Here is a 72,089-nt window from a genome sequence, read left to right as displayed (position 1 = left end):
AAGATTTTTTCCAAGTGTTTGCAATGATCTTCAGCCTTGTTAGAATACGCTGTAAGATCATCTTGGTACACAACCATAAATTTGTCAATATACTCATGAAATGCTACATCCATGGCTCTTTGGAAAGTAGCTCCTGCATTAATCAAGCCAAAAGGCATCCTCACATACACGTATGTTCCCCAAGGGGTTGTGAAGGCTATTTTGAACTGTTCACTTTCTTTTACTAGAACTTGATTATATCCAGAAAAGCCATCCATCATTGACATCAATTCAAAGCCGATCACTTGTTGTAACAAGGCTTCCATATTAGGCAAGCCATAATTATCTTTCAGAGATGCAATGTTTAGATTCCTAAAATCAACACAGAGCCTAATATCTCCATTCTTCTTCCTAATAGGAACTAGGTTTGAAACCCAGGTGGAATGCCTAATTGATTTGATTATTCCACCATCTCTCAATTTTGTCAGTTCTTCCTGCATTTTTTGGGCAAGGGTAGGATTGATTGGTCTCTATTTTTGCCTAAAAGGTCTTACGTTTTCCTTCAACGATATGACATGCTGGAAAAGATCCTCCCTGTAAGCCTTAAGGTCATCATATGACCAAGCAAAAACATGCCTGTACTTTCTAAGTAGGTCAATCAATGCTTTCCTAATTTCAACAGGCATATCTTGGCCAATGTAAACCCTTTTAGAAACTTCATCCGTACCCAAATTTATTTCTTCTAACTCCTGGGGTTTGGGGTCATTTGCTCCTGATTTTACTCTGTCTTGGCTATCAAAAATATTTTCCAAGACTACCAAACCCTTCAGCATCTTATTTGTTTTTAATTGCATTATTTCTTGACCAAAAATGGTTTCTTTCCCATTTATGGTTTCAATTAGTCCATTGCAATCCATCTCCTGACCATGGTACTTGTCTTCATTTAGCAAAAAAATTGTAATATCTTTGTCATCTTCAAACACCTACCAATTCTCAATGTTGTTAGGTATGGAAGGTCTGTTTTGCACCTCAATCTAGGAGATTCCTGCAAATGATATTTCTTTTGGCTTGATGGCTACATTTTCCAGAAGATCAGCCATCTTATTTTGAGTCCTATCTCTCCATGAGATCCCAAATGCATCAAAGAATTCTATTTGATCGCAGACTGCATTTCTATATTGTATCAATCTCCTATTTTTGGAGGAGTAGGTTCCTTTGATTTGAGAGATAATCAGTTCAGAATCCCCTATGACACACAATTTCTTAATTTTGTGATGTATGGCCACTTTGAGTCCTAACAGCAATGCTTCATATTCTGCGATGTTATTAGTGCAGGCAAACTTCAAGGTGAATGAATACCTAAAAGTGTTATTTTCAGGGGACACAAAGACTACACCTGCCCCTGCACCCTCTTTAGAACTAGCCCCATCAAAGAACATTGTTCATAATTTTGGTGAATTCATGCAACATTCAACCTCATTTTCAATGATAGCAGGCAAGTTTTCCACTTCCTGAATAATTAATTCAGTCCTGAAAGCATTAATCCCAGTGTCTAGGAAACAAGTGGTATCTTTGTCAATTTCTTCACCTAAGATGTGGTTAACCCTTGGTTCCCTATTTACCCTGATAGCTTTGTCCCCTATATGAAAAGTGGCATAAGTAAGGTCACATTGTAGGCTCCCCCCCATGCCAGCACTCCATTTCCTGGAGAGTAGAATTCCGTAGTGTAGAGGTATATCTACCACAAGGACAGACATGGTTAATTCTACCTCAAGAAATGCAGCCAGTTTGAATGGTAAGGCATTTATAGTACCTATTACTGGAACCTCTCTAGCATCCATCCCTCGGCATCTGCCTTGCTTAGTATCCACCTTCAATTGTAGGGCTTCCATTACTTTGAAAGGCATTATAGTGTTGGAAGCTCCTGAGTCTATCATACAATTTTTTAAAGTCTTCCCTGTTATGATTAGACTAAGGAAAAAAGGATCAATATCTTCTATGAATGCAACTGATGAATCATCTAAAAACATCTGAGGAATCTAGGATATAATACCACTATACTCTATTATTAATGGGGTCTGTTGGGATACAGCTTGATCATCAATAATATTGTTGTTTGCTATTCCACATAACCATGACAAAGCCTTATTCTTATGCTCTTCAATTCTAAAAAGCTTAGACAAAGGCACTTTTACAGTAATTTGAGATAACATGGAAATCATATCAATAGGTTCAACCATAGTAGGTTTTACAATAGTACCTGGAATTGAAGTCTTTTGAGTAGTAAGCACCACATTTTGCTTGATAACATCCGGTTCTGATTTCTCTAGTTGCACTACTAGTTTTGTTGCTTCACCTATCTAAAATTGAACCTTCTTCTTTGGTTCCCATTTCTTACCCTTGTTCTCCTTGATCTTAGGCACATCTATATTGACTTTCTTGTGTTGATCATTCATCTTATGAGTGGTGTCTTTAATGAACACACTAGATGGCCTTCCTGCATCATTATTTATTGCTCTATTTCTCAAATTATAATTACTATGGACTTGTGAAATCATTTTGGCTGTAATTCTATCAATTTCCTCCTTGGAGGGGATTCTTAAAGTTGTGAGACCTATGTCAGAAAATGTACTGCATACCTTATCTGTATCATACCCTTCATCATCTGAAAAAATTTGGTGATGATGTAACTGGTAAGCAATTCTCTGGCTAGTAATATCATTCTCAGACTCTTCTGAATCATAATCTATCAAATCATCACATGTGTTCACCATATTGCAGCTTATATCATCATGGTTTTTCTCTTCAATTTCTTCTTCAACTTGTACTCCTTGAGCTTGGGCGAACGACTGAGCAACAACATAATAATCAGCAAAATGAGGTGATTGGCATATAATGCACCATGGTACATCATCATTCATATTCACAGTGTTCCTTAGTAGGGGGTCTGGAGTACCCTTATCTTTCATATTTTGGGTCTGGTTGGGAACTGGTTTACCATCTTTCCATTGAGTGGTGTAAGGGTAATTCTGCATCCTAGGCTATCTATTGAAATTGTTGTTATTCATAGGGGTTCTCTCAGCAACATTTGGCTTATTGAAAATAGTGGGATTCATCTTCTTGAGCATTTCTAAAACATGGCCTATAGTAGGTTCTTCAGGCTTTTTTCCTATGGGAGTTTTGTCACCCTCCCTTTTATTATTATTCTTAGGATTAAAAAGCTTAGGATCATCCCTCCTTCCTAGTTTGCCAGATGCCTTTCTATTATTTTCTATATTCACTGCAACTCTATAGGCATCTCTTAAAGTTTTAGGATCCTTATCTCTCAATTGATAAGCCATTTTGCTATCAAAAGCATTGAAATAGGTTGTGAGACAGACGTCTTCATTTAACCTCATAAATTGAAAAAGTTTGCACATCCCCTTTTGAAATCTCACATTGAAATCAAATGTAGATTCATTTGGATTCTTCTTGATATTGTTGAACTCGTTCAACATGAATCCCGCATTAGTATTGTCCCCATATTACTCTTTGAACAATTTCTCCAAATCACTCCATGAAGTAATATTGTCATCAGGCAACCTCCTGAGCCAATCCCTCGCATCCTTTGTTAGTGAATGCACAAATAATTTCATCACCATGTCCTCATGTTCAACTTCATAATCATTCAGCATGTCAATGAAAATTCTCAAATGTTCTTCACTAGTAACAGCATTATTTCCAGAAAACTTAACCACTTTATCCCTTAAATCAAAAGATATGGGATGGGGGGCACCAGGAATACCGGAAAATGATATTTGTCTATACTTTTCTAGGTATATAGTTTTCTTCTAGAAACCAGGAACATTTGAGGTACTAGCTATATTAGCTTGACTCAGGGGAGCAACTTGGGATGGTGGTGGTGGGACAAATGGGACTTGAGTGCCAATAGTGGAAAATGGAGTAGGAGCATATTGAGGTACTTTCTGAGTCAGGATTATGGGACCACTAACTGGTGCAGGATTTGTAGCCAAGATAGACAAACTAGGCCATGAAGCCGATGCAGAATTAGACTTTATGAATTGGATTTTTGTTCTAGTTTCTGCATGCTGAGCTTCATTCTCAACTTCCTCAAGTTCTTTTGCAAGATCTTCCCTCTCTTTTTGAGCCTTCTCAAGATCTAGATCCAATTTAGATATGGAGGGTTGTATAGGTTTGCTCGGTATAGCTTGAGGCTCATTTATTTGGATTCCTATAGCCTTGCCTTTCCCTTTATCTGGAGCTATTCTAGTGGGCTCTACCGAATCAACTTGAATAGGTTTATAAGCTTAAACTTGAGCAATAATTGGTTCTTGCCTTTGATTTAGGCTTTTCTCCTATTGTTGAACTTTAGCTCTTAGATTATCAACGTCTCCAAAGACATCCTTATGGAGATTTGTAGTATTCTCTTCTAATTTTTTGTTTTGCTCTTTCAAAGCAGCCATCCTTCTTAGCAGAGTATCTCTTTCTATTATTGCATCCAAAGTGGCTCGCTCTCTCTCCTTTTCAAGATGAATGTGTTTAGCTTCTTCCTCAGCAATCCATTTCTTCAAAAATCCTATTTCAGATTGCACTTCTTTAGAGTTTGCAGAGGTTACCTCAGAATCAGCCGGGTCATCCAGATCTATAAGGTTTGGTTCTATATAAGGGGCTACCCTGGGATTAAAAAGATTATCAGATGAACTCCTAAATCCTAGCCTACAATTTATATCTGCTACAGGCTCTGGTCTTAATGAAGCAATTCCCATAGTAGATACGTCCTTGTCTTGAAAAAATCTCTCATCTGGTAATGGGGTACTGAAAATACCTCGTAAGAGTCTTGTAGTTTTGGATTCAGAGCTAAGCGAAGATGACTCTCTTCCTATTATTGGTGGATAATGGGAATTTACAGATGCATTACCTCTAGGTTTCCAAGTAGGATTTGGATTTGTTCTTTTCTTATTTTGGTTCTTCCTACCACCTTGGGGTAGATCAGTGTACATTGATACATCGGTATTGGCTCTCATGTAAGCCCTTGTGGTTTTTCTCTTGTCAGCCATATTCTTCTTTTGTTACAATAAGCACTAGCTTCAAAAACTTGACTGAGTCACTACCCTCTTTCGGGAAAAATATAATAGCACTTTTACTAACTGAAGGAAAACAATACACAAGTAGGGACAAAGAATACGGCACAGATAGACCAATCACTGATGTTGTAAGACTGCAACTCTTGCTTGTTAGATAAGACACTTGGATAAGCTGGATGCGTCAGTGTGTAGCAATGGTACTTGGGTTCTATCTTCTTTAAATCCTCAAGGTTTGACACTAAAAGATTCCCTTATAGCCATGGGCAAAACAAAGATCATACAACACACACGTACACAGTAGGACCAAAGACAACTGCAGTACTTTTTATAGATGTGTTAGACAAGTCCCCAGCAGAGTCGCCATTTTGTTGGTGTTTTTGAATTATAAAAACAGTGCTAAAACTACTAAGTGACAAAAGGCTTAATACCTTGATATCAGTACATATACAACCTAAAGAATAGCCAATCCTCATTAACACTTGCATATGCAAAGTACTAGGACCCAACTTCAAACAAAACCACAGACGGTTTTCTACTCTTTTGGCTCTGCAATACCAGGGCGGGTGTACCCTGGGATGGTTCAAAAATGGAATAACTGTATGAGAATTATTCTTAGTTTCATTATAATTTTCATCCCTAAATCCTCAAACATATACATAACTCTTACCAAATTGGTAAACACATCCCTTGAACAGATATGGCCAAGAAATCTTCTATAGATCTACAGATGTTTTCAACAGCAATGGCTAAATGAAGCTAAAACATTCCATGTAGGCAACTGCTGGCCAACTTTGAATATCTTACAAGAAATAAAAGTAAAATTTGATTTTATGATACCAATTATAATATACTTCTCTTTTGGCTGAAATAATTTCGATCAGTGCCTAATCCATTGGGGTTCAGAGTCTATAGCAAATTCTTAGATCTAATTTGTTACTTTGCAACAAATTCTATCAGCAATTCTTATCAAAATTTTAACATTCAAAAATCCTTTTCAATACCTAAGAAATCTCATCACATTCATCAGAGCCCTTATTTAATCCATTGAATTAACAGCAATAATAAATGGATATACAACCCTACTAGATTGCAATCAATTGCATAAGCTTTTACTCACACAACATCAAGGTAACTAAGTATTTAAAAGGAGACAAAATTCAAAAAGAACTGATATGGGGACAGTTCATAATTTGTATTCATTTCCTTTGAAAATGTTATATCCTTTACAATAGACCCAGAAAAACCTTCAGAAAAGAAGCACAGCTCTTTCTACATTCATGTATTCTCAAAAATTTTGACAGAAAAGTATACTACAAACTTGCTTTTCAAATGTTTGGACCAAAAATAGGACTAAGCACAACACTTAGTAAAAACAAAATTTGGATCATTCTTTAGCCTTGGGATCTCACTTAAATAGTGTGAGATGCAACAAGCTTCAGGCTAAAGAAGGTGATAGGTGTCCTTCTAAAGAAAGACAAAAATAAAATAACAGAAAGGTTAATTACAACAACATTTCTTGGCGGGTCCCTTTCTGTTATGCTTCTTAGTTGTTGTGATCTGATCTTACAATCATTCTTCATCTTCGGAGTACATACCCATGAGGTCTGTAAGTGATGTATCATCTTCTGTTACCTGCAAACTCACTTTAACCTGGGGATTTTCCATGTCATCATTGCTGATTACAAAGGTAACTATTACTTTTGTATCTTCTTCTTCATTGTCTTCTGACATCTGTTCCCTAAACTGATTTTTCCATTTATTAAAAGTATCATCATTTGGCCAATCAAAACTTAGGGTTTCTCTTTGTATCTTTATTAAAGAATTTGCATTTTCTTCTAAATCATCCAATTCTTTTCTCATATCAGTATAATACAATTGTATTTTTACTAGCTCCTCATTTTTCTTTGCCCAAAACCAATGGCCAGTCTCATTGATGATGTTTATTATTCTGTTATCGAATAACTCATCCATTTCCTTTTTCCATTTTTCTTTTTCCTTTACTGTATCAACAGATTCTAAAGCGCAAGGAAATAAGGTGAATTTTTCAGCAAGATATTTTGAAAAGCAGAGTATCAATCTTCTCTGTAAAGAATCTCTTTCATTCTCAAAATTTTCTAACTTATTCACTAAATCAAAAATCTTCTCAACTTGATGATAAGGCATTTGGACTGCAGATATACATATGATTGTAACATCATTATTTCTCTCTCTCCATTTCTGCGCAAGAGAAGTTAGTCCATCCTTTTCTTTATTCAACTCATCTATGAGGGTTACAATCCTTGTCAACTAATCATAAAAATTTGACCATTGTATTTTATCCCTTAGATATGTCACACCCTGCTTCCATTTTTCTTCCTGCTGATTTCTAAATTCTATCTACCACTCATGTAATTTGGTTTTTTCTGCTTCAAATTCCTCTGCAGTATAGAATTGGGGCCTTTTAGGGGTGTCAGGTATTTCAATGATAGGGGTTAATCCAACAGATGACTGTGAAGGGTATGCAATTCTCAGTGTACTGGATTTTCCCATTTTCCTCTTTCCAAGTATCTTCTCCAATTGAGATACCCTATTTTCTAGTTCAATTTTCTTTTTTACCTCTTGATTGTAAGCATCCACCATTATTTCATATTTACTGTGCAAATCAATCATTTCCTTTTCTTCTCGTTCTGCAGTGGCCAAGGCAAATTTAGAATAATCCACATTCATGTGGGCTGCCTGTACATTTAAAGTATCAACAACTCTCCTTACAATGATACTCCCTGTTAGTCCTGAATCGTCAGGTTGTGATGAAGTAGTCCTGGATCCTCTTCTTAGTGACCACATAACAAGGGCAGCTTGATCATTACTAAATGTTTTTCCCAAGAATTCCTCTTTATTTGGATCCTTTAGTCCTAAATTATTTGATACAGAATTAAAAATTAATGCATCAGCAATATCCCAATTGGGCAATAATAAAATATTTTCACTTTTTACCATCTGTCTACCCTCATCAGGGGTTATATTCTGGAACTCTTGCATCATTTGTTCCTTTATTTGATTTTGAATTGAGGCCTCATCCATTTTTGGATGCTCTATTGTCATATTTTTACACCTTTGCTCAAAAATGTGCATGTTTACCCTCCATGCAAACTGATGGAAAGCCCTAGATCTTACAAAACTGTTATCAGATAAAAATTGCTGACTGGCTTGCTCCAAAACAGGGTCCAATTCCCTTCCTCTAAAATCTACTATAGTTAATTCAAAACTTGGCACAGGAGGTTCTAGGCGGTTCCCTTCATCAATTTCTGCTTGAGTAACAAAAATTTCTCCTTGTGACCCCATTTGTTCAATTTGCTCATTGGTGAGCTGCTCTTCCTCAATTCTCATTGGAGTTTGAGAAGGTGAGTAACCTTCATCAGGGGATCCTTCTTCCCTAATTATTTTTGTTCTTTTGGGAGAAGGTTCAGGGGGTCTTTCTTCCAGGATAGTACTAGTAGATTCAACTCCCTGCTTTTCTTTGTTTACAATGGGCATCTGCTACTGAACAATAGTATATCCTTTCTTCTTTCGCACAACTAGTGGACCCATTCCAATGTTGGGAGTGAAACCCAATTTTCTCATAACTTCTTTGGCTTTATCTGTAAAAGAATCAATAAAATGTTATTTCTTCTAATTCATTATTTCCATTATCTCAGAGAAAGTATTCATGAGCTTATTTATCTTATCTGCATTGGTTGCAACATTACTAAGAGGACTGTAATCTTTGTCAAAACAATTAATGAATTCCAAAACTTTTGAATAGACTCTCCATTTTTCTTTCTTTATTTCTTGCTCATGGAGAGAATATTCATTCCTTATTATATCTTCAGGAAAATAGAAATCATGCTGACTTGGACAAAGCTTGATCCTAAGTCTAAGAGCAGAGTTAAAGAAACCTTTTGTGTCACAAAAATGAGCATGAGACACTGCCATCTTATACTGATCCAAAATTTTGTGGAGAAAGATACACCCTTCTTTAGTTATCACAAATTGGTGAGCTATAGTGCAAGTAGGAAAAATTGATCCTGTTCCCCTTTTGTGCAAAAAGGTCTCCTCCACTCCTCCCAACTGCCACAAAAATTTAGTTATCCCTACCTTTAAAGGTACCTGATAGGGTAGTACATGGGGTGTCCCTTTGAATCCATAGACCCTAATGATAGTTGAGACTGGATATGGGATAATATCTCCCCAATTATGTGAATCTTTTAGACTATGGGGTTTGTCCATAGGCCTGACAAGATGCATTAATGCCTTAGGAATTCTGGGATTGTCACTCAATATGAGGCATCTTAGTTTAGAGGCAAAGTGGCTATCAAATCTAACAAAGCTAGCATTTTTTGCTTCCCAAGTCATGTCTGCACTCCATAATTGGACTGGCAGTGCCTCCCCCTCTTGTTCCCTATTTAAAACCATTTCTTTACCGAAATAAGTAGCCCCTTTAAAAAGAAACATATGCATCAATAGGGAGTACTGACCCCAAACCTTTTCCACCTTGCCCTTTGCAATCCCCACCAATCCCTGGTGAATCTCATTAGCCAGGTAAGATGCAAAATCAAAAATTATTTCCACACCAAAAGAGGAGATTTGGGTCATCATATACATGAAGCTCATTGGAATAAAATCTTCTTCACCCTCTCCGAAGACTCTGCACAGGGTCCTATATATCTCTACTGCCCTGGCATTAAAGCATGATTTCTTGAATCTTTCTTTAGAAGATGATGTTATTGTTGGTAGGCCTCCAATTCGGCCTATGTGGGCTTTCAGTGCACCTTGTCTAACTACATCCCTTTTGGACATATATTCCTTTTCTAACTCTATCAATTTAATGGGCACATGATACATAGTGAGAGGTCCCAGACTGAAAACTTTCCTAATCTCCTCTGGACTGATGGTAACTAAAGCCTCACCATCCATTCTTCTCACTACCTTAGTGGCTTGATCATAATTTTTTGCTATAGCTTCAAGCAGGTCAAAATCCATAAACACACTGGGAATAACAAGCTTTCCAAGATCAAAATTCCATATATTGGCATGAGGGGCATATAACTTCCTTTCTGCAAACCATTTTTTGAATAAACTCAAACCAGTTTGAGAAGTTTGAGCATCCTGAACCCAATTACCCTTATCATACAATCCATCAGCTATCCTTAGCCTAGGGTTTAGTGAGGTTAACTTGTTAACTTGCACCGTTTCTACAGTAGACTCAGGAAGCAACTCAAGCAAATCATCATGCACATTTCTATCCAAGTAGTTTATTGCACCTGAAAATCCCTTCTTCAGAGGCATCTTGGACTATCTTTTTAGAACTAAAAAGCTTACAAAGATTATGGTAATATTACTTACTTGAATTCTATCTCTATTTTCCTCTGTATTCCTCAAAATTTTTCGCAAACAGAGAACTTCACAATTTCTACCAGACCTTGGCGCGCTTTTCTTTCAGTAATTGCTTCTGCACAAGAATGGCTCCAAATCTTTGCTCACGTAAGATGAAACTAATGAAATCTCTCTGTATTATAGTCTATTTTTCCTCACGGACAAAGCTTTCTTATCTAATTAATACAGAGAGTCGCACTACATTTTTCATTTAAAATTGCGCCGTCAATCTTCAAAAATCCTACAATCATGTGGTGCAGAGAGAACAACTAGGAGTTGCATTTGTCATGTCAGTCAATTTACCCAATGAGAAATTGCCACATACAGAATTCGTTCTTTGATGGAGCTTATACCTAGACCCACTGACGACTGAGAACACGTGTCAACATGTCGCTACTTCGTTATGCATGAAGAACGAGCACCTTGCCATAGCGAAGCGATGAAAATCATGGATCTGATCCAGAATTGATCGAAAGATACGTTATAGGGCTTGTTAAGAAAGAAGGCGGCGGGCCCAACTCGCTATGTCACTATAATTATCTCCTTTGCAACTCTTCATAGCGAGGTAGCAAGCTCCGTTGATCCATTCCAAGCTGACGTTCGGGATCTTTTGTGCATTCAGTCAGAAAGGCATTAATGAGAATCAGATCTTTGCATAGTTGGCACATGTCAAAATTTACTGTAGTCACTTATCATTCCATGTCACCAACGATCTTGCTGACCTTTTACCATTTTACGGGGCTTCACTACTTCACTAATGGCAAAGTGTCTGATTTTTCCGATAGCGAGGTGGCAGAACGTCCAAAAAACCATCATTTCGGCTCTGATATCAGATATTTCTAGTGGGTCCCTATCCTTTTTGGATGGTAACTTGGAAAGTGTACCTAAACAATAAATCATTTAATAAGAAAATCTCTGATCGCCGTATCTTTACTTTACGGTCCTGCCTCGTAAAATACTCAGCATTCGTTACCTTGCCATACTTAATAAGCATGCAACTTGTCATAGCGAGGTAACGACAATGGTAGATCTACTTGGATCTGACGGCTGGGACAAATAAGAAGAAAGGTAACCTGGGAGAAAAGGAAAAAAGTATATGACAGCATATTCGTCTCTTTTTGAAAATTCAAAATTTTGCGCTTGACAATTCATGAATAAAGAGGATATAGGGTTTACATGACGGTTACTTTTTATGGATGGATTATCCAAAACCCTATGCTTCACTTAGGAATAGAACATCTGACTTTTCTATGATTTAACAGAAAACTTCTACTACACAAAAAGTCAGACCAACACTCCATACAGGTGCCATGACAAGTCTTCTTCTTGATTCTTGAATCCATAACCTTTTCAGCTTTTGGCTGAGATTATAATGGGATAGTGACTTCTTCAACCTTTGATTTTGTTTTTCCTTCTATGAAGCTAGGCCCTTTATATTGAACTTAGTCCTTGACATTAAAGATAAGGTAAATTTACAAGTTTGGTGGGAGTTCTATTTTGTTGGCATTAGAACCATAATTTGCAAGTACCTTACAAGGTCCTATCCTATGCATTTGTAGCTTGGTTGGAACACCCTATTCAAGTACCAAAACTCGTCCTTGGCATCATATCATGGCCTCAACACCTTGGATCATCTCAAAAAATCTCATCTAACATGTTCCAACTCCTTGCACACTATCAGCAACTCATCTCTTACACTTTCTCAAATTTGCCTCTTCTAGGCTTGTTCCAACTAGCCCTTGCCAGTCACTAATTTGTTGTTTTCTCCAAAATTTTCCATAGAACTTCCTAAACTATTAGGTGATTAAAATACCCTTTTCCTCACTCTAAAATATACTCCTAAACCAACTACACTTGTTTTGTAAAATATCACTCAAAACTGGCTATTTCAGTCTGCCAACTAGGCCTAGTTTGAGGCCATTTAAAAAGCAACTCACAATCCCTTGACTTTTGGAACTCCCATAACCCAAAAAAGTCTTAAGAAATGACTCAAATGCAAGGATTCTTCTATTTTTTTGGTCTCATGATCAACTTTACAATGGTTTTTACAAAACCCTCCTTTCTAGCCCCTTTACCCTAGGGCTTTCTAGAACTCTTACTTTGCAACGTCTCTAGAACCCAAAAATGGTTCAAACACCTTCACTTTGGTTATATTAGATGACTTCAAACATAAAATGAAAATCTTTTTTTGAGAAAACACTAAATCCACCTTGTTAGCAATCACATACCCCTTTTTATGCACTCAAATTTTAGGGAAAACTATGCAAATACTTCTTAAATGGTTTCAACACTATACTTTTTAGATGGAAATGGTTATTATAGACTCAAACCAACAAGAAAAATCCCAAACTTGAGGTTTCTCAACACTCAACAATCAAATTTCAAAACTGTTACTAGCACTTACTACTAGGACAATTTCTAGTTTTAACGGTCAAACTCCCAAACCATACAAAGGACCCCTCGCTGTTTTTGCATTTTAAAACACTCTTTTTGGAGACCTACAATAACCTCTCTCACTTTTTGGATATCACACTCCGTTTTCATTTTACGACACCATCTCGGGTGATGCTGAAACTTGCAATGTCGGCTAGTACAAAGTTGCCAACTGCCAAATCTTTCTCACCTTTCCTCGTGGGATCGAATTGTCTACTCTGTTAGCTCTATGTGGCTAGGTAAGCCCTATCTCCAACCTCATCCTATCCCCCTCAATGCTCAAACGTTCTCAAGCACGCCAATCCAGAATGTCCCCAAGGGTCACTAAATGCCATAGGGCTGCGATCTTTGATGGGGCATATCTCGGAGCTCGTGTGAGGTATGGATACGATTCTAGTTCCTATAGGACCGTGTTGCAGAGATCTACAATAAACTCTCTCACTTTTTGGAGATCACACTCCATTTTTTTTTCACAATGCCATCTCGGGTGATGCTGAAACTTGCAGTGTGGGCCAGTACAAAGTTGGCAACTACCAAATCTCTCTCACCTTTTGTCATGGAATTGAACTGTCTACTTCATTAGCTCTGAGTGGCCAAGTAAACCCTATCCCCAACCTCATCCTATCCCCTTCAGTGCTCGAACATTCTCAGGCATGCCAATCCGGAATGTCCCCAAGGGTCACTAAATGCCATAGGGCTGCAATCTTTGACGGGGCATATCTCAGAGCTCATGTGAGGTATGGATGCAATTATAGTTCCTACAGGACCATGTTGCAAAGACCTACAATAACCTCTCTCACTTTTTGGAGATCACATTCTATTTTCATTTTACAATGCCATCTTGGGTGATGCTGAAACTTTTAGTGTTGGCCAGTACAAAGTTGCCAACTGCCAAATCTCTCTCATCTTTCATCGTGGGATCAAACTATCTACTCCATTAGCTCCGAGTGGCCAAGTAAACCCTATCCCCAACCTTGTCATGTCCCCTTCAATTCTTGAACGTTCTTAGGCATGTCGAACTCGAATGTCCCTAAGGGTCACTAAATGCCACAGGGCTGCGATCTTTGACGGGGCATATCTCAGAGCTTGTGTGAGATATGGATGAGATTCCAATTCCTATAGGACCATGTTGTAGAGACCTACAATAATCTCTCTCACTTTTTGGAGATCACATTCCATTTCATTCTACAATGCCATCTTGGGTGATGCTTAAACTTGTAGTGTTGGCTAGTACAAAGTTGCCAACTGCCAAATCTCTCTCATCTTTTGTCATGGGATCAAACTATCTACTCCATTAGCTCTAGGTGGCCGGGTAAACCCTATCCCCAACCTCTTCCTATCCCCTTTAGTGCTCAAACGTTCTCAGGCATGCTGAACCAGAATGCCCCTAAGGGTCACTAAATGCCATAGGGCTGCAATTTTTGATGGGGCATATCTTGGAGCTCGTGCAAGGTATGGATGTAATTCTAGTTCCTACAAGACCATGTTGTAGACACCTACAATAACCTCTCTCACTTTTTGGAGATCACATTCCATTTTCATTTTACAACGCCATCTCGGGTGATGCTGAAACTTGTAGTGTTGGCCAGTACAAAGTTGCCAACTGCCAAATCTCTCTCATCTTTCGTCGTGGGATCAAATTTTCTACTCCATTTGCTTTGGGTGGCTAGGTAAACCCTATCCCCAACCTTGTCTTGTCCCCTTCAGTGCTCAAACATTCTCGGGCATGCCGAACCAGAATGTCCCTAAGGGTCACTAAATGCCACAAGGCTGCAATCTTTGACAGGACATATCTCGGAGCTCGTGCGAGATATGGATGAGATTCTAATTCCTACAAGACTGTGTTGTAGAGACCTACAATAACCTCTCTCACTTTTTGGAGATCACATTCCATTTTCATTCTACAATGCCATCTTGGGTGATGCTGAAACTTGTAGTGTTGGCCAGTACAAAGTTGCCAACTGCCAAATCTCTCTCATCTTTCATCATGGGATCAAACTCTCTGCTCCATTAGCTCTGGGTGGCCAGGTAAACCTTATCCCCAACCTCTTCCTATCCCCTTTAGTGCTCGAACGTTCTTAGGCATGCTGAACCAGAATGTCCCTAAGGGTCACTAAATGCCACAGGGCTGTGATCTTTGATGGGGCATATCTATGGGCTGTCAATACTTTGACTATACTTTAAGTCAACGATTATCAATATGTGAAAAAATTGAACTCTTTGTATTTTGAAGTATTGAGAAGATGGCCTTGCCCTTCCCCAGGAGTTTCAAAAATGGGAGACATTAGGTAAGAGAGTGAACATCGCTTCAACGCACATGACACAATTAGAAATGCAAATTTTGATGGTAATAATTTTGTGATAAGGGAGAGACTAGGGATGATCATTGTTACTATCTCTTTAGTAGTGAAATTTTGTTTTCTCTTGAATTTGGTGGTGGGGGATCAGTGGTAAGTCTCCTTGGATATTCCTTCTTATGATGTTAGTGACAAGTGTTGCTCTTTGAAAACACTTGTACAATCTTTTTTAAATTATTAGATAAAAATAGAGAATTGTAAGTATTAAACATGATTAGCCTTTAGTTCCTAGAAGATCTTTATTTCCCCATCAATGCATTTAGAAAGTTAAGTTTTAAGAAGATCATAAATAGAAAAATTAGAGAAGCGATTTAAACATTTATATTGATTGGAAACACATGAGTCTTGAGTTTCCTCTACCTTTTAAAGAACGTTCCTTAGCTAGCAGACCTAATTCCACATTCCATAAGACTGTCATTGCACTAAATATTTAGGAAACCAACTATTCTAAGATAAAGCTTCCCGGTCAATAATAATCTAGCCTATTGAGGAACATAATACTTCTTAATTAAACTTGTGTTAATTCAGTATTAATTTTGTAATTAACTACAATTTCAGTATCTGTGACTGAGAAAACTATTTGATGTCCAATTTGAAAATATATTTTTAAGGATCTCGACCATGGTTCACAACTTCAATGATTAATACATTCATTCAGGCCAAAACCTCACTACAAAAAAAATAATATATAAAAAAGGTAGTGAATAACGTCATGTCTAGACCCAAATCAACCAATGAAAGTCAAATTAGCATAATGTGGAACAACAATATATGCACTGAGTGGGTTGTCATAAAAAAGCTTCATAATAAAATTCATGTCTAGAATTAAAAGACCTTAAAGAACATTTATGCTTGTAATACAAATGGCCATTCAAAACTGAATATGATTACAATATGTGAAATAGCATTACAAGAACTTGTAATGCTCTTGTGAACATCGTGTTAATTCTTGTAATAATCCCTAAGATGCTTGTTATACTCAAAATTTTGTTGAAATTGAATTAATTTTTATCCTGTCAGTTAATTGGCTTAGGGTGATATATGCTTCTTGGATGGAATAATGAGTTCGTGATTAACTCTGTATTAAGATTCATAGCATCTTCTAGTTATTTGCAAAGGAAATTTATAAATTACTTGCTAATGTCATATGGCTTGCTTGAGAAAGATGTCCGTGTTCTTATTGATGGGTACTAATGACTATCCACATTTAGTTCTTCAATATCCTATTTGACAAGCTTTCCATAGACATTTCTTTGCCATACTAAGTATTTTTGAAAACATATTTGAGTAGAAGGACTACAATAGATACTACATGATGTTTTAACAAATAAAGTAATGGGTTAAAGACTATTATTTCCAAGATATTATGTCATAGTATTTTAATTATAATGATCTTAGACTAATGATATTCTTGAAGGTAACTTCGACATGCAGCAAGAAAGACAACCTATAGCCAAGGCTATATTGTGCCTACAACCAAAACCATAAATGCTCACAGCCAAAGCCACTAGTGCACATAGCCAAAGCCATGGATGCTTATAGCCAAAGTTACAAGTGTTCACAGCCAAAGCCATGAGTACATGAAGTCGATGATCACAATTGTTTACAACTATTCACCAGAAACAACTTCTTTGAAATTTTTGAGAAATACTAATAAAGCAAAAAAGAACATCTACTAGTTGCTAGACATAATGGTAACTCTCTAGCAATTGAATTTAATTTGATACATGCACATATATCATTTAATGTGATACACGAACATATCTAATTTAATGTCATACATGAACAAACATATAATATAAAATGATAACCAATAATGTCATATACATTAAAAAATGCATAATATATTATGATAACCAATAATGTCGTATATGAACAAACATATCATATATTAACCAATAATGTCATACATCAAATATGTCATACATCAAATATAGAATGTCATATGTACATCAAATGTGTATCGAATATGTCTCTCAGATGCCTATATATATACATGGGGAAGGAAACAAGTCTCTATATATATATGTATCAAATATCTCAACTACATCTTTTCCTTCCCACGAGGGGAAGGAAACAAGTCTCTTAACATCCTCTGCCGTCGTGTGGAGGGAGACAGTGGAGATGATGGGGCCCTCCTAACACGCTCACTTGACCTCTTGTTGAGGCTCTTCTCCAGGTCCAACTGATACAAAGAAATTAGATATGAATCAATATTTATTATATGTTGAAATCAAATATATGTACTCACAAAATCAATTATTTTCTTACTGCCAACAAATAGTCACTCTGTAAGTCCACCTCAAATGCTCATGGATGATCAGGCATGAAAAGACCCTACAAAAATTCAATAAATATAATCATTTATAAATAACATTAGAAAATTTGAGATTAACTATTATAAACAACAACTAAAATGAAGAAAATTCTTTCATACCTCCGTCAGTGGCTGTGAGCTAGCCACAGCTGCAGCCACTCCACTATCAACAGACTGTCGCAGATGAGGAGGTGTGTCCAACATCATGAGCTGCATGTCATATACACGTTATATCTAACATGAAACATGGAATAAATATAATCAAATGAATTAAATTAACATGAAACAACTGTACCTGTGTGAAGCTCGTATGATGTCTTTGCTCTGCGTCTGTGGTAAAGGTTGAGGGTCCTGTGGAGAACTGATGCACATGCATATTTTTTTTGGTCAATCCTTAATATGATTACGTGATAAATATATGTATTAATTAAAATGATTAAATTGATACATACCTCAGGACTCGTCGAAGGGACAAAAAATGGGCCTAGAGGATTGCTGCTAGGCCCAGGAACACTTTGACCCTAAATTTTGAACAATGTTAATAAATCCTAATTAATTAATCATTACCTATATGTATGAAATGTGATCAAATTAGTAATTTACCTATGTGTTAATGCCAAATGTCTCGTTCAGGAACTGATCGGTGACAAACCAATCATTTGCACCATCTCTGACATGAGTGCCAAATGTGCATAGGGATCCGCATGAAGTGCACATGTCACCACGATGTATAGAAGGCTCTCCCTCAACTAATGGGCTCATGGAATGGATGAGGGTCTGCGTCAAAGCATTAATGGTCCCTAGAGTGTTGGCCTCTACATCTTCCTTCACAACTGAAGGAATAATCACATACTCGCGTTGTGGATGGACCACGACTGCCCTAACTACATTAGGGTCAAGACGTGCTCCTGGCCTCTCAAATGATGACCCCCCACCTCTACCTTGGGAGTCTAACATATCAAAATAATTGGGGATCTCCCCAAGGACAAACTCACAATATAATTTCTTCAAAAAATACATGGGGACCTCGTGATTGTTGCAAGGAGGGGCATCAAAAACCATCCACCATCTATCCCAAAAATTATTTCTAATAGCATCATGTATGCACCAATGGATGGGGAATCATTTTTTAGAGTAAATAATTAGTAATTAATTATTTATTCTATTACTTAAGCTTACTTAGGTTAATGCATATTTAGTATTTAATGCATGTAGTGGTTAGTTGTTGACAACTCGGGAGTTTTCTCCTTTTTTAGCATATTCCACTTTTTGAGGATATGTGCTGAGTTGTCATTTTTGTCCTCTACCTCCTTCCAACTTGTTCTACAAGCTTCCATGAGGCCTTTTTAAACGATCTCTCTCTCATTGTAAATCAATCCATTCACATAGCAATTTCATTTTCCTATTGTGAAATATTTTCTCTTGCATTGTTTGCTTCAAGCTCTTGCTCTTTCGATTTCTCTTCAGCAAGCTATTTGCATGTAGGTGATCTTGGTGACTGCAGAGTTGGATTTCATTAAATCCTACATGGTATCAGAGCCTCCCTGCTGCTTCTTGTTTGAAGGATTTTTGAAGCCGTGATTTGAAGTCACAAACCCTAGGTTGTTTGTGCAATTTTTCTTCAAATCAGGGGTAGAGTGAATTTTCAGAGCGCTTTCAACCCAAACGGACATCACCATTGGATCCGGAAGGCCATTTATAGTCAAAATTCATATAAAACTTTCCATTTTTGGAGACAGAGCTCCGGGAGGCAATTTTTTTTGTTTCAGGGTCTGGCCGTACCGTCGTATGGACGCGCGACAGTGCAAAAAAATAAAAAAAAAATTTAGGTACTGCTGCAGCAGTGCCAACGCGCCACCGCGGGGCCACCTGATCTCCACTCGAGCGCCTCCGACAGGTCGCTCTGCCAGCGGTTCCCGCCGCGACGCCACCCTAAACACCCGCCGCACGGGTGCAGCTACCTCCGCCATCACAGACAGCGGCGCCGCCGAGTTTTCCTCCCAGGCGCCGCCGCCACCGGTAGTTTTTGTCACTTCGCCGCCCTACGGCCTATCCAACCACCGAGCGACACGTGGCACTATCTGCTTCCACTCATTGACTGCCACGTGGCGCCTGCTAGACATTGCTGACGTCATATTCTGGTTGGCTGACATCACTTTCTCGGCATCTGACATCACCTTGCCGTTGACCAATTTTTTTTGCTGGCGACAGGTTTGTGATGGGCATACGGTCGTCAAATTTATGCCCTTGTCTGTAATTTTCCAGCAAGTTCTTTTTTGGAGCAGCAGTCGGTTTTTTGGCTATAACTTGAGCATACAGAGGTCTTTTTTTGATCCGAAAGAAGCGTCATAAAGATGACTCAGAGATAGACACATTGGTGCTAGTTTTGCATGATTTTGAGTTCGTTTGAGCTTCCATTTTTGGTGTCAAAGTAGAGGCTTTTGTTTCCTCTTATTCTGCATCAACAAATCCAGGTTCCTTTCCAATTTTTTTCTTTCCATAGTTGTTTTTTTGTGGTAGTTGGGAGATATTTTTGTACGATTGTGGGGGGGTGTCTTTCTTTTCTGTAATTTACTTTAGTTAAGACCTTTCTACCTTCGTCTTCTTCTTTCTCTCAATGGCGGATCCATCTATATCCCATCTCACACCACACAAATACCACACGTGGAAGGCACAAATGACTAGACTTCTCATGTTAAGGGGTTTATGGTCATGTTTGGATGAGAATCAACCTGTTCTTACACAAGATTTTGAAGTTCTTCAGCATAGGAACAAAATGGATGAGGCCATGGGGCTTATTGCACTCAACATTTCAGACAGCTTGTTGTTTCACCTGGATGGTTTGACTACTCCATGGGCTTATTGGTTGAGATTTCAGACTTTGTTTGGACAAGTGAATGAGTTTCGAGCACTTCAGCTAGATGCAGAATTGACTTCTTTGACACCTGATAACTTTCCCACTATTGAGGACTTCTTGATGAAGTTCAAATTTCTACGTACACTTTTGCTGGGATGTGGGAAGAACAAAACAGATGATGAGTGTATCTTTTTGATACTCTCAAAGTTAAAGGGACAGTATCAGATCTTCTCTTCCACTTTCTACTCCACTATGGATGCCTTGGGTGATAGACATAGGATGCCTTCATTTGAGATATTTTGTAATCAGTTAACCCATGAACAGTCGAAGATTACTCAAATGGATTCACTTTCAAGTTCTCAGTCACAGGCATTGCTTTCCAAGGATACATAGGAACAGAAGTTGAAGCAGATATCAGATCCCTCTTCTACTAGTTCATCATCTTCTAACAAGAAGGAGAAAAAGAAGACCGCAACTCCTACTTGTTCCTATTGTGGGAAAGGATCTCATGATGAGGCACGTTGTTTTCAGAAGAGATGTGATGGCTATGAGAAACAGATTGCTGATTTGCATGCTCTCCTTCAGAAGAGCACTATTTCCTCTCCATCCTCTTCTACCTCACAAGGGTCTTCTTTTCAGGCTTCTTCCACCTCTTCAACATCTACATCAGATCTTGGAAAGGGTCATGCATTACAGGCTTCCATTGCATCTTCTTCATAGGTTCCTTGGATACTGGATTCAGGTGCTTCTCACCATATGACATCTTCTCAAGGTGTCTTCTCCACTCTTGAGGCTTCTCCTATTCCTCACATTCTCATGGGGAATAACACTGCATTACTAGTCTATGGGAAAGGTTCAGTTCACATCCAAGATGGTATATTCAATGATGTATTGTATGTTCCATCTTTGTCTGCCAACCTTCTCTCAATTTCTCAGATTACACGCAGTGGATCAGGGAAGACAGTTGAGTTCACTACTGATTCAGTCTTCATTCGAGATCGTGCTACAGGAGATCTTATTGCTATAGGGGCAGTTGATCCTTCCACTCATCTCTATACCTTCTCACACTTTGTTCCACCATCTCCATTGTTGGAACACACTACTTCTCTTTTGCAGGAGCATCATGTGGTGCAGTCAGGATACTTGAACCTTTGTATTGTTCCTGAGATCCCTATTTTGACTGCCACGCCACATCTAGTTGAGGGCTTTTCTTCTCTACAAAATTCTCCTTCTGCTCTACTTGATCTTCCAGCTTCATTGATTGAGACTCTAGATACTTCAGTGGACATTCCTGACAATGTCATCACACCTGCCTTGGGGATTCCCATTTCGGTTCCTCATACATTCTCTTCTGGACATCAGCTAGGCTTTCCAGTTGCTCCTCTCACACAAGGATTTCCTTGTTACGTGCCTTTGTTCCTTCCAAATTGGAGTTTCATTGGTTCGATCATTTCTACAGGAGCTCCATCATTATGGGGGAGGCTTGGTGTCTATTCTCATGGGGGGGCTAGTTGTACTTATGGTTTTGAGAGAGTCTCTTGAAACATTTTTGGTGGAAGTTGTCCTTGGGGGGATTGGTTGAGGCCTTCCTTCCTTCACTTCATGTTTTTTTAGCATGTTGTTTTTACCTCTTTTTGGAGGATGGTTTTTCCCACAGGGTTTTCCCTCTTTCTCCGTTTTACAGAGGTTGCATTGTACATGGGTACCTAACATGGCCTCGTTGCCGGGACCCATTATGCATTTCATCTTAGTTCTGGGAGCTTAAGGCATTCCCCTAAGTTGCACTTAAGGGGGGGTGTTAGAGTAAATAATTAGTAATTAATTATTTATTCTATTACTTAAGCTTACTTAGGTTAATGCATATTTAGTATTTAATGCATGTAGTGGTTAGTTGTTGACAACTCGGGAGTTTTCTCCTTTTTTAGCATATTCCACTTTTTGAGGATATGTGCTGAGTTGTCATTTTTGTCCTCTACCTCCTTCCAGCTTGTTCTACAAGCTTCCATGAGGCCTTTTTAAATGATCTCTCTCTCATTGTAAATCAATCCATTCACATAGCAATTTCATTTTCCTATTGTGAAATATTTTCTCTTGCATTGTTTGCTTCAAGCTCTTGCTCTTTCGATTTCTCTTCAGCAAGCTATTTGCATGTAGGTGATCTTGGCGACTGCGGAGTTGGATTTCATCAACTCCTACATCATTTAGTACCCTCTCTAACAGTATTTTGCTCACCAGGTTTTCTAAATAATGCACATATACTACCTTTTGGTATTTCCTTTTTTCTAACATCTTCATATGACAATTTATTTGCATAAAATCTATTTTGTTCATCCCTCTTAGCCCGCCAAATATCTAACTGACCACTAACTGAGGCTATTTGAGTGTTAATGGATTCGAGGGATGATGCCAATTGAGCCCTCATTGGATTGGTTTGTCTGGATTCTTTCAACCGAGCAATGATTCCTTCTAATTCAGTTTTGCCTCTCTCTATTTCATTTCTTATATTTTCTTGTGTTCCTAGTGGAGGTCTTGCAATTGGTTTAGGTTGTGGAATTTGTTCTTCTTCTTGAGGAGAGTTTTGGTTTTGGGGTTCCTAAGGGTTTTGATGTTCTTGTAGATTTTCTGGTTGATTATGAACATTTCTTGATAAAAAATCAATTGAAATTCAAATAAATAAACAAATCTAAATGAAATTTGTAAAAAGCCTACAAAAGAATATAAAAAACTTACAAAACAATATGAAAAATAAATATATCAAACAATGCAAATTTAGGTTTATATCACTTACAGTGTCGTTGTAGGTGTGCTTGTGGTCTTGGATTTCGTCGATGAGGAGGCATTTTGACAAATGGTGGTGCAAATATTGAGTCTTCAACTCATGTACGTGCTGCTCGCTGTAGGAGTAGAAGAAAATGCTAATGAAAATGATGGGCTGCAAGTTTGCAACCCATCATATATACTTTATTTTTTTAAAGGATGTACACACTATAGCGTGTATGCACTTTTTAAAATAGGAAAAAAAAATTTCCTTGTCACCTTTTTGGCACCACAACTCAGTGCATATGCCCAAGGCTAAGTACGAATTTAATTCCAGTAGGGCAACTCGGTGATGAGGGTTGTGTAGTTACTTTTAATAATAAAAATTGGAAAGTTTTAAAAAGTTCCCTTGTAGTAGCAAAGGTATGAAAGTAGGAAACTTATATCTTTGTACAAGTCATATTGTTCCTTCTATTTTAATTATTTTAGAGAAAAATGAATGTTCAGGAACAGTTGTTGTAGTTGAGCAAGGAGAACAAATAGCTATTGTAAAATTTGATATAGTGTTGTGGCACAACAGACTTGGGAACATGAGTGAGAAAGGTATGAAAGTAATTCATTCAAAGAAAGTTTTACCAAGTCTAAAATGTGTTAATATGAATTTCTATGAAATTTGTGTGTATGGAAAACAAAAGAGAGCGAGTTTTGTGAAGACTGGGAAGGAAAATAAAAGGGAAAAATTAGAGCTTGTGCATACAAATGTATGGGGACTAGCTCAAGTATTGTCCCTTAGTGGATCTCATTATTATGTTACATTTATTGATGATGAAACTAGAAAAGTATGGGTTTATTTTCTTAGACATAATTTTGATGTATTTCAAACTTTTAAGAAATGGAAATGCTTTGTTGAAAATGAGACTGGTAAGAAATTAAATTATCTCAGATCTGATAATGGCGATGAGTATTGCAGACAACAATTTGAATATTATTGCTCCACTAATGATATTCATAGATAGAAAATTGTTTCAAGGACTCCATAGGAAAATGGAGTGGCTGAACGCATGAACAGGACTATAATGGAGTGTGTAAGGAGCATGAGGTTGAATGTTGGGTTGTGCTTAAACATGTGGTTGGAGGCTGTCAATACCATTGTATATTTGATTAATAAAGGCCCCTCTACTCTTTTGGGTTGTGGTATTCTAGAGGAAGCATGGACTAGTAAGAAGGTGAGTTATTCTTTTATTAAGACCTTTGGTTGTGAAGCTTTTGCTCATATTGATTTTGAAAATAGAACCAAGTTGGAAGCAAGGTCAAAGAAATGTGTATTTTTTGGATATGTCATTAATGAATTTGGTTATAGGCTTTGGAATTTTGAAAATTGTAAAATTGTAAGAACCAGGGATGTCATATTCAATGAGAAAGTGTTGTACAAAGATTTGTTGCAACAACATGAGAAGAAAGAAGATGGTTATGTAGTGCTAGATGATACTTCAAAAGATGATGTTCCAACAATTCCTAATGATGTGAAACAACCGCAACAAAAAATACCACACAACCTCGTGAATGTTAGATGGTCAATAAGGATAAGTAGACCTCTAGAAAGATTTTCTCCCTCTTTGTATTCTATTTTACTAGCAAATGCTAGCGAACCTGAATGTTATGATGAAGTTGTGTAGGTGGATACTAAGATTTAGTGGGAGTCTTCCATGAAAGACGAAATGGACTCTTTTCTGAAAAATAAGACTTGGGATTTATGCAAATTGTTGATAGGTAAAGGGGCTTTACAAAATAAATGGGTTTATAGGTTAAAAGAAGAGGATGGAGGTAAGAAAATATTTAAAGCCAAGTTAGTTGTAAAAGGATTTGCACAAAAAAAGCATTGATTTTGATGAGATATTCTCTCCTATTGTTAAAATGACTTCTATTCGTATTGTGGCTACTAAAGATTTCCATTTAGAGTAGCTTGATGTTAAAAAAAACCTTCCTTCATGGTGATTTGGATGAAGAGATATATATAGCTTAGCCATAGGGATTTGAGGTCAAAGGTAAGGAGAACTTAGTGTGTAGATTGAAGAAAAGTCTATATGGCTTGAAGTAAGCTCCTCAACAATGGTATCTAAAATTTGATAGTTTTATGCATGAGCATGGGTATAGTAGCTATAATTCATATCATTGTATTTATTTTAAGGGGTTGGATGATGATAGCTATATTATTTTATGTTTATATGTTGATGATATGCTTGTAGCTGGGTCTAACATGGATCACATTAAGGGGCTAAAATGCTAGTTAGCACATGCATTTTCTATGAAGGATCTGGGGGAAACAAAACAAATCCTTGGTATGAAGATTTGTATAGATAGGAAGAATAGAAAATTGACACTATCTCAGGCTGATTATGTTGAGAAGGTGTTGCAACATTTCTCTATGGAAAATGCTAAAGTTGTCAGCATACCTTTACATGGTCATTTGAAGTTGACTAAGGAGATGTGTCCCAAGACACAAGAAGAGGAGGATAAGATGTCAAAGGTACCCTATGCTTTAGTTATAGGAAGTTTGATTTGTAGGAAGTTTGATATATTCTATGGTCTATACAAGGCTAGATATTGCACATGTAGTGGGAGTCATTGGTAGGTATATGAGTCATCTAGGAATTGAGCATTGAAATACAGTCAAATGGATTCTTTGATGTTTGAGAGGAACATCCAGTAAGTGTTTACACTTTGGGGGCTCTACTACTAACTTATATGGCTATGTTGACTCAGATTTGGTAGGGGATATTGATACCAGGAAAATAACTATAGGTTAAGTATTTACTATTGGTGGGGAAATAATGAGCTGAGTTTCTAGGTTACAAAAGGTTAATGCTTTATCTACTATAGAGGCAGAGTATGTTGCTGCTATAGAGGCAACTAAGGAGATGATATGGCTTAAATTCTTCTTGGAAGAATTGGCACACCCTTTCAGGGATAATTATTTGTTTATAGATAACCAGAGTGCCATTCATCTTTCAAATAATTTAGCTCTCCATTCAAAGACAAAACATATTCAGTTGTGATACCATTTCATTAGATCAATTTTGGATGATGGATAGTTAAAGTTGGATAAGATACATACAAATGACAATCCAACAGATATGTTTTCAAAGGTAGTGACAAGGGAAAAGTTAAATTCCTCTTCAGCTTTGGTTGGTCTTCTAGACTTAACATGAATAAAAGAATAGTAGAGTCTAGGGTGGTTTGATCTAGTGGGAGCCCCATGTGGTATTGGTATTTCTACTGGATCAATCTCTAAGTGGGAGATTGTTTTCTAGTGTGGAGTTTGATCAGTCCCCAAGTGGGATATTGTTAGTTTGTGGTGAATAATCAGGGAAGTATGGCTGACATATAGCTAATATATTGTAACCCTAAAGCGACATAAAATTACTTGTATAAAAGGGATTAGGGTTAGGCATTTTTTAAAGGAAGTGATGCATAAATGGGTTCTTGCAGTGATATTGAGTTGTAAGGGATTAGAGATTGTAATCAAGTTGTAATCATTGGATCGTAATAATATTGGACTTTCTATTTGGTGGATGTAGTCCAGCGATTGGGTCAACCATGTTAAATTTTGGTGTCTTGTGTTCTTTTCTGTGTGATCTATTATTTTTTGATATTGGTTATATTTGCATGTAATTTTTATTTCTATTTGAGGTTTAATCCTAACACCATTTTTCTCAGTTTCCTAATTCAAAAAAACAGGGAGATAAAACACAAAACAATTTCAAAATCTAACAAGAACCTTACAAAATCACATACTAATGATCTATAGAATCTTGAAATGAACACCTATAATACCTATAATTACTAAAAAGCTAAATTTGATCCATGAAAGTGCAAAAATACTATTAAAAAAAAACTATAACTATTTTCTATTGTTTAGTTAGGACACATCAAAATGCCACAAAATTCCAACCCCTTCAAAAGGTCAAGGATGGCCTTAAATACACATCCAAAATCCCATTCTAACTATTTCAAAAATTTACTACGTCCTGACTACAAAGTTTCTTGAATGCAACAAAATTTTGGCAATGTTGTCAATGATAACATTGACAATTTTTGAGCAACTTTTACATGTTTTTGATTTTGGCCTTCAAACTATTCCAGATGTTACCAAATTTTTTCAAAAGTCTTAAATTGACTTAATACATGTAAAAAGGACCTTATATCACCTATTTGGCCAACCTACCCTCCAAAACCAAAAAATCCCTTATTTGACCTAGGCATGCAACTATGGGCAACTAATACATCAGGCTTGTGAATTGGGTACTTGTACATCTTTTCTATAGTTTTCTATAGCAATAAGGTCATTTTCCAAATTAGTAGCTAGTCTTTGGAATGCATCGATGTTTTCTACTCTATCATGCCTTAAGTAAAAGCTAATGTTAGGTGGTATGGAATAAACAAAGAAACCTTTCCTATTCTCAATAATTTGTCTCTTTGTAATAAGTTGTTTACATAAATATATTGTTGAATTTTTCAAAAAAATCATGCATAGGTTATAGAAATTCTTTCTTAAGTTTTGTTAACTATAATAAGAGGACATGTCCATCATCAAATAATTTGAACATTTCTTAAAATTAATTCCTCAAAGAGGCCCATTTGGTTATTGTTCCATTAGGAAGATTATGGAACTAGTCAGTGGCTACTTCAATCAGAGTTTGCACAAATAAACTAACTTAGACATTTTTGGTTGAAACAACAAAACCCCACAAATAGTATTAAAAGAATTCAAATGTTCATATGTTGACTTCTACCCATCACCATTGAATTTTGAAATGATATCATTTTCTCCTTTCATGAGAGGATTTGAGTTGGATCCAAGGTTCAAAGGTCTAATGTAGGCACCCCAAGGGTTAGGAGCCATGTTAGGTAATACAAAATTAAGAGGTGGGGTATTGAAGTGTGTTGGAAATAGGGTTCCAAGTAATTCTAAGGCTTGCAATATAGTAGTAGCTAGTGTTGGTCTCTTAGGAGAAGATGGCCTACTTCTACACTTAGTTATCCTTTTCCTCCTATTGGTAATGTTGGGGGAAAATTTTTCTACCTTACAAACTCATACAACTCATCAAAAAAACCTTTGTGTTTGTCATCCTAGGTATATTTACTTCTAGCTAGTTTTTTTAACTAGGATTTTTGGGGTTGGGTTGGGAAACATGATTAGGGAGATTAACATCTAGTTGTTGGGAAAATATTTCTACTACCAATGCTTCTTGAATAATAGTTACTCAGTAAATAAACTTTGTGTGTTCTTGTTCTTCAAGAACTTGCTAAGCTGAAAATACTACTAATTAGGGCTAGTTTTGAGATTCCAAGCTAGGAAATTTAAGGTTAAAATAATGTCTTCTTTTGTGTTATAAAAGCCTAAGCATGATGAGAGAATAGGAAAGATATCTCAGTGATGCATGATAATTGTAAGGCATACTCTATAAACCTATGTCTTGGGTTACTGATGGCTTCATTCCCTAGAAGAGTCACCAAAAACTATTAGCGAATGGTTTTTCCTTTTACTAATATGTATCTTTACAGAAAGAAAAACTATTTCAACAATCTGAGTTCTCTAATTCAACTCTCTATGTTTAGAGGCACAACTCCCTCCAAAAAGAATTCAGCAATAAATTCATTTATTTGAATAGAATAAATTGAAATACGGTCTTTTAATCAAAAAGAAAGAAAAGGCATTTAAAAATACTTCTCCATAAACATGAAAATTTAATTTTAGATGAAGAGATTAAATCTACAAATAAGTTGTAGAACTTATAAAATGGACAATCAAAGAAACTAATCAAACTTCTTGAACATAATATACACATGTTTCATTCTTCATCAAATCAAAACAAAATTAATTATCACAACCAAGATTACATTCCATATGAAACTAATCTAAGCTACTAAAACCACAAGATTTCAGATAAATGATAACACCATGTAAGAAACCAACTAATTCATCACTATTTTCTATTAATTTCTTCAAAATAGTACAACAAAAAGCTATATTTACTGATAAAGTTTAAAATGAAATAAGTCTAAAAATATGTCCAGAGAGTTGACCCCATAAAAATCAATAACCCATGCATATATAGCTACATAGGCCTTCCAAATTCATTTTTTAAAACCAAATCCATATGGAGTTACAAACTACTAGAGTTTGAAATGAGCATCCTAGAAACAACTAAGTAAAAAAAAAAAAACTATTGGCTTATGGCCCCTAATCCATATCTAAATACTAGTTGTGCTGGTGAGAAAAACTTGTCTCTCTTGATTGATGGGGATGCCACTTCCAACCGCTTTCCATTCCATGTACACCAACATGAACTCAATGAGTTCTTTCTATTGAGGTACACCCATCTACTCTAGCCTTAATTACCACATAGTTATTATCCTATGAGCATGTCTTAATTTTCTGTCCTAAGCTACCAAATGATCATCACAGAGTCCATCTTGGCTATAGTCATAATTTTTTTAACTAAGAGATCCTTCGCCTCTTTTATTTATTTCAAACCCTTATCTTGCTTATCCTTATTCTCCATGATATTGACATCAAATCACCTAGTGTCATTGCTCAGAATTGTTTTCATAGTATTCCAATTCTTTCAATAGCCTAGGGTATTCTCTATGACCACATTCCTCCATTCCAAGTTTTCTCTAGCTATAAATAGAAAGTTAGATTTTATGTTGATGTTTGGTTTTTCAATTAGGATCTTATATACCCCATAATCTCAAATTCACTAATGTGGGTGATAAATAATCTCATTTCTCCCTCTGTGCTTCCCAAAAATTTAGTTTTTATTCCAGACCAGTCATTACCTTATCATCCTTCATCTTTATTTCAATAAAGAGAGACATATATTTAACTTCATGAGAGAACACAAAATTAAACCATTCATCAAATTCATGGAAGAATGATCTATCCTTTTTTACCTATTTGATGAAATTTTGATTAGCTAGAGAGGTAACATTTACCATAGAGATGGCATTGGGAAATATTTAATGTCAAGATTCTACAATACATGGATTTTTTCAGCCATTAATTGGATAGACTATTTTAACTCCTTGTTATCCTTTCATTCCTTCCAAATTCTATTTTCAACTCTTGCATTATAGACATTGTAAATTTTCATATTAGTAGCTTTGGATGTGGTCCAAAGGATAATTTTCTCCTAGTATAATCTTAAGGAATAATATTATCAAGATCCTTATCCATTGTAGTCTTGTACATGTTTTCTACCCAATGCCCCATTTTCTTATCCACCTCTAGTAGAGTTTTTACTTTAGACATCTTACTCTTAGGAATTTTACCTAAGAATTTTCTCACTAGATCTTGTATGGATATAGGCACATAGACTATGTTTCTTTCCTTACTAATTACTAAATCAAACCAATTTGGTATAGAAGAACCATCCATAGGAAGAGGAGTTTGCAAAAAAGGGAAATTTCTAATAGCTAGTAAACTTATAGAGTTAGCTCCATCCACAACTTGCTAGTTTCTTTGATCCATAGTCCCAATTGAACTTTTAGCAATTAAATTAGCAATAATTTAAAGCTCAATTTTCTCTTTATCAATGTTCACCATGGAAACTTTATGATCCTTCTTCCTTTGGCTGTGGGAATAATTCCACCTAGTTAGAGGTGAAAATTGAATTGTACTATAAATAATAGGTTCACTTTTAGGCTCAAAATTCAAATCACTTGTAGAAGAACATGTGACAATTTTATAAGTATGGAAAATATAAAATGTTGAGCTAGAACTAGTAGAACCCTTTTGAAATTTTGATTCATCTTGCCCCAACTTTGACTTCCTTTTATCTTCAAGCCACTTTTTGGCTCTATCGATAATATGAAGATCTCTAGTTTGCAAATCATCTTCTTCAAGAGAATACTAGTATAGCTTAATTATGGGAAAAAAATGAACTTGTTCTACGTAAAATGGATAAACCACTTCTTCATTTTCATTTTCTTCAATACTAGTAACATTCATCTACAACTTGAACTCTTTGATTTTCTTCAAAGTGAACCTAGATCATCATTTCCTCTTAACTTTGTAATCATCTTCACAATTAGCTCAAATATATTATATCTATGGGACATGAGTAATGATAGGACACATCTCAAATTGAGACTCTGAAAATCCTTTACTATCAAAGTTAGGCTAGGTAGAATAGGATGTCTTGTTCATTATTTTCAACATGGCCTCTAAACCAAGAGCACCCTAGATGCTCTTACACTAGTAATGATTAGCTTTAATTAGAAAGGTGTAACAATAACCCTTCCTAGCCTACAAATTTTACCCACCCCCACTACTTTCACAAAAAATTCAATTGGTACAAGGCAATCTAAATAATATCTGGATTACTTCAAAGGATTTCCTTCATATTCGTCAACCCTTACATATGTAAATTAGGGTAATTGGGTAAAGAAACTACCATTAATGGTAATGAGTTGAGTTTCCTCCTCAGTCAACCTTATAATTTTCTTTCCTTTATGTTCAAAGAATATATTTCCAAGGAAGGTGACATGTACTCTCCTAAAGTATTTTGGATTCTTTTATTTCTTTAATGAAGGTAAGTATTCATAGATTGACATACTATTAACCCATACCCGACAAGTCAAGTTGTCCTATTCTCTACAACATGCTAGAATGTAGAACATGTAAGAAGACATAAAAATAAGAAATATTAGACACTTGTGAAAGCTCCTCTTGCCACTCATCTACTATGATTTTAGCCCAATCAATATATTTCCCTTCACCTAAAATAGTTTGGATGAAAAAGTACATCCAATTATCCCAGAAAAAGGCATGTTTATTTCATTTAATTATTTTTTAAAGGCTAACTATATCTTTAACCTTTGGGATCATGTATTTATGTATAGGGGACATGTAAGATGAGAACTTACCTTTTCTAGTTTGAGTAACCAATTTCTAACAATGACATTATGAAAATTATTAGCATTGGTGGTGAATCGAGAATAGGATAGACTAATGGTCCAATCTATTGGAAATTTGGATAGGTTAGTAATTATGATGTTGTCATTTATGAAAACATATAAGATATGTGAAATCAATGAATTATAAGGATGATGTTTTGGGATGCATACTTAGAAAATTGTCTAAGCATTATGGAGTTCATCTGACAAAATAGTTAGAGTTTTGATCAGTGTAGTTCACAGAGGAAGAATTAGCATGTGTGCACTTACCTAGAGATACTATAGTATATCATGATGATTTGTGCAAGAGAAAATATTTGTATATATAGCATAGACAAAGTTATAATGATTTTACTAGTTTCAATATTGTATAGATAATATTTCCTATTTCTAACAATTGGTATTAGGGCACAGTTACTCTTAGAAGGCTTAAAAAATTTAGTAAGATCACTATGGATATGGAATAGTTACAAAATGTTACACTTATAATAATTCTCACCCTTTTCATTCACCTTTGATTTTTATTCATCCTTCAGTTGAAGTTGAATTTGAACCTTCATTTTATCCTAAGTTTAAGTTTAGGTTCAAGTTGTCTATCAAAAAGTTGAAAACCTTTGTTTAACCCTTGGTTGGTGGTTTGACAACTTAAGGAGTTGAACTTGAGCCTTCGAGTTTCAAGTTCAAGTTCAATATCATGTTTTTTTCTAATTGGTTATGGCTGGGTAATTTTCTTATGCATGGGTTTCTTCTTTTAAAAGTCATCAATCTTGGATTATCATGAGTACCTCTTGAATCTCAAAAGCCATACATGATGAAACTATTAGTTGTAAAAATATGATGATAGGGATAGTTGGTGATTGGTGTAAAATTATAGGTCATCATAAAATGAAGTGCAATAATATTACAAGGTCATCAAAAACTAGGAATGTGTGTTGATTTGACAAGGGAAGTTAATTGAAAAGGTTGAGATGTCTTGTCAAATAAAAATTCACATGAATGTATTGATTTTTACATACTCTTGTATCTATGTGTAATCTTTCTCGAGTCCTCACATTAGATATTGATTATGTAGCTCTATTTTTTTTCCTAATTAGCTATTATAGATATTAGAAGTGATGTAGTTGGAAAGGATTTGCAAGAGTATATTGACACAAGAAATCAATGAGTTTGAAGTACTCCCCTCTATGTTTTCACATTTCTTCTTTCTCTTTAAGAAATTCAAGCTATTGTGTGTTGTGGGGATAATTTCATTTATAAATCAACATGTCTCTTATTCAATCAAAACTTCCCAAAAACAAAAAAGAGACCTATTTGTTGAGATCTCTTCCCAAAATCTATGACATGTTACTAGTGGATGCAAACTTGACAACATTAATAGAGAGAACTAGAAATTCCCAAAGTGGAACCATTGTTGAAAAGCTAATGAATAGTGGGTTATTAGAGGCTGCAACTTTTTATCTCACCCTAGCATGTCCTAAATTAGTGATAGAATGTGAAAATCGCTATGACCCCTAGATTAAGTGTATAAATAAGATAACAATATAAATCTTGGCAAGAATTTATAGGGTTACTATTATTGCATCTTTGAAGATTCCCCACAAAGAACCCTATGAGACTTGGACCCTCCTGAAGTAGAAATAGGAAATAAGTAGGTTCCTAACAATGAAATTTCAAATATGACCAAAAAGAAATAAGTCATGAGTGGAGAAGGCAGTGCTCCAATGGATCCCTCACCTTGATCAGTAGCTTCATGACATTGGAGAAGACTCCAATAGCACCCAAATGCCTAGAAACTTCTATTATAAAGAAAAAGTGTATAGTGCATTTCTCCTTTCCTATTGATGACCTAGTGAGTAAAAGCATGGGAAAGACATATCAGAACAAAAATCCAAATACTGAATCGAAGCTTCATTTTGATGAGAATATAGGGAACTAGATGGCAAAAATTTTCAAACTAGTCCAAGATAAAGAAGATAGTGAAATGACTACTCAAGACTATCAGTTATCAAAGGTGAACCTTAGGAAAGGAAGTAGAGAAGCTGATGTGAATATTTTTTAAGTATCCAACAATAAGATTGTTGAATAGGTCTGGAAAGATGCCAAAGATAAGAAGAATATGAAGGAAATAATGAAAAGCATGGCTCAGAATATTAAAGATATTCAATGCCCTAAACCATTACCAATAAATGATATGCTTACTACCATAGATATCAAGTCCCTAATCAATCAAAAAATATTAGATCATCTGTAGAGAAGAAACACAATCATTAAATCATTTGAGTAGTGGATAAAATTTATCCAGGCAAAAGGAATCAAATAGGTTGGTTTTCTTAGTGAAGCTCAAAAAAACTGCCAATGTGATAAATAATATATAATCAAACATTGAGTCTCATGAAAAATAAAAGAGAAATAGGATCAAAGAAGTATCATGGATGGAAGAAGTGCAAGAGTATGGCTAACAAAAATTTCTTGTAGAAAGACCAGTTTTGCGATTTGATGAAAAGACACTCTATGTGATTAGAGATTGCATTGAATGAAGAAACAAAGCTATCATGCAAGGTGATTCTAAGATCAAGGAATTTCTCAAAGGAATCAAAGTGGTAGATGATATTATTCAAGGATATCTTAATTGGATTGACAAATAGTGTACTAATGTGGAGGGGAATTCAGCTAGATTTGTTGAAGAAATTACCAAAGATGAGTAGAAGAGATTCCACAAGATGAAATAGATGAAAGTGCCAACAACACAAGAATTTTTGAAAGTTTCTCATGTAGAGGCCATGTTGATAATTAATCAAGAGAATTTGGAAATGGATGATATAAAAGTCATGCAACTTTGTAAAGAAAAAGAAGTTTGGAAACAGAGGATCAGGTATCTCACTTTTCCTCATGAATGAATCATCTCTTCTTTTACTTCTACTTATGAAAACTGGAAAGTAGCCAAACTAATTCCCACTTCAACTGAGACATCCTAGGATTTTAGTACCTAGAGTTTCCTAATAGGGGATGATCACCATAGTTAGTGTTACTCTTTTTTTATGCTTAGCATTTTGAGTTTTAGGTACCTAAAAACTATTAACTCCTGGTGGAGTAATTTTGGTCATGGTTAATTTCAGCCCTACATAGCTATATATGTGAACATTTGATATTGATTTAAGGCCAAATCCCAATAGATAAAAAGAAATTTTTTTTTTTGGATACCTACACATTTTTTTAAGTAATAAATTTATAGTGGAAGTTATTAAATTCTATCAATTTTATAATTTGAGTGTCTAAATGTTGGATACTATTGTTCATTCCTGTGTGCGATTTGTTCTCTTGTGGAGATAGATCATATATGAAGATTCTCATGTTTTATCATAGATAAACTCTTACTTTAATCTAAATAAAAATAGGGAAGAAGAATTGAAGTCGAAGTCTTGATTTGATAATAACAAAAATCATGTGGTTGATTATTATTATAAAATTTGAATGGTTTTTTGGATTGCACAATATTTTCATTTTGATAAATTGAGTGTTAAAAACATTTTGTATTTTCTGCTAAAAGTACTTGTGGGAGATATTCTCTCTTGTAATGAGAAATTGATTAATATCTTTCAAAGACATAGCTGTACCTAAAAAGAAAAATTACAGAGAGTTTTTCTTCACAAAAACTTAATAGTTGGCATCTTAAGTAATTTTGTTCCTTTAGTGTGAAACCAAATAAATTCATATTTGTCAAAGGAAAAAAAATTTGCCAGCAGTTTTTGGCAACTCTACTGGGGAATGAACTAGAATTTTTGGTCATAAAATAAGTCATAAAATGTTTGAAAATGGTCCTCCCTAATCATAATGAATTACCAATCTTCCAACCAAATTTAGGTTTTGAAAACATACAAGAAGACTTGATCTCATATCTTACTTCTTGCACTAGAGAAAAAAGATTAAGAAATCAATAATGCCTTCAAGTTCAAAGGGTTTCAAAAAGAGAAGAAGAGATAGCTAAGAGAATTAGGATAATTCTAGAGGCTCAAGAAGTGGTCATGGTTAATAGAATCAGTTATATAAATCCATAAAGTAATTAGAGGTGGTAGAAAAGTCAGTCAACTTGGCTAAAAAAAGGTACACCCAAAATGATAAGTTCCTAGGATTAATAGATAAATATTTTGAATATCTAGCCAAAATTGATTTTAAGATCGATCTTTTTTTAAAAGGAAGAAAACTAAAACCACCAATAGGTTGTCCTCCCCAGAAAAAAAACTCCTCAATCAACCACCTTCCACTATTTTCTCATTCCAAGAACTCTTATCCCTTCTTCCATAAATATTAATCCCCTTAATATCTTATTACCAAGAATGGCCCTACATTAGGCTTGGGGAGCTTCTATAGGCCCTTTAAGACTAGGAGGTAATTTTGGAAGATTTCCTAAAGGAGGACAAGAGGCTTTTCCAAAATTTAGTGGATGATGAAAGAAATCCCCTAAAGAACATTTAAATACTTTTAACATAGCATGTGGGGTCTTAGAAATCCCTAAAGAGGATGTAGTAGTCAGACTATCCATCCAAACCCTAACTGATTCATTTGTTGAGGAGTTTCACCACTTACCTAATGCATCCATCACATCTTTGGATACTATGAGAACAAATTTTAAAGCTAGATTCAAATCTGCATATGATGTAAATTCTTTTTTGACGTAGTTGAGTCAGATGAAGAAGAAGATACATGTACCCATTCAGAAGTTTGTTGCATGATTTAATAAGTCCCTCTAAAAAACTCCAAATGCCAGTAGACCAATAAAAGAGAATCAAAAGGGTTTATTTTTAAATGCAATGCCTCCAGATGTTTCTTTCCCATTAAAAATATCCAATCCTCCAACTCTCAAAGCTATAGAGAGGTGTGTTATCAAGTTAGATGAAGACTTGATAATAATTGGTAAATGGAAGAAAGAAGTAAAAATCCCAAACTCCCAAGCCTATACTTACTCTACCTATGATTAGTTGATTCAAAAGATGATGAATGATCTGATAGCTATAAAAAGACAACTACCTAAGGCTACCACTCCTTATCAAGACATCCTCCATAGATACCCAAACCAAAATACCTCTAACTTTGGAAAGCAATTTAACCTTTCACCTCCCTAGAAAAGGCTTCAAATTGAGAAACCCATGGGGAAAAGAAACATGCACATCTTTCATTTTACTAAGGATCATGAAGGGGCTACATGTTTAGAGAATGTAAGACATGAATAGGTAGAAGTAAAAAAGGCAGGCACACTAAATTTTATTATTGAAGAAGAATCCTCTAAAGCACCTATTGACTCTATAAGTTACTATCTAGAATAGAAATCTAATTTTGATAGAGGTGGTGACATTTTGTTGACTTTAGAAGAACCATCATGTTTAGTCTTAATCAAAGGAGAATGTAGAGGAAAATCTAACTCCTAACATAAGAACACTGTAGCATCTCCTCAAGTGAGAATGTAAAGGCCCAAATAGGGAAAGGATATAAAGTTCCTTAGCCACAAACTTGTGAAATTTGAAATTTGAAAAGGTTTGATACCAAATCACTTTTTAAAATTGTTAAATTATGTAAATTTTCTAGAATTCATATTTCTCCTACTAATTATCTAAAGATGAATCCTTGGAAACTTGATAAGTTGATAGAATATGTCTGTGAGCCTTCCCTAGGGATAGTTACCAAGAAGACTAATAATTTCTCTTCCCATGAAGAAACTACAAAAAAATAGCAAGGTCCTTACAAAGAGAAAATTCAACCTAAAAATTTAAGTCCTACTAGCCCCCTTAGAGAGAAATCCAAACCATTTTATTGTTTGAATACATTAGAATAGCTAAGAGGGGCAAGGGGAGGGGAGTGAATTGGTTATCCAAGGTCCAGATGTATAAATAAAATATTTCACAACTTAGTGAACCCATAAAACTTTCATACCCATGCATGCATCCATTATGTAATAGTTAAAACGTGTATGTTACTATCAAATCAACTTGCAAAAATGTAAAGCATGAAACACAACACATTCATCAGCACACTTGACACAATGATTTATGTGGAAACCCAATTTGGAAAAAACCTCCAGTAACATGCTACCCTTTTTCACTCTTCTAAGGTGATGCCCTATGAAAGGCCAACCCTATTAAACATTACAATGCACACTATTAAATGTGACTTGGTTAAGGGATTTCAATCAGCCTGTTAAAAGTGAGCCTTGTTAGAGGACTTTAGGCCATTCACTTGGAATGCCACCTAATTAAAGGATTTACAAATGACTGTTAGGCCAGCCTTACTCCAAATGATTTACCCTAAACTGATACAATTGTTAGAGAGTAATAGTAGAGCTTTGATTTGACACAACTTACAACTTCTCTTGCAAATTATAGATCTCTATTCAGTCCTAAATTCAGCCTGGCCTTCATACTTTGCAACTCTGACAACTTGTTCACCCTTCAAGCATTCATCTCCTTAAGCCTTCTTTCTTAACCTGCCATTTTAGACTCTTCTCTTGGGTCACTTGATGAAGCAAAACCCCTTAATTCGTTCTCCTCCTTAGGATCTTGCACATGTCAACAATAACTTTTCCTTCATGACCAGGCATTCCTTAAAATAGAAAATTAGGATATTTTCCCACTCATTTTCCATCAACCAAATTAGGGTTTTTGGATGGACTAGGTAGGATATAATGTATCTACCCCATATCTTATCTTTTCTAGAAACTTCTCCTAGAATCACATTTGAATTCGCCTAAAAATGGTTTACATCAAATTATTTGCCACTAGCTCATCAACCTTATCTTCCTCTTGGTTCACAAGTTTTAAGAAAATAGACTTGTCAGCTTAGATTTGGTGAATCTTCAATCTTTAGCATAATGCAACAGCTTGACATTATCAATCTTCTGATGCTTGGCACATACTACGTTGCTTGGCATCAACTATGAAATCACTTGGCATCAACTAAAGTTTACTGATGCTTAGCATCAACTAAACTTGACTTGGCATGGTTTATTTGCTCGATACTTGAGTTCATTTGCCACATGAGTGACTTAGCACATGAGTGACTCAATGCTCATTGTAGCTTGGCATCCACTAGAGTTTGCTTTTGCTCAGCTCCAACTGAATTTTTTCTCGACTTGCACTGACTTTGCTTAGCACCTACTATCCACTCAGTCAAGTGTGGCAGAAAAACTTTTTTTAACTTGTTCTTCTAAACTTTCTAAGTGTAGCCAACATTTTGTAACCTTAGGTAGTTCATCAATACATCATGTCATCATTGTCTCAACCGATTCTTTTACTTTATTACATAATCATAACTTAACCTTTCCTCTAGGTGTTATTCTTACCTCTTATTGCTCAAATCCTCTTCATCAATCAACTAAGTGATAGTACTTGAATTTTATAAGTAGTTCTCTTACCAGCAAATAGCAGGTTTGACATCAATGACAAAACAATGATTAAAACATATAGTCTTCTTCAACAATCTCTCTCTTTGGCATAAATGGAAAACGAAATTGATCAACCAAGTCAATCAAATGATGAACATCTTATTCAATCTAACTAGGTTAAAATAGTAAGCCAATACCAGAAAAAAAAAATTGTATTGAAATGTCTCCCTCTATCAACAATTTCCATCTTTTGATTAGGTTACAAAACTCTTTCTTATAAATTCCTTTGAGTTCCTTCTTTTATCTCCCTCTAGTATCAATCTTGTTCAACTTCTTTCTCTTTTTCTGATAAATGATTGATTCAATGTGCTTTCTCCCTCTTTGTTTTGGTAGCTCTTAATAAGTGAATCTCTCCCTCTTTGACAACAATTCCAAAGACATATTCAAAAGAAATTTTTCATCTCAAAATATGTAGATATAAGCTTTTGTAGTTTCTCCAATTTCTCCCTCTATCACCTTGCTTGTGACTGATTTGAAATTTCATCTTTGTGATTACTTTAGGCAACTCCTAAAGTAAGATCATCTACATAAATGTGTATTACATGAACATCAGCTTGTTTGATGTAGGGCACTCCTTCTATTTCTTAAATAGACCTTAATAAGGGTATCACCCCTAGTTTACCTCTTAGATAATCATGAGCATCCTTAGGTAATGGTTTTGTGAAGATATCATCAATTTGCTCCTTTGTGTTAAAATATTCCATCTTCACCTCTTTGTCTTGAACTAACTCTCTCACATAATGATACTTGATTGCAATGTGCTTTGTCTTTGTATGCATCATTGCATTCTTTGATATATTGATAGCACTTGTATTATAACAATAAAGTATCATAGGTTCTATGATCTCTTCCTTCATTCCTTTGAGTAGCTATTTGATCCATACAATGTTTGTGTAATTTATAGCAATAGCAACATATTCCACTTCAGTAGTAGATTGTGAAGTACAACTTTGCTTCTTGCTTGTCCATGTAACTAGTCTTTTGCACATTGGTGCTCTTTTTGTCATCAATGTTTCCAGCCCAATCAACATTAGTGTAGGCTCATAATTCAAAATTTTCATTCTTCTTGTAGTATAGACCAAAATATTTTTTTCCTTTCAAATATCTCATTATTCTCTTCATAGCCATCAATAGTACATTTGACCCCATTTTTAGACAATTTTTTTTTGACCATCTATTAAAATGGGGTCAAAGTGGTTGGAATATGCAAGGAAAAACATCTTTTTTTAAAAAATCCATGCTTGTGTTGGTCAAAATTTTGACCAATATGGGCTTCATTATGTTAGAATAAAAAAATTTCTATTTCACATGAAGAGAAACACACACTTTTTTAATGGGAAAAGTAAAGGGGCTTTGACCATCATGTATGGAAGCATGTTTTGCAGATGAAAGGGAGTGAGTGGTGAGAGGAGTGGCGTGTTTGCAGACTAGCATTTGCAAAATTAGGATGCACTAGTAAGGGGAGGCATTTTCAGTAGGGGCCACATTGAACCTTGCAAGTGGTGTTTGGATGTGCCATGAGCCAGCATATAATACATGTGTTTTGGTGCATTCGAGGATAGACCCCATCCTATAATTGTTCTTTACAAAAATTGTGGTGGCATTTTCTATGGTGGAAGCACAAGTTGAAGGCAAGCACTTGCTTTGGGAGGATAGGACCCTAATTCATTTTTATGCCATGGGAAAGACACATCAGGTAACACTATTTTAGGTTTCTATTTCAACTTTAGTATGTATATGTGCATTAATGGTTCAGATCAAAATTTATCAAAAGGAATTTTAGAACATGCTACATGGGTGTTCATGGTATCTAAACATAGGTTTTCAACCACATGAAAGTTTTATCATATCAGTTCATAAAATGTTTTAGCCAGCGTAAAGTTTTATCATAGGGTTTTAACATAGGGTGTTCTAGATGATCCTAGTCTCCCATGTTTTTTCTATTTTCTTCCTCATCCTCATTTATAACTAGATTTCAATTGCTTTCTCTAAGGTAGTTACTATGAGCATGAGGTTGCTTGCTCATGCTATGTTCATTCCCCAACACCATCGGGCAAGCAAGATGCACAAATTAATGCCACTTTAATAACCTTGTCTATTTGCGCCGAATTTTTGTACTCTTTTGTATGGAATTTTTCAAACAATGGTCATACTATAATGCAAATTGGATGTCTATGTTGTAATTTGATGTTTCAGATTTGAAATATTAACCATAGTAATTATTTGTGTTTCAAATATAATGCTTATCATTGACTCACTACACCATGGCCAAATGGTAGTACAAAAATATAAAACCTTTCCAATTAATATTTAGTAATTAAAGATATTATTTGAACTATCAAATAGTCACAACAAAGAAAGAATGATAGGTGTGTTCCAAAGCTCATAAGATCCATTCAAACAATCATTGTGTTTTGACTGTGAATATGCTTCATTTTATCAGAAGAAGGTATTAAAGGAATAGAAATGGTCTAAATGATTGTGCCTTTCTTGTATGCTTTTTCATGCTATTATGTCTAAGGTTGATCAAAAATAGAATAACTCAAGTCACCACTTAGAACTACTATTTAGTCTTTTGTGTCCATAAACAATCTTATCCTAATAAAGGAAATCAATTTCTTCCATAGATCATGCTATGAAGAATAATCTTTTGTGATCATGTGGGAAGAAACCATAATAAAATTTCTACCTTGCTTAACACTTCAATCATCAAACAAGTTCACTCAACGAACTAGCACATACATATTAAGCAAGTATGAAATATTGCTATACTTCCTATATAGGTGAATACCTTTGGAAATAACTATTCTTCCATTTTAGGACTTCAACAAGCAACTCTCCATTGCAATGATATCACTAAAAACTATGGCTTCTTAATAGCACCAGGCCACCATATTGACTTATAATATCAGACACAAACAAAGGATCCTTATTTTTTAATGTACATCGGTTATCATGACTTAAATAAGAAAGCTAAAAATTACTAGTTTGTTGTCTCTAGAATAGAATAGTCAGTTGATGAGTTGCATGTAACTTCTCCAAATATGACCTAATATCTAATTATGATTGTGATCATATTAGAATGGGACCTAAGAATAAAGATAAAAAGCTATTGAAACACATTTTTGTGGTTAAGAATTATTTACCATGCTTCTCTATCTACTTCCAGGCCAACTCAGTTATTTAGACCTATAAGGTATCTCATCCTAAAGTTATTTCATCCTATAAATGTTATTTAAAACTACCTATAAGGTATTTTGTCCTCACCTAAAGAAAACTAATGATATCACTTTAAGAACCATGAGATTATACTCAATAGCACGAAGAACTAAAATGATGTACCACAAAAAATAAGTACTTTTTTTGGCTACTACATGAACTTCTATATCTAGAAAATGATATCTCTAGAGATGGTATCATTGGGGATGAATAAGGATTACAGTTTCATTGCTTGTTTCTATGACCTATATGCATCATAGACAAAGTTATTAGAGTTAAAATATTTCATTTTTTATGAGCTATCCACAATATTGGTCAATCAAATTGTTTTAGTTGCTACTGCCACCCCTAGTCATCTTTTTGCATGCATCTATTTGAATGAATGCTCTTTTTTCTTTACATGCATATTTTCTAGTTGCTTTCTTCTAAATTTAACAAAAGAATATTTCTCTATCCTTTCAATCTTATATCTCAATGTTATCAATGTACATTATTCAGGCTCGTATCATTCAAAGGATTCTTGATAATGTCTTAACAGGGGAACAAAGCATCCAAATTAAAACAATTTTGTCTAGGGGCTTAAAAAATCAATCTTTTCTTACACAACAATCTAAGAACTTCAAGAAAGATAAATACACAAGTTTGCAAGGTAAACAAAGTAGAGGCTTTTCTTTTATTCCAAGACTTCAGTTCTAAGAAAAAATAATATACTACACATTGATTGTTCTAAGAGAAGGATACACATTTCAAATGGAAGAAAATGGCAATTTTTTATGAGATCAATGAGTGCTCATATGATTGAAAGATAAAAAAAATAGTATTCATTTGGAATACAACAAATATGACATAAATTGAATTGATTGAATTATGATGACAACAATGAGATGTTAACAAAATTGTGTGGCAATACATTGTTTGTTCCAGCACTAAAACTTACAGTAAATTCAGGCTTGGATAGTTCTATAATGCTATGAATCATAAAATGTCCTTATGACACAAACAACATGTTTGAAGCATTAGGCACAAACTACAACATGCAATTTGTGCCATATGGAGAAACAACAGAGTGGAAAATGCCATTAGAAATTGCATAACAAAACCTCCAAAAACCATTACAAGTTTATCCCATGTTTATTCCATTGCATCCTTGGCCATGTGAGATATAATTGGAGCTATAGCCCACAAAATGCAAAGTAGATGAGCTACAAAAATAGTTTGACAACCCTCCTTGTTTGGCTGTTTCTACCACCAACATAAAGTTGATCTTTGGCAACATCAAAGTAAACATTTGATAAGTCTACACTTGCAAAACATTGAATAGTTTGGGAAATCTTATAGAACTAATAGCTCCCATAGCTCTATTTGATGTTGTCAATAACATTGACTAGTTGATATAGTGCATACTTATCAATCATTTGAAGATCCTTGTAAACAATAGAATTTTCTAACTTCCAGTCATTAAGATTTGAAAGAAGATATCTGAATGTTCCACACAATTTTCTATATATATCAGACATTTACTTGATGATTTGTGGACCAATCATTACATCACTAGAATAATCCACACTTGAAACCCAAAGTCTTAGGACATTAGCTCCATACCTGGGAGCCTCCTTTGTCTTCTTGCCACCTTCAATTACAACTTGCAGATCTATCACTTTTCCTAGTGATTTACTCATTTTTAGACCCCTCTCATCCAATACAAACCCACAAGTTAGAAAGCTCTTGTATGGTGTCTATCCTCTAGTGGCTATGCTATTTAACAAGGAACTTTAAAACCACCCTCTGTGTATGGTGCCTATCCTAAATTATTTCCTCTGAGTATCAACAATTTTCTTAGCAAATTGACCAACTTTCTTTCTTAGTTTCAATGGTGTGAGTGTTGAAGTTTAGCATCTGTCAAAGTAATTATTAGATTATATGTACCTATGCATATATATACATATGCATACATATAAATATGCACACACACACATATATATATATGTGTGTGTGTGTGTGTGTGTGTGTGTGTGTGTGTGTGTGTGTAAGTATCTAAGTTTTTATGTTTGCCTCTAATTCATATTAGGTTGGCTAAATAACACTTGCTGCTATATTAATCAAGGATTGCATTCTTAATCACTAATCTTGCTATGTCTTATTATGCAAGCATCTGATATTGAATCGAGCTATATATTATCTCAAAAAAAGTTTGATGATGATCACTATGCATTTTGAATGGTTATACAATGTTTTGTATTACTCTTGATAAGTATTGGGCTTATTTCTTTGTCTAAACACTTGATATATATTGGCATTGTTATCTATTAACTAAACAAAGCTTGTGATATGATCATGACCCCATAGGGTTATCTAAACAAAGCTTGCGATATGATCATGACCCCATAGGGTCATGACCCTACGTGTCCTGTGGCCATGTAGAGTCATTCCCCTATGGGGGGACATGACTCTTCCATGTATTATATATGCTCACCAAACTTGGAGACAATGAAACATATCAAGTACAAACATATATTGTAGTCCCAAGATCGATTTAACCTACAGGTTTAGAATACACATTATTAGCAATTGCCATTGAAGAATAAATCTGAAGATCCATACATCAACAACAAGAAAGGTAAGATTGTAATTATCTTTATTAGTATTTCTATCAGAGATTCTATATGCAATAGTAGTGAGCTCTTTCCTTGCCTCTTGGTCTATGGACTATAGAACTTTGAGCTCAATGGGCAGCCCATGGAAATAACAACTAGGCACATAGTGCACCTTATACCCTTCAAGCAACTTATATCTATCAAAAAAATCTTTCAGTATCTTGTTCAAGGCATGCCCAATATGCAAATCTCCAATGGCATAATGGGGACCATTAGGAAGAGTAAAAATATCCCTTGTGTTCTTGTTTCCAACCCTATTTAATATCTATTTCTCATCCCACAACTTCTATATTTCTAGTTCACATGCTATTGAATTGGCTTTGAGGGTGATGCTTGTCTGAGCTAAGTCTACTAAATGCTTGTACTCTTTTTCATCTTCAGTTTTACCTTGAGATGTTTTATGTGTTTCTGCCATGATGGAAACCTTCTCTCCAAATGAAAGAGTTGAGCAAGACCTATCAGAAACTAAAACAAGAAATGGGTATTGTTTTTTCAGCAAATAGATGCATTGCCAAATCACTTGAAACTAGGGATGGATGTAGAGATGTGTTTAAGAAAAACCCACAAAGAAGAAAGTGCAAGGCTAGAAGAAGCAACCTTAAATCAACAATGTTGACCAAGTCAAGATTAGAAACCCACTTAGTTATATATATATATATATATATATATATATATATATATATAGATAGATAGATAGATAGATAGATAGATAGATAGATAGAGATTTATATATGTATAAATGTATATTTATATATATACATATACACATATATAAATTTCTATACATACATACATACATACATACATATATATATAAACTATCTCTCATAAGTATATATACCTATATATGTATACATATGTAGATCGGTAGTATAGCAAGTGTCTTTAACAAGCCTATTATAATCAGAGCTATCAAATATACTCAAGTGATATGTATACATATATATACATAGATATGTATATGTGAGTCAGATAATTACTTTGATAGATGCTAAAATTCAACAACAACAAAATCACATGCTCTAGCTCTTTTGTGTGCTCCGTGAAAACCAAACAATGAAATAGAAAACCTTTTTTCATTTTACCTAGACCATTGCATAAAGAAGTTGACCATTGACTACAACAACAATGTTTCTAGGAATTTTCCATGGGGTTGTTAATTTTTCATGCATTTCTACTAGGAAAATCACAACTTAAACATATATATAATCTCATCAAATCTATTTTGATGCATTTCTAGAAATCATGGCATGCCATGACTACACTTTGTTCATGAATTCTATCAAAAAATTCACATGCCTTGTCTATGCTTCTATTTTTCAAACATGTGGGACTGGGAACCACTGATTAATGGGAATTTAAAGGGGTTTTTGTCAGATCACTGAACTGTGTAGGGTAGGAATGATATCTTTGTATCTCTCTTACATTAATCTTATTGACTATAGATTTTTGAGGATACATAGGACTAAGGAGTAAGTTGAACTTTTTATTTCTTTTATTAATACCTATAATCATATTGGATTTAATTTGTGGCATTAAATTAATATGATATATCTGTTTATATAGTTATCATGTTGTGAAAGTCCCAATATGCTTCTGTGCAAATTAAAAATTCTTTGTATTTCAAGGTTATGATAGCCTATAAATAGCTTTAGAGATGAATTTCATAAGTGTACTAGAATGTGACATTAGAAAAAAATCAATACCAATGATTGATAGAAGTGAGGAGGTCATAGAGGCTTGATGTTAAATGTTTACTTGAAAAACATCAACTTGAATTTTGGATTATGATTTGAACATTAGAGAAATAATTTTGTTTCATTTATGATTGATTTGAAATTATCAATCATTGATGTCAAGTAATTAAGATAAAGTTTGTTGAGTCTTGATAGAATTTTTTTACACTGATCAAATTTGATAACAAGGTGATAACATTAGGCAATTAAACTATTTTATTGTGTCCTCCAAGGCACCATCCTTGGCTCACCCAATATGTTTTATGGTTTCCAGGGCTTAATCTCTACCATTCTTATATATGTACTATCCGTTTTAAGCACCCCAAAATAAACTAAGAATTGGGTAAAGAAGTTCAACAACACATAAAAAGCTAGCAATGTTATACCATGACCACACTTTGTTCATGAATTCTATCAAAAAATTCACATGCCTTGTCTATGCTTCTACTTTTCAAATATGTCTACCATGGAAATTGTGACAACAACATCTAACAAAAATTCTTTATACTTTAATGGATGTCCATAGCTTATTCCAAAGCTCTTGTTTTGGCACAGGCATCAATAATGTTGGCAAAGGTTGTGTGATTTAGCTTTATACCCACTAATTGCATTTGCTTGAATATAAATACACATGTTATATATGCCTTTAAACATATATAAACACACAGTTTTCTTGGAAAATTGAGTAGCTTTCTTTCTTTTTTTTCAATGGTGTGAGCTCTTTCTTTGCCTCTTGGTCTATGGACTACAAAACTTTGAGCTCAATGGGCAGCCCATGACAATCCCAACCAGGCACATAGTGCACCTTATACCCTTCAAGCAACATATATCCGTTGATAAAATCTTTCAGTATCTTTTTCAAGGCATGCCCAATATGCAAATCTCCATTGGCATAAGTGGGACCATCATTAAGAGTAAAAATATCCCCTGTGTTCTTGTTTGCAACCCTATTTAATATATGTTTCTCATCCCATAGCTTTTATATTTCTAGTTCATGTGTTGTTGAATTGGCTCTAAGGGTGAAGCTTTTACGAGGTAAGTCAACTGAATGTTTGTTCCTTCATACTTTCATATAGCTTCTATGTTGATTTATGTTGACTGGAAATGACTCAGCATATGACCATCCATTAATTTGATAACACTTGATATTGAACTCAATGTTTTACATCTCTGTAATGCTAAGGAGAATAATAAATTATTGTTCCTTCTTATTTTCTGCCTACCGCTATTAATCACTGGTGCAAGTTAATCTCATATATATGTATGTATGTATGTATGTATGTATGTATACAAACTATCTCCCACAAGTATATATACCTATATATGTATACATATGTAGTTCTAAATCATTCATACGCTCTCCTCTATATATGTATATTTCTATTTGTGACCAAAGCTAGAAGTGTAAGGTGCTAAATAGTTTTACAGATTCCTATTTTGAGTACAGGTGACTTGTTAGATATTTGTTTTAGGGGGATAAGACCTATTAACCCCTTACCCCCCTTCTTTTCATTGCCATGGAATATTGTTTTTTTATTGCAAGTTATTCAAGGATTTCAACATTTACCTCTAGTGTCCACCATTTCTTTAACCAAACCAGAGATCTCAAAATTTTTTCATTCCAATTCCTTCAACATTAATATTTGTAACCCTCTTAGCCACTATTATTAGTAATTCCCAATATGTTGGGAAGGGAATCTAGCTGAGACAAATTTTGATCCAACCTTGTATTTTTTTTTGGAGGTTCTTCAATCAAAAATCCTCCTCTTCTATAAAAGAAGGTATGCTTTCTTAAAGACCCTTACAAAGGACATCTATAATGTATATAGGACTCCAGTCCTGGGCTATACTGGGGGTTTTCTTTTCCCTATTCTTTTTCCCCCAGTGCCTGTAGTTGAACAGGGTAAAACTTTTGTAAAATCTTCTAATAATATAATATAAAGTCTGGATTACTATTGCGTATTAATGAAGTTTATATCATATTAATGAATGTTATGTGATTGTATTAATTGAATGTTATAGTTCATAAATGGATGAATGAAATGAATGAATTATGTAATTAGATGTTAATAGGGAATATAGATTGATTTTAGGGGGAGGAGGGTGAGACTAGATGAGTTTCCACCTTCACATGGTTGGCCTTGTTAAGTAGATAATATTATAGTATTCTTGAAACCAAGTGAAGCTACAATTGTGCCTTTTTTTAGTGGATAGGTGGTTATTTGATATATGGTATTTTGATTGAAGCTATCCTTCCATTCAATGCTCTCCATATATTAACTGATGTATGTGTTGCATTTCTCTAGCTCAACAACCTTGAGCTTGCTATGAATCTTCCTAAAAGAGGAAACCTTCCAAAGGCTGAAAATCTGGTAAGTGTCGACAACAATGATGTTTCATATTTCAATTTCTTCAATTCAGCTATTTCTAAATTTTAGAGAGATAGATTATGCTCAGTTTATGTTTCAATTTTTTAAATTCTACCATTTTTTAATGTTTAGAGACACTTTGGAGTTGATGAAATGATATTATATATCATGCATCAATTCTTAGATTAACTAATTGGGTGTTTATTCTATAATAGATTTGTGATATTGAGCTATTTTTTGGGGTTTTTATAGCTTTGGACAAAAATGTGGAAGTGGTAGAACAATGGGAAGTGCAAAAATGAAGAAATGCCTTTATAAAAAGTTGATCATCAACAAAAAGATGTAAGAGAAGGGCTTATGATCTAAGCTTGAAAATGATGAGGAGAGTATCTATTGATAGTAATTCATTCCTACCTTTTTCATTTTGTGTGATCTTTTTTTGGGTTTGTTGATAGTATGTTGTATGGGCTTAATAAATAAGTCCAATCTTATTGCATGGGTGGCCTAGGTAGAAGAATCATGTAGAGGACCTAGCCAAGCCTTAGGGAAATTTACATCATGTACTTCTTGATAGCATAATACCAATCCATTCCACAATACATCTTTAAAGACCATAGGTGGTTTTCTAGCAACTCATCCTTCAGGAGATGACTTTAGCAGGTAAAGCTTGGAAGATTATTGGTGTCTTACTTGAAATCAATGTGTTTCACAAAAAGGTGTAGCCTTTTGATAAGAGTATGATGGCTTGTAGCACACAGTAAATGTAGATTTGTACATGTGATTATTTGGCCTTTATTTTTATGGGATACTAACAAAATTTTCCCATTCATTTAGACCATTTTTTGGTCAACTGTTGGAGACTACTGGAAAACTCTGGTTGGTGGAATTCTTATGAAGAGGGGTGAAAAATCTATAGGTTTGTGGTATTCAAAAAGGTCTATTTTATTGTACTTGTAATTTTGGATTGTGACTTAGGCATATATCATTGGTAAGTTTCTCTTGTAACATCTATGATGTTTGTAATTGAAAAATAATTGGAACTTCTCAAAGAATGGTTGGAAATCTATAACATGCCTCCACTTTCCTATAACGTGTTGACATCCCAACATTGACAATTGCATGTGCTCACTATAGCATGACTTGCAAGGCATAGAGAACTAAACTAAGATACAAATTTTATTAGATTGCAAGGAGGAATGTCACACCAAATGGCAGGCAATGTCACTCCTTGCTTTATTACAAGCTTGATAATATATAACTTTAATATTTACAAGATGATGATGTTTTGCTAACTAGTACCCCAATCAAGGAATTGTCATTTTCCAATATCAAGAATGAGAAAGAGGCTACTGCTATTATCTAGATTATAAACTCCTTAATGTACTTGCAACAATAAAAATGGTTTAGTGATGCAGGCTAGGGGGAGGAATAACTAGGGCCAAAGGCTCACCCAGCTATCCAAACCACCCTACAAGAGTTAACACAATAGAAGAAAATACAAAGAATAGAAACCAAAGGAGGAAGAAGAGAGAAATGCTTTTATTGATTCATCAAAGCATATTCATACATGCCCAACTGTAAGGCCTTCTAGGTTATGGCCAATAAAAAATACATTCAAATTCAAAGATCCAACTACAAATTCAAACTTTTAGTTATGCTCCGTCGTCTGCTCCAAAAAACTTGCCTAACTCTAAGCCTAAACACTCTATATATACTTGCCAAAATGGCTTATAGATTATTCTATAACATTACATAATAGCAAGATCGACTCAATAATGGTCTAGACAAATCCCAAGAAAAGATCTTAACATAAATGTCATGATCAAAATAAATCCCGCAAGTTAGCTTGTAGAAATCACATCCAAATACTGACACTCTGCATAAATAGGAAAACTCAGCACATGAAGGGTCACTCAGTATACACTAGGTAACTTGGCACATGAAGAGTCACTTGACATACATTGGGTAACTCAACATCCACTAAGTGTTATAGTAACTTGGCTCCAACTAAGAGCTATAGTAACTTGGCTCCCACTAAGTGCTACAGTAACTTAGCTCCTACTAAGTACTATAGTAACTTGGCTCCAACTGAGTGCTATAGTAAATCAGCTCCCACTAAGTGCTACAGTAACTCGACTCTCATTGAGTACTATAGTAACTCAGCTCCAACTGAGTGCTATAGTAACTCGGCTCCAATTGAGTGTTATAGTAACTTGACTCCAACTGACTACTATAGTAACTCGGCTCCAACTAAGTGCTATAGTAACTTGGCTCCCACTGAGTGCTACAATAACTTAGCTCCAACTGAGTGCTATAGTAACTCAACTCCAACCTCAGTGCTATAGTAACTCGACTCCAACTGAGTGCTATAGTAACTTGGCTCCAACTAAGTGCTATAGTAACTCAACTCCAACTAAGTGCTATAGTAACTTGGCTCCCACTAAGTGCTATAGTAACGTAGCTCCAACTAAGTGCTATAGTAACTAGGCACATGAAGGATTTGCTAGACACCAACTTGCATAATGAACAAAAATTAGTAGGATAAAAAGGCAACCCAAGATGCTCCTACATTAGACAATAAGGGTTGAAAGAAATGATTCTACAAAAATCTTTAAGATGTCACAACTTGAGTTGAATCCAACTCAAATTGAGAAATCCATGAAGCATCTTCTTTAGGTCTATTCTTCCACTTGACCAAATATTCATAGTAATCTTTTCATCTTGTGCTCTTGCCAACTCTCTGATCCACTATCTATTCAACTTCTTTAATCTACTTCTTAGGATAATCTTCTAATACAATAACTTCATCCTCTGACTCATGATACTTATATAAATTAGCAATATTGAATATAGGAGATATATCCATGTCATTAGGTAACTCAACTTCATAAGCATTACCATTGTCAAACTTCTTCAAAATCTTGCAAGGTCCAAATTTATTCATCTTCAGCTTACTATATGTTCCAACTGGGAATCTTCCTTTCTGTAGATGAACCATCACCTCATCACCAACTTGAAAATCATGGTGTCTTCTAGACTTATTAGCATTCTCCTTATACTTTTGATTACTTTTTTCCACCCTCAACTTCACTTCCTTATGAAAAGACTCCATAAAATCAGCAAATTCTTCTCCTACAATGCTTCTCTTTTCTTCACTAGCAACATCTCTCAAATCTAATATACCTCTAGGATGCATTTCAATAACAATCTCAAAAGGTGTCTTCCCTATACTCCTATTCACAAAATTATTATATGAAAATTCAGCTTGTACCAATACCATCTCCTAATTACTTGGCTTATTCCCAACTAAACATCTTAGAAAACTACTCAAGCTTCTATTCACAACCTCTATCTATCCATCTATCTATGGATGGAATGTAGAACTAAACTTCAATTCAGTACCCATCTTCTTCCACAAAGTCTTCCAAAAATAACCAACAAACTTACTATCTCTATCAGAAATAATGCTTCTTGGTAATTCATGCAATCTCAAAATCTCTTTAAATAAAAGTTTAGCAACATGCTCAGCATTTGATGTCTTCTTACATGGTATGAAATGAGCCATTTTTGAAAATCTATCCACTACAACAAATATAGAATCATACCCCTTCACCCTTTTGCAACTTGAAAAACTCCACAACTCTTTACAAATTTTTGAACATCCTTATACATTTGTGGCCAATAATACTTCTCTTTTAGCAAACTCAACATCTTATCAATTCCAAAATGTCCAACTATTCCACTACTATTCTTTTCCTTAATCAGATTCAACCTCATAGAACTTCTAGGAATACACAACTAAATATATTTGAAAAACATACCTTCTTGAATGAAATATTCATCATACTTACTTATGTGATCTATCAAATTTTGTGCTCTGCACTCTCTCCACGCCTCTGAAAAATCAGGATCAACATCACACAACTCTTTCATTTCATCAAAACTAAGAACTTCAACCTTCATTTTAGTCAACAAAGAACATATTCTACTCAATGCATTAGCAACTCTATTAGTGACTCCACTCTTATGCTTAATAACAAATGTGAAACTCTGCAAGTACTCAACCCACTTCATATGTCTCTAATTCAATTTATGTTGACTTCCCAAGTATTGTAAAGCTTTATGATCAGTATACAACACAAACTCCTTAAGAATCAAATAATCTCATCACTTCTTCAAAGCTTGAACAATGACATAAAATTCTTGGTCATACATAGAATACTTCCTTTTAGCATCATTCAACTTTTCACTAAAGAAAGCAACAGGTTTACCCTCTTGATTAATATTGCTCCTATTGCATTACCACTTGTATCATATTCAACTTGAAATACATTGTTGAAATTAGTCAAAGCCAATACAAGTAATTCAACAAGCTTTTGTTTCAAAGTCTCAAAACTCTTATTAGCTCCATGTGTCCACTTGAATTCCTTTTTATCTCCCCTCATTGTTTCAGTCATAGCATTACAAACATAACTGAAATTCTTTATAAACTTTCTATAGAAACTATCCAAACCATGAAATGATCTTACCTCACCCACATCCTTAGGTGTAGGCCAATCCAAAATTGCTTTAACCTTCTCAAGATCCATCTTTAATCCATCAGCTGAAATCACAAATCCCAAATACACAATCTCCTCTTGCATAAAAGAACACTTTTTCAGATTAATTAGTAACTTTTCCTCTTTCAACTTCTATAATACTTGTCTAATATGCTCGAGATTTTCTTCCTTAGTCTTGTTGAATATCAAAATATCATCCAAATAAACAATTACAAACTTACCCAAGAATATTTTTAGAACTTCATTCATTAACCTTGTGAAAGTACTAGGTGCATTAGTCAAACCAAAAGGCATAACCAAGCATTCATACAAACCATCTTTTGTCTTGAAATTAGTCTTCCATTCATCACCTTCTCTAATTCTAATCTGATGATAGCAACTCTTCAAATCAATATTGGTAAAATACTTTACTCCACTCAAACAATCCATTATGTCATCCATCCTCAGCATAGGAAACATATATTTCACTATGATCTTATTAATAGCTCTAGAATCAGTACACATTCTCCATTCTCCATTCTTTTTAGGTGCTAATATGGTAGGTATAACACATGGACTCAAGCTTTCCCTGATCAAACCTTTTTGCAACAACTCATGCACTTGTCTATTAAGTTCTTCATTCTCTGTAGGTGTCAATCTATATTGTGCTTTGTTTGGAAAACTAGTTCTAGGAATCAGATCCATACAATGACTTATACTTCTTACTGGAGGTAAACCATCAGGAATATCATCAGCAATAATGTCTTTATACTCATTCAAAAATTCTATAATTTCTACTAGTACTCTGCTATCACTATCTATTATCACTCGGTCATTACTGCCAACACTCGGTCCTCTAGGAACTATGGCAAAACAAACTTGATTCTTCTTTACTTCCTTTTCAAATTGTTTCCCATTAACCATACAAACTTTTAATATAGTGCAACTAACCTCATTTGGACCTTCAATGAAAGGCAACAATATTTTCTTCTTCCCATTCACCCAAAGAGTATATTGATTCAATCTTCCATCATGTACAACATATCTATCATATTGCCAAGGTCTCCAAAAGAAAATATGACAACAATCCATGGGTATAATATCACACAAAACTTCATCAAAGTAGTGTCCAATTTTAAACTTCACAAGGCATTTCTCACTTACCAATATCTTATGCTTATCTTTGATCCATGAAACATGATAAGGTTTGGGATGTTTCAGTCTCTACAACTACAACTTGGTAACTAGCTCTTTTGATGCCAGATTTGTAGAAATTCCACTATCAATGATCATGTTGCAACATTTTCCAGCCATCTTACATCTTGTCTTGAAAAGACTTCTCCTTAAAATAGGTTCCTCATCACTTCCTTCATTACATAAGGTTCTTCTCACCATTAGATTTTCTCCAGCCTTAGGTCCACTTGGTGAACCCTCATCATCTCCTTGAATCACAACATTTTTGTTACCTTGCCCACTTTTAGAGGATCTACGTTCAAAAGATACATGTCCCTCTTTACCACATCTGAAACAATTACCATGAAATCCACCTCTAGAATAAGAATTACCTCTTCCTCAGTAAGAATTAGTGCCTCCTTAGTAAGAATTACCATTTTTCCATTTGGTCTTGCCTTTTTCATCATTCTTCCATTTAGAATTTCCTTTATCCTACACAAAATTGTCAGATCTATCACCTTGACCATAAGATCTACCTTTGCCTCTCTAGAATCTACCACCTCTACCTCTTTGTCTTTATTCATGCTTTTTTGTCAAGATCTCCTCATCTTTAAAGGCATATTGATATGCTTCTTCTACACTTTCCAACTTCACAAAACTTATCTCATCTTGTATTCTAGATGTCAATACATTTATGTACCTTGCAATATTCTCAACATCATCATCCACATGTCTAGATATGATGTCCAATCTATAAAATTCTTCAGTATATTCTTTCACAATCATGTCTTTTTGTTTCAAATTTTGCATCATTCTCAACAAGATAACTTGGTAATCAGTAGGAAGGAATTTTTTCTTTACCTAGTTCACCATCTTTAGCCAAGTTCTGATCTTCTCCTTTCCTCTCCTTTGTCTATCAGTTTCCAAGTGCTCCCACCATAATGATGCATGACCTTTCAACCTAGTGACTGAAATCTTCACCTTTCTATTATCAGGAGTGTTTTCATACTCAAAGAACTTCTCCATATCAGAGATCAAATCCAACATAACATTGGTATCAAATTTTCCATCATAAGGAATAACTTCTACAATAGGCTTTGAATTTTCCCTAGACAACACTCGCAACAATCTTTCCCCATCTTGATCTTCTTCAGGTTCTAGATTATGGTTTGTTGCTACTACTTCATCATCACTTACATCATTAAGATGTGCTCCTCTCCTCTAGGCCATCTCCACAACATCTAATGTGGCTGCAATTTGTCTCAACTGATCCAATATAGCATCATCGACATTTCTTCTACCACGAACCATCTTTACAAATTAGGTTCCTGCAAGATCGTAACCCTCTACAAGTTATAGATCAAATCTATAGATCTACCACCCTACAACCAAATCCAAATTAGGGTTTGACATGATCCAATCTCCATAAGGATGAACCTCATGCTCTAATACCACTTGATGCAGGCAAGGGGGAGGAATAACTAGGGCCAAAGGCTCACCCAGCTATCTAACCCACCCTGTAAGATTAACAAAATGAGGAAGAAGAGAGAAATAATTTTATTGATTCATCAAAACATCTTCATACATGCCCATCTATAAGGCCTTCTAGGTTACGGTCAATTAAAAATACATTCACATTCAAAGATCCAACTGCAAATTCACACTTTCAGTTCCACTCTGTCATCTGCTCCCAAAAACTTGCCTAACTCTAAGCCTAAACATTCTATATATACTTGCCAAAATGGGTTATTGATCATTCTAGAACATTACATAATAGCAAGGCTGACTTAATAATAGTTTAGACAAATCCCAAGAAAATATCTTAACATAAATTTCGGGATCAAAAGAAATCCTACAAGTTCGCTCGTAGAAATCATGTCCAAATACTAACACTTGGCATAAACAGGAAACTCAACACATGAAGGGTCACTCGGCATACATTGGGTAACTCAACACATGAAGAGTCACTTGTCATACAGTAGGTAACTTGACATCCACTAAATGCTACAGTAACTTGGCTCCCACTAAGTGCTATAGTAACTTGGCTCCCACTAAGTGCTACAGTAACTAGGTTCCCACTGAGTGCTATAGTAACTAGGCTCCCACTGAGTGCTATAGTAACTTGGCTTCCATTGAGTGCTACATTGACTTGGCTCCAACTAAGTGCTATAGTACCTTGGCTCCAACTGAGTGCTATAGTAACTTAGCTCCAACTAAGTGCTACAATAACTCGGCTCGAACTAAGTGCTATAGTAACTCGGCTCCCACTGTGTGTTATAGTAACTTGGCTAGTAACTTGACTCCAACTGAGTGCTACACTAACTGAGCTCCAACTAAGTGGTACAGTAACTCATCTCCCACTAAGTGCTACAATAACTCAACTCCAATTGAGTGTTATAGTAACTAGGAACATGAAAGATTGCTAGGCATGTGAAGGAATTTTCTTGGCACATGAAGGATTTACTAGACACCAACTTGCAGAATGAACAAAAATGAGCAAGATAACAAGGCAACCCAAGATGCTCCTGCATCATTTAGCTTCTTCATAGGTAGTTTTCTATTAGATAAATACCATTCTCCAATGATTTTAGTATTTGAATGTTTGATATACCATTCTAACTGTCTGCTACTGAAAAAAACACATAGCTTGAGAAAATGCAATGGAGTGTTTCATTCAATGTTAGCCTTGAACGGTGTTAGCTGGGGTGATAGTATCTTACAAGATAGATAAAAAATGTTTAAAAGGTTTGGTAGACTATGGAGACCATAAGGAAACTTCTTTGTAACTGACTATACTTTTGTTTCATATGTAGCGTAATATGATCTGTGAAGCAACATCATTTTTCTTGGACGCTTTGAAGCTTAATTTGCTAGAATATGTGTATCTTCAAACTAAGGAAAGTTTTTAATATGATCGTGAATCAACTAACTTTTAAACCTAGTTTAAAAGTACACTAATGTGCAAAGTCTGGAAAGAGTGAAAATGTAACTATTTATACATTATTGATTGTAGAAATTACAGTGGTTTTGTCTTTTCTAATTTTATTTTCTTTGCGGGTTCTTGAGATTAATTTGGTCACTATCCCTAATGTTGCTGATGCTATCTTGGAAAATGAAATTTTTAGTCACTATGACCATCCTTGTATAGCATAGTTATGTGAGAAAGTTGGTTTATATATGCACACACTTCAGGTAGGTGATTCATTGGGAGTACACTTGAGCTTTCATATAGATTAAATATTTTTTATGAAATATTGTCTAAATGAATTTTTATGGAAATCTTTTTTAGGTTTACTCCATTTTTCCTTATGTCAAATGGTTTCTTAGGAAATATTTATGCATCACTAATATTATAAGTTTGGTTATAGCACTATGTAGAGTTTCCTGATATCAAACATGTCATTGTCAACACCCATGCTATTGAGCCATAGGTCTATGAAACATCCTATTCTCTTGAAATTGAATAGAAACTATCAATTCCCTTATCGATTCCAAAAAATTTTAGGCCCTTGCCAAGTTCTTTGGGACCCTTTCTAAAGAGTGGGCATTGGAGTGCATGAAAGATCTCCTCCTTGGTAAAGTGGTGAATAGTGGCCCCAATGACCACATTTTCATCTATTATTTTGACCATGGAGGACTTGGAGTACTTGGTGAGTAACTATATTTGTTTAAAATTCTAATTACTATCTTTAATTGTCTCTAGTGGAATTTTCAAATTGCCAATGAACACTCAAATTGAAGAGAAATTAAAAGCTAAACATTTTTGCATTATTTTTTAGAATGGATTTCCTAACTGCTCTAGGTTGTATAACCCTCCATATACTAAATTGGATTGTTATTTAAAGAAGTTTTGATTGAAATTGTCCCATTTATGATAGAGACATATCCCATTGTTTCTAAAATTGTCACAGTAGTGAATTTTAACCTCACCTTTTACAAATTCTCTACTAGACTGATTAGATTTATTGGGCTTGTTTCTAGAAAAATAGTATTTCTACCCTAAAATAATCTATGCATATTCTTGAAAATACTCTAATATGGTCCTCCATATGCTTTTGCAGTCATTTGGAATAGCTTAAAACTCATGCAAGAATGGAATTAGGCTTAATTCATTCCATGCCACTTGTTTAGTAGGCTTAATATGGTCAATCACTCATTTATTGTCTTTTGTAGAACAAGATGCATTTTCAATCATCTTGGATAGGGAAAACTATGCATATTCCTCCAAATGCCCTAATGTGTTCTCCCATATGCATTTTAAGATATTTGCAACATGTTAGTCATAAAAGAATGGAATTGGTCTTAAGCCATTCCATGTCACATCCTTTGTCAACTTAATATGTGTAATCATTTAGGGTTTGATCTATGGTCCATTAGATTGATTAGTCTCATGGATGTCATTAAAAATGTTCATTCATTCATTCATTTATCATTTTTTATCTACAACTATAGCTTTTTACTAGAAATCTCTAACATTTTCCACTTGAAGTCTCCATCATTTGTGGAAAATATAGTTCTAGTGTTTTTCTGATTATGTGTTAGAAGAAATTAGTATGACCCATGCAACTATGATACACAGAGGTGATGATGATGTTGGTTGTGATTGAAGGCATGCCCACCCATCCTTATGTTTTTGAAAATGACTTCGTTGAAGTCCTAAAGAAAAAACATGCTTCTGGCACATTTAAAGAAATGGTGAGGAAATACAACCACTTAAGAAATGCAGGACTATTCTTTTTTCCTCATTTTTGAAGAATTAGCAATGCACTTTAAGTCCATGTTTAGTTTTCTTTCTTTATTGACTCATTGATTTAACTTTTTGCATCATTAGCTCATTTATATCAAGGCATGTGAAAGCGGAAGCATTTTTGAAGGTCTTATACCAAAAGGTCTAAATATCTACTCTACAAAAGTTGCCAGTGTAGAAGAAAATAGTTGGGGAACTTACCATCCCAAAATGTCCCTCTCACCCCCTCAAGAGTATTTCACATGCCTTGGAGATTTGTACAGTGTTGCATGGATGGAAGATAGGTTAATATTTTCTCTTTCAAATAGAAACAATTAGTCAAATAAAATTCATTTTATGGGTAGTCTTGAGCACACAACTCTTTACTAATTTAATGTGAATGGTAGTGAGATGCACAATTTGGAGATAGAAACAATAAAGTAGTAGTACCAAATGGTAAGCAACTTCAAAAAGATAGGAAGGTGTCCTTGAGCTGGATAATCTATGTATATAATATAAGTGATAACATTTCATGGCGCTAATTTATGTTAAATGCTATAGAAATCTATTTATCAAGTCTTAGTTAGGGGACTGACTCAATGAAACTACTTGGGACATTTAATTTGGAGTTTGAACAAGCAAAACACCAATTAGATTTCACTTTCTATCTAGCTTTAAGACATGTCATACTTACTTAATGGGGTTTAATATTTATGTTTTCTTTTTCTATTTATCACATTAATGCATAAGTGATAATTTTCATTTTCCAGATTTTGTAATGGGTTATGGTACTAGTACTACCATTAATAGTTCAAGTTTTTATTGAAATTAGTAAATATATTAGAAAACAAACTTCATTTGATCCTATTTATGATAAAGTGGAACTAGAAGGTGCTTGCTATTTTTGAAGTGCATATATTGATACAAAAAATCATTAATAAGTTAAAATGAGGACATCAGATCATAACACATATAGGATTGGAACCCACGTAATGCAGTATGGTGACATCCCTATCAGTAGAGAGCATTTGTTTCTATACATGAGAGGTGACCCTGAAAATGCTAATGCTACTTTCACCTTTGACAATGGGATTGAAGAATTTTTTGATGAAAAGGAAGCAAGGGCTATAAACTAGCAGGATGCAAACCTTCTTTACCTATGGCAAAGGGTGGTAATCATGTCTCTGTTTATATGGAAAGTGATTTGATGGATTATCATTTTTATTTTTCACTTGATCTAAACTAATAAATATGTTTTTAGGCTTCAAACCTATGTCAGATAAGCTCCAACAATAATTTAACATAGATTCAGACTTGACTTCCTTGTATTTCCCATGAAACATATTACATGAATCATCTACTATAATCAATTTATGGCATTCTTTTAGATGAATGGATGCAAATTTTTGGCTTAAAGCTAATGAGGGAATGGCTTTCTTTGGTCGGTATAAAATATCTATGGATAATTCCATTGAGAAATTGTAAGTACAAAAGCATTTGATTGACATGATGACACATCACATGAATCTTGACAAGAGTGTGAGCTTATTGGAAAGCTTTTGTTTGGCTCTGAAATGGGTCCTTTGGTGTTGAATACTATGAGATTTCCTGGGCAGCCCTTAGTTGATGACTAAGCCTATCTCAAAATAATGGCAAGTCCTTAATCTCCACACCTACATTTCTCTTCATGGTTCCTAATAGTGAAAACAACTTAATTACAAGCACACAGGGTCCAGTTCACTCAATACAAGAACATAAGAGAACTCTTTGAGTCTGATGCTATTATTGCTTGTTGACATTTGTTGAGATTATGTATTAAGCTCAAGTAGACTTGAACTTAAGACCTCCCAAATGAGAAGCTCAAAATTTATTGTTTGGTAAATCCAAGATGCCCATGCAAAGGCAAGGGTTTTGTGGATGATATTGTTAGTGAAGTGTTCATCTAAGCTCTTGATAATTGCCACATTTCCATCACCCAAGACATCCAAACCAAAAAAATACTCAGTTTCTTTAGTAAACTTTCCATTATCATCTATAGGAGATAGTACTGAAAGCTTATATTTCATGCTAGTCAAAATCTTCTTGGCTATGGCCTAGAACACTATGAACCAGCCCTATTCCAGATTTTTTCATTATGTAATCTCCACCCACAACAACAAGGAATTCCCTATTTTATAAGGGATGGATATAATTGCAATTTTCAATATCTAAACTACAAAATGTTCCCAACACATCAAGCTGAACCCCCCACTTCAATTGTAGAGTACTGACTAAATCTACTGCAACAACAATATGTTGGCTACTTTCAAAATAAGGTTTTTAACACCTTTTGTAGTAGTATCTATAGATGATTTTGTTCTTACCTAGACCACTGCATAAAGAAGTTGGACATTGACTATAACAACAACATTTCTAGGAATTGTCCATGGGGTTGTAGTCTAGATAGCCAAACCCAAATTGGGTAGAAGTCTTTTGAGAAAATCAATAGCTATATCTACTAAATTAACCACCTTGAAAATAGCATAAACACTTCTTGATATGTTTCCCTTTGGATACTCCAACTCAACCTTAGCCAAAGTAATGCTAGATGAGGGACTCCAATGAATCAATTTCCAACCTCTATAAATGTGATTTTGAAAAAGAATTTTCCTATCTATGCAACTTCATACTCTAGAGAAAGTGTCAGATAGGGATTGTTCCACTCTCCCCATATTCGATATCTCCTAAATGATTTCCTTTTAGTATATAACTTGTTGTGCATAGTTGTCAATTTTTCTTATTGTAATAGGCATATTAATGAAGAAGCATATTAGTTATTGTCACTGTTTAAGATAGTTTGATTAGTTACTATCAATGTTTTTTAGGCATTCTATAAAATAGTTCACATGCCTTACATATGATTTGACATTTTGTATGCATCTTGCAATCTCTCATCTGGCTTATGATGGATTATAGAGAGTGATCTGAAATGGTGATGCTATAAATCACACACAATCAAATCCAAAATGAACTTGCATTACAAATGGATTGTGGAAATTTGATATTGTTAATTTTGCATGCATGATGTAAAATTTTTTGACCAATTAGTTGCTCCAAGTTTTGACCAACTTGGGTCAAAATTTTGACCAATAATGGTGGAAAAATGAGCCAAAATGTACTAGTCCATTAAGTGATTCTCCCTAGGATTAGCAAAGAATCTTGCAACTATCCCTACAAATAATGCAATATTAGGTCTTCTATGTACTACATATTGCAATTTTCCAATCATAGACTTGTATAATGTTTGATTCACCTTAGCAGAATCATCATTCTTTGACAACTTATGTCTTGTCACCATAGGTGTACTAACTGATTTGGAATCCTCTAATCCAAAAGTCATCAATATTTCTATGACATACTTTGATTGAGTGATATATATACCGTACTTCATCTAATAAACTTGTAGTCCCACAAAAAATTTGATTGCTCCAAACATAGACATTTCAAATTCTTTCTTCATCTGATTTGCAAAATTCTTACATAAAGCATCCTTTCCTCCAAATATGATATCATCAACAAATATTTCAGATATCAAGATACCTTTTCCTTTTTTAGTCTTTATGTATAGATTGCTATTATCATTAGTCCTTTCAAATCCAATCTTCACAAGATAAGTATGAAGTCTCTCTTACCATGCTCTTGGTGCTTGCTTCAATCCATATAGGGCTTTGTGCAATCTACATACCATGTTCTTATTGTTAACATCAACAAATCCTTCTGACTATTCTATGTAAACTTCCTCTTCTAGTATGCCATTCAAAAATGTAGATTTAACATCCATCTGGTAAACTTTGAAACCTTTGAATGCAGCATAAGCAAGTAGAGTTCTTACTCCTTCCATTCTTGCAATAGGAGCGAATGTCTCCCCATAGTCAATTCCTTCTTTTTGTGCATATCCCTTGCAAACTAGCCTAGCTTTTTTTCTTGTGACTTCACCATTTTCATCTAGCTTGTTTCTAAATACCCATTTGGTGCCAATTATATTCTTGGCTTCTAGTCTAGGAACCAGAATCCATGTTTTATTCTTCTCTATCTATTCAATCTCTTCTTTCATAGCTTTGTACCAGTCTACATCTTCTAATGCATCTTTCACTATTTTAGGTTCCTTCATGCTTAGAAAACATGATTCACTTCTCAGTATGTTTCTTGTCATTGGCCTAGCATTTTTATCTCTGATGATTTGATTAGTAGGATGATGTATTTTGACATATTTGGATAGCCTTAGCTCAGCTCTTGTTTCTTCATTTTGTCTTTTAGCTTCAGAATCACTATGTATATTTTTCTCAAGAATCTCTATATCTCTTCCATGTGTTCTGATCTTCAAGTCACAATGTGCATCTCCTTCATTCTATAACTTGGCATCTAAATTTAGCTCAGTTCCTAAATGAAACTCTACATTTACATGATGTGACTTAGCAGTTACTAATACTTGTTTATTTGTAACTTGATTTGCAACATCTTCTTTAGTATGCATTCCTTCATAAAAGTATACAAATGATTTGTACTCTTCTGGTTCTTTCATAGGTTCAGCCTCATATACTTATGTAAATTCATCAAAATTCACATTTGCACTTTCCACAATTTTTTTAGTGTTAGTATTTAAACACTTATAAGCTTTACTTCTTATGGAGTATCCAAGAAATATACTTGCTTCACTTTTTGCATCAAGCTTTCATTCCTTACATCTTTAAGAATGTAACATTTACTTCCAAATATCTTAAAGTATTTTACATTGGGTAGATATCCATACCATAGTTCAAAAGGTGTTGAATGAGTACCTTTCTTGATTTGCACATGGTTCAAGGTATATACAACAATACTTACAACTTCTCTCCAATATTTTAGAGCAACATTCTTCTCCATCATAAGTGTTCTAGCATAGTCCACTATAGACCTATTTCTCCTTTCAGCAATCCCATTTTGTGGAGGTGTCCTAGGGGCAGATGTCTATCTTCTGATTCCTCTATCATTACAAAACATCTCAAACTCATTTGATGTTAATTCTCCTCCTCTATCTAATCTTAAGCATTTCAAACTTTTACCTATTTCTTTCTCAACCCTTTCCAAGTACCAATTAAACATTTGAAAAGCATCAGATTTCTATTTCAAAAGCATAACTATCATCATTCTAGAATAATCATCAACAAGTAGCATTATGTACTTATCTCCTTTGTAGATTTTCACTTCAATTGGTCCACATAAGTCAGTATGATCAATCTCTAGTATTTCTTTAGAGGTGTAAGCTTTACTCTTAAAGCTTGACTTAGTCATTTTGCCCAGCTAACATTTTTTGCACACTACATTATGAGGTTTCTTTAACTTGGGAAAACCTCTAACTTTATTCATGTTATTGATACTAACCAAGTTATCAAAATTAACATGACATAATCTCTTGTCCCAAAGCCATACATCATCAAATTTAGCAACAAAGCAATTAGTATCCTCTATATCAAAATAGAATAGATTACTTCTAGTTTGATCACCCTTTCTATTTAGTTTTCCATTCATTTCATACATCTTCGTAATTTTTTTTCCAAATTCAACCTTGCATCCCAGATTATTCAATTATGACACACTCAACAAGTTATAATTTTGTCCTTCAACATAGTATGCATTGTCACATTAAATCATGTCTGTGAGTTTGATAGAGACTTTTCTTTTATCAAACATCATGCATCATTACCAAATCTTACACTATTTCCATCATAACAAGTTAAGGTAACGAACTTACTTTTATCTCTAGTCATGTGATGTGATCATCCACTGTCAATGATCCATCTATCATTTTTTTTCACATAAGTCACAAGTACAGTTGTCTCATCTTCATCTGATCCATCTTTTATTGCAACATACACCACTTCGTCATCATGTTCATTAGAATCATCCCTATTTTCTTCTTTAGAAATGTAGCATGACTTCTTACCTTTGTCTTTGTAGTCTCTGCTATCATCTTCTCTTCTATTTTTGTATTTGTTTCCATCTCTATAGTTCTTCTTTTGTGTACATCTTGTAGCAATATGAACAACCTCATTACAATTGAAACAAATGATGGGTAACTTACCTTTGAACTTTCCTTTACCTCTATGAAACCTGCTTGTCATTAGTGCTTCCAATTGTTCAACATCTTCCTCATCTGTATCACTATCACTAGATACATGTTTTATCTTTCTTTTTTTATTCTTTTGCCTCACCTCATCAGAGTCCTTCAATAATAACTTAGATTTGAATGTAGATTCAAGACTCTCAGTTTTGTAATTATCAAAGTTAGATAGCTCAAAAGTAGTAAGTCTACCTACCAAACCTTCAAGGGTAAAATTATTTCCTAGAATACATCTCAACTCTTGAATTACAGAAACTCTAATAGCATAAATAGGCAGAAATGTTCTCAAGACTTTTCTTAACACTAAATCATCATCTATATGACCAATAGCTCCTTTTATTGCACTAACAACTTCTTTTATCCTAGCAACATATTGAGAAATATTTTCACCTTCTTTCATTCTCATATCATCAAACTTAACTCTAAGGCTCTTAGATTTGGCTCTTTGAAAATATTTTTCTCCTCCATAGATGGTGTGTAGAGCATCCCACATTTTCTTTGCAGTGTCATAGCCTTTGATGTCATCAAATTTGGCATAGCTTAGAGCAGAGGCAATCTCCAACATCACCTGATTATGTTCTTTCTTCTTCTTCATTTCTTCAATAGTTAGGGGTCCAACTAGATCAACATGTTCCACTATAATGGTAGATTGTGCATGATCTCCAAGTCCTCCAAGGTGTAGCTTCATCAAAATTTTCCATGCAAGAAATTTATCTTTATTGAGTTTGGGTATTTCTCTTTTAGACATCTTGATCTTTGTGCTTCTAGTACCTTCAAACTAGTCCTCTTAAGCAACTAGGCTCTGATACCAATTGTTGGAATACTTTAGAATAATTGATTTGAGAGGGGGGGTGGGTGGGTGTAAATTAATTATCCAAGGTCTAGATGTATAAATAAAACTTTTCACAACTTAGTAAACCCATAAAAATTTCATACCCATGCATGCATCCATTATGTAATAGTTAAAACTTGTATGTTACTATCAAATCAACTTACAAAAATGTAAAGCATGAAATAGAACACATTCATCAACACACTTGACACAATGATTTACATGGGAACCCAAGTTGGGAAAACCCTCTAGTGACATGCTACCATTTTTCACTCTTCTAAAGTGATGCCCTATGAAAGGCAAACCCTATTAAAGGTTACAATGCACACTATTAAATGCGACCTGGTTAAGGGACTTCAATCACCCTATTAAAAATGAGCCTTGTTAGAGGATTTTAGGCCATTTACTTAGAATGCCACCTAGTTAAAGGATTTACAAAAGACTGTTAGGTCAACCTTAATCCAAAGTATTTACCCTAAACTGATACAATTATTAGAGAGTAACAGTAGAGCTTTGATCTGACACAACTTACAACTTCTCTTGCAGATTATAGATCTCTATTTAGTCCTCAATTATGCTTTCCCTTCATACTTTGTAGCTCTTATAGCTTGTTCATCCTTCAAGCATTCATCTCCTTAAGCCTTCTCACTTAGCATGCCATTGCAGACTCTTCTCTTGGGTCACTTGATAAAGAAAAACCCCTTAATTCCTTCTCCTCCTTAGGATCTTGCACATGCCAACAAATTTTACTTCATGACTAGACATTCCTATAAATAGGAAATTAGGATTTTTCCCACTCATTTTCCATCGATCAAATTAGGGTTTTTGGATGGATTAGGTAGGATACAATGTATCTACCCCATATCTTGTCTTTTCTAGAAAGTTCTCCTAGAATTCATTTGAATTCATCTAAAAATGGTTTACATCAAATCCTGTGCCACCAACTCATCAATCTTATCTTCCTCCTAGTTCACAAGTTTCAAGAAAATAAAATTATTGGTTTAGATTTAGAAAATCTTCAATCTTTAGCATAATGTAGCAACTCAACATTATCAATCTTCTAATGCTTGACACATACTGCATTGCTCAACATCAACTTTGAAATCACTTGGCATCAACTAAAGTTTACTGATGCTCGACATCAACTAAACTTCACTTGGCATGGTTTATCTACTCGACACTTGAGTTCACTCGGCACATGAGTGACTCAACACTCATTGTAACTTGACATCCACTAGAGTCTACTTTCTCTTGGCTCCACCTGACTTTCTACTCAACTTGCACTGACTTTGCTTGGCACCTACTAGCTCAACTGATTCTTGTACTTCATTACATAATCACAACTCAATCTTTCCTCTAGGTGCTATTGTTACCTCTTATTGATCAAATCACCTTCATCAATCAACTAAGTTATAGTACTTGAAATTATAAGCAATTTTCTTACTAGAAAATAGCAGGTTTGACATCAGTGACAAAACAATGATTGAAACACATAGTCTTCTTTAACAAACTCCCTCTTAACAATCTCTCTTTTCAATCATATCTCAAAATTTATGTGTCTCTTTTCATTCACATCTTCAATTTGAGAAATTGCATTATAATTTCTAGGGTCTTTGGTAATTTAATACCATTAGATGTATCCAAATCCCTTAACCTTCCTTTGGCAAAAACCTTTTGTGAGTGTTACTTAATGGATTCCAAGAAAGTACCACTGATAGGGCACATCAAAGATGCTCAAGTTTCATTGGTATTGTTTCTTGACAAGAGAATAAAAATCACCATATTAGCACCAAAATTACCCACTAGTTAGAACATGTTATTGAGAAGAACCCTCTATAGAGACTTAGGAGGAGATGACAAAAATGGACTGGTCACAAGCTATCATACTTTTAGGGAACAAAAATTTTACCTTGTTGTCTGTATCCAAATCTAAATTTACTATTTACCCATTAGATGACCCTAAGTCCTAGATCCTCTACCAAGAAAATGATTTTTCTAACCATTTGGTTATGCCTAAAGTTGAAATGGTAGGTACCCCTCTAGATAATGATGATATTCCTTGGATACTAGAGTTTGATGGTAGTTGTTGCTCAATTGGATTAGGATAGGTGTGCTGTTGATCTCTATTTTTGGTCAAAATTTACCCTCTCCCTTCAAGCTCATGTTTGAAAATAAAAATAACACAACATAGTATGAATCCTTGTTTTGGGGATTGGAGGAGGTCAAAAAAGGGGGTATTAGATTACTTAAAGTAAGGGGAAATATTGAGTTAATTTTGAAATAAGTCAAAAAGTTATTTAAGATTAAGAACAAAAGATTAAAACACTACAACAATTGAGTATGGGATGAGTTAGATTGGTTTGATTCTTTTTCTATTGAATCCAGTCATAGAGAATTTAACAATTAGGAAGATAGTTTGGAAGTATCAACATCCTTGTTGATTCCTCACTCAAAGTTTTCAAGTGACAGATATACCATAGAGAGAATAGATAGATCAAGTGTACTTGGCAATAATAAGTCATGGAAGGTGTTTAAAGATGATTCCCACATCAATGCTTTCTTGCAATGCCTAAATAAATTTAGAACTAACTATTTTGAAGGTTCACAATCAGGGTGTCATGAATTCTTTCCAAATGACATTAACAACAACCCAAAATATATATTTCAACTTAAAAGCAATGTCATACCGAAAGGATTAATGGAGCTTGAAAAACTTTTTGATACATGGGATTGTTTCAGAGGTCATACAGTTGTGTCAAATGAGGATTCCCTTGGTAGGTGTAAGAAAGTTAATATTGGTGACAAAAGTGATCCCAAAATGGTGAACCTAAGGGTATGCCACAATGAGGAGAGAAGGCACATTTCAACAAGATTTTAAAAGAGTATGTAGAATTTTTCTCCTGGTCCTACATAGGTTTGAAAACTTTTAGGTAAGGAAATTTCAACCATCATATCACTAGTACATTTGCACTTGTTTTTCTAGCATAATTTTCAACCAAAGCTATGATTCCATCTTTTTTTTTGTTTTCATTCCCGCATTGGTCAAAATTTTGACCAAATGAGGGTTTTTTGCCCAAGTCGATCAAAATTTTGACCAACTTATGTTTTTCCAAGAAAAAGGAAATAAGGGTTTCGACAGTAGTCAATAATGGGTTTTTCACAATGGACGATGGGAAAATCACCTCTAGAGAGGACAACAGAAGAAGCACAAAAGTGGAGATGGAGTAGAAGAATAGATCCCCTTTCAAGAGTTCAAGAACCAAGACAAAGTTAACAAGGGTTTTGACAGTAGTCTACAATGGGTGTTTTACGATGGACATTGGGAAAATCAAATTTGGAGAAGGTTGCAGAAGAATCACAAGAGTACCACGCACAAACCGTTTTGAGATTCATATGGTAGAGTAAGTAGGAGAGCTTCAAATAGCCAAAATATTCATCTTTAGAATCACCAAACCCTTGCATTTGAATTGGCAAGCTCTGACTCAAACCCACACTGCTACAAATGATCTTCATTTAAAGTGTCAATCTCATGGGTTTGAATCGATAGGGCCTCAAATTGAAATCCAATCTCTTCTTCATTGATATTGAAGGCAAAGAATTTAAATTATGCATCTAGTTCCCAAATCAAAAGTAGAGTGTTGTTATTTGTAGCACCATATAACTCCTACCAAAAGCATTGCACCTCAAGTAGAGCTTGAATCTTAGCGAAGGAACTCATCACAACATTTTTTTCATGATTGAAGACACTACTCTCCAAGAAGAGATAGATATTTTCTCTCTTGTAAGAATTTCAAAAGACAACAAGATCTGTATCATCAGACATGTGGAGCTCCCCTCTCTTCAAATAAGCCTGTACATGCTAATAAATCAAAAGGAACACCCCATGTAGTCAATATATCAAGGGATCTAATAGAAGAGATTACTAATGATCTCTAAGTAAGGGTACTCATTTGTAAGATTTGGAACTACAACTTGCTAGAAGATGTGGTTTCAAAATGGGTTCTCACAAGCTAGATAGGGGTTTCCAAGTGCTTCTACGTTGATAACACCAAGGATACCTTCATTTTCATATTCCAAGACTTTTAGATCTGAGATAAGACTCATCAATTTAAGGGCTGATTCATTAAGGGATTTGGTATTTTCACTTAGGTATGACACTCGCACTTCTCCCCATGCAAGTTGCATATCCCTTCCCTTCCAGTTTGCTTTTCTCTTCCATCTTTAACTCTAGAATATAGGAAAGCTACTATTATAGAGGAATTAGGTAACTCTTTGGGAGTTTTTATTAGGTATGATCTTACTTTACTTGGACAGAGTAACTCTATCACCTGATTTTGTGTTCTTATGGATTTTAATAAAGTTTGGCCCAAGAGGATTATCTTGAAATCTATGCATGGAGACTTTCTACAAGATTTTAAAATTGATGATATAGATAAGGTAAAGAAGAGAGTTAAATTTGGGCCATTTTTCTTCCCAATGTCTCATTGGGACAATTTTAGAGGATAAGGTATGTTCATATTTCTCTTCCTTATCCAATAGATGTGTATTCAAAAATTAGATTATCATGATGACATTCCCAATTGTGGAGCAGATTCTTAAAAAAATGCCCACTAGAGAAGTAGATGATCGAGAGAATCTACAGGAGTTTATTGGGGGAAATTTGTCTCCTATAAAATTATTTCCAAACCAACAAGTGAATGAGAAGCTCTCCATAGATCAGTGTCTAGCAAAGACATTTTATGAAGTTAAGGTGTTTTTAAATATCTCCTCCTCCCCCTATTTTTGTACTATTCATAAATTATATTGTAATATTTCCATTCCCAATAATGAAGTAGGTCCTGGTATATGCCTTGACTTGGAAGTATCTATTAGATTGACCCTTGGAGAAGTAGCTACTCGAGAGAATCTGGAGGAACTTAATGGGGAAACATTGTCCCCTATGAAGTTATTTTTAGACCAACAAGTGAATGAACAACTCTCCACAAATTTGGGTCAATCAAGGATAGTCTCAACAAACAAGGTGTGCTTAGATAGCCCGTCCTCCTACATTAGAAGTGATATTCAGAATTTAGATATTAATGATGACATTCCCAATAGTGGAGTAGCTATTGGTATATGCCCTATTTTGGAAGTTA

General features: G+C 34.8%; 3 pseudogenes; 1 reads left to right on the top strand and 2 right to left on the bottom strand.

The window, feature by feature from the left end:
* Positions 1-43,918: 43,918 nt before the first annotated feature.
* Positions 43,919-45,856, bottom strand: LOC149545939 (isoleucine--tRNA ligase, chloroplastic/mitochondrial pseudogene; annotated as a pseudogene).
* A 12,957-nt stretch (positions 45,857-58,813) lies between these two features.
* LOC149545938 (vacuolar-processing enzyme gamma-isozyme-like) lies at positions 58,814-61,191 on the top strand (annotated as a pseudogene).
* Positions 61,192-61,791: 600 nt separating this feature from the next.
* Positions 61,792-62,744, bottom strand: LOC149545937 (isoleucine--tRNA ligase, chloroplastic/mitochondrial pseudogene; annotated as a pseudogene).
* Between the last annotated feature and the right edge of the window lie 9,345 nt (positions 62,745-72,089).

Source organism: Cupressus sempervirens, chromosome 7, assembly GCF_028749045.1.
Source record: "Cupressus sempervirens isolate cs-2001-9-10 chromosome 7, ASM2874904v1, whole genome shotgun sequence".
Lineage (NCBI taxonomy): Eukaryota > Viridiplantae > Streptophyta > Pinopsida > Cupressales > Cupressaceae > Cupressus > Cupressus sempervirens.
Note: the sequence above shows the minus strand (reverse complement) of the source record. Positions and strands in the feature narration are given on the sequence as shown.